Here is a 72089-nt window from a genome sequence, read left to right as displayed (position 1 = left end):
TACTTTATTACTGGAGGCCAATTTAATGCCATCCAGATTAAGTGGCAGACTAAGCAGTTTCTCTTTGTAATACTCTGGTCCAAAGACAACAACTTCTGTCTTGTCTGACTGTAAAAGTGGAACATTTAACATCCAGATTTTTCTGTCTTCAAGACATGCCTGTAGTCTATATAACTACTAGAATCATCCGGATTTATGGATAAATAAAGCTGAGTATCATCAGCATAACAGTGGAAATGTATCCCATGTTGTCTGATAGTCAATACTCTGAAGTGTGGACCGTCAGTAGTGATAACTCTGTAATGAATTTGATCTGATATTTAAATAGTTGCAACACAATCACATGACCTTTTAACACATGCATTTCATTTTTAAAATTTGAACAGTAGAAGGGATGTTTTTTCTTGTTTTAAAATTGCTTGAAATATGTTTTTTTTTAAATAAGCAAATTGTATCCATTTTGATGGATATAAATTAATTCCTAAAAATTTAAACTGCTGCTGTGTCAAACAGCAAAACATCAAGGGTTAGATGTGAAATGGTAAAAAAGGTACCCTAATAAAGCCAAAATGTGTTTAGGTAAGCTGTTTATATATTAACCTAATGTAGTCATGATTTATTAACCAGGAAGCTTATTATTTTTGAAGTGTTGTTTAAAAGTTGTTAAGGTTTTAGAAATTAAACACCTCCCAGTTTAACATTTTGAACCAAGGCATTATATAGTACAGTGTCCTGTTTAATTATTTCTGTAGGAAAAATTCTGTCAAGTTAAAAACTGTTTACCTCTTCTGATCAGTTTATGATAGAGTCATTATCAGTTTACGGATATCTCCAGTCAGTTCTAGAAATTTATAATAGCCCTACAATTTATCTGCTATATAATTTAATTTAACTTGGAGTCTGGTATTTCCCTGTATCTAATTATTATGCTTAGTCCAAGATCCACAAAAGTTATTCAACTCAGCTGAGCTAAGATGGTCTCATTATTCTTAAGATACAGGCAGAAATGAACCGAAAAAACATTTTCAGTAAAATAACACCTAATCCAGATGCTTTGGCTGATTCTTGTCTTATGAGGGTAAAAAAAACACAGCACACCATTTGTGGACGATCACAGCTGTTTGTCAGCACCTTTTATTTTCATTCTCTTGACATTTTACAGCCAGACTGACCAAATTGGTCACAGGAAATCAACATCTAAAAAAAGCAGTCAGTCAAAAATAATTGAAGTAACTAATAATAGCTTTAAAGACGTGGGTGTGACTGATCAAGTAGCTCTTGCATTGTGCTGATCCTATTCACAATTTTAAGTCCAGACCATTAGGGTAAAAAGAGTCTGGTTTCTTTTTTTAGTTCACTGGTTCCAAGTTTAAAATAGAGGTCTCGGTGTAAATTGGCAAATGCTCTTTAGATGTTATGTATCCAAACTGTGACGCACTGTATATGAGAAGGAAAAGGTATTGCTCCGAGGGACCCCACTTTGGGTTTTAGGAGTGATTTGTGGCTTCTACAGGTCCTTCTCAAAATATTAGCATATTGTGATAAAGTTCATTATTTTCCATAATGTCATGATGAAAATTTAACATTCATATATTTTAGATTCATTGCACACTAACTGAAATATTTCAGGTCTTTTATTGTCTTAATATGGATGATTTTGGCATACAGCTCATGAAAACCCAAAATTCATATCTCACAAAATTAGCATATCATTAAAAGGGTCTCTAAACGAGCTATGAACCTAATCATCTGAATCAACGAGTTAACTCTAAACACCTGCAAAAGATTCCTGAGGCCTTTAAAACTCCCAGCCTGGTTCATCACTCAAAACCCCAATCATGGGTAAGACTGCCGACCTGACTGCTGTCCAGAAGGCCACTATTGACACCCTCAAGCAAGAGGGTAAGACACAGAAAGACATTTCTGAATGAATAGGCTGTTCCCAGAGTGCTGTATCAAGGCACCTCAGTGGGAAGTCTGTGGGAAGGAAAAAGTGTGGCAGAAAACGCTGCACAACGAGAAGAGGTGACCGGACCCTGAGGAAGATTGTGGAGAAGGGCCGATTCCAGACCTTGGGGGACCTGCGGAAGCAGTGGACTGAGTCTGGAGTAGAAACATCCAGAGCCACCGTGCACAGGCGTATGCAGGAAATGGGCTACAGGTGCCGCATTCCCCAGGTCAAACCACTTTTGAACCAGAAACAGCAGCAGAAGCGCCTGACCTGGGCTACAGAGAAGCAGCACTGGACTGTTGCTCAGTGGTCCAAAGTACTTTTTTCGGATGAAAGCAAATTCTGCATGTCATTCGGAAATCAAGGTGCCAGAGTCTGGAGGAAGACTGGGGAGAAGGAAATGCCAAAATGCCAGAAGTCCAGTGTCAAGTACCCACAGTCAGTGATGGTCTGGGGTGCCGTGTCAGCTGCTGGTGTTGGTCCACTGTGTTTTATCAAGGGGAGGGTCAATGCAGCTAGCTATCAGGAGATTTTGGAGCACTTCATGCTTCCATCTGCTGAAAAGCTTTATGGAGATGAAGATTTCATTTTTCAGCACAACCTGGCACCTGCTCACAGTGCCAAAACCACTGGTAAATGGTTTACTGACCATGGTATCACTGTGCTCAATTGGCCTGCCAACTCTCCTGACCTGAACCCCATAGAGAATCTGTGGGATATTGTGAAGAGAACGTTGAGAGACTCAAGACCCAACACTCTGGATGAGCTAAAGGCCGCTATCGAAGCATCCTGGGCCTCCATAAGACCTCAGCAGTGCCACAGGCTGATTGCCTCCATGCCACGCCGCATTGAAGCAGTCATTTCTGCAAAAGGATTCCCGACCAAGTATTGAGTGCATAACTGTACATGATTATTTGAAGGTTGACGTTTTTTGTATTAAAAACACTTTTCTTTTATTGGTCGGATGAAATATGCTAATTTTGTGAGATATGAATTTTGGGTTTTCATGAGCTGTATGCCAAAATCATCCGTATTAAGACAATAAAAGACCTGAAATATTTCAGTTAGTGTGCAATGAATCTAAAATATATGAATGTTCAATTTTCATCATGACATTATGGAAAATAATTAACTTTATCATAATATGCTAATATTTTGAGAAGGACCTGAATGTGGAATGACGAGCTCTTTCCCAAATCTCATTGGAGCAGACATAGATTACACCACTTTTCTAGTGTAAAATTCTGTTTGATTCACTGATAAGGAGATCTTGGGTGTTTAACCTTATGAATGTCATATTTTTTCATTGAATAATCAGCAAACTCAGTGCCATGAAATATGCTATAATCGGCACAGGTGAAGTTAGCTAAACTCACGCTATTGATCTTATCAGCAGGCTGATTGTATAAGAAAGGAGCAGATGTTCTTGTCATTATTGTCTTCTTCTAGCAATAGTTACCTTTAGCAGAAAACATAGAGCCATCATTGATTAGCATCAAAATGTTGCACATGGAAGAAAACTGCTGCTGAGAATACAGCAGCTGAAAAAATATTTTTTTCATTATCAACAACTTAAATGTAAGGTTTATTTATGGCAAAGGTCGTCAGGACACCCAAGAGTGTCAAACAAAAAACAAGATTGTCTTACACTAAGAAGGGTTTGATGTTGTGTATCATGTGTAGCATTCAGTCCAAGGGACTAGGTGTCCTCACAGCTGTTCCAAGGAGCAGTGCCATTAATAAAAGGAGGGATAAAACCAGCCTCAAGAAAGAACCTTCCACAATGTAGGTACAATTGGGTGATGATGTTTAATATCAGCCATGTGACCAACTCCAATCACTATTAGGAGAAGAAAGGTATTGTACTCTACCTTCTGGACCAACTTCTGACTCATGGGGACACAAGCCATTTAGAAAGAATGCTTTGAATAAAGGTTAACATTACAATAAACATTTGCTATTTACATAATATTGGATTATATACAAATAAATGTCTTTAAAACATATGAAGTTTAATTGATATTTAGTATACCATTAAAATATTAAACCAGGGTTGTGGTGGGGACTTGTGCTTACCTTAAGTCGTCAAGAGGCGAGTAGTAGGGTACATACTGGACAGGCTGCCAGTCTATCACATCGCAACACAGAGACATGCAAGACAGACAGCCATGCGCACACACTCACACCAAATGACAATTTAGAGTGGCCAGTTAACCCTTACATGGTTTCTGTCAAGGGTTGGATGAATCATAGAAACACGCAAAACTGAGTCAGCACATCAAACCCCAAAAAATACATTTGTGTGACTGTCAAAAACAGGCAATGATACCTCAGTAATTTAGTGATATAAATGGACTGAACTTATATAGCGCTTTTCCAGTCATACAGACTGCTCAAAGTGCTTTACACTAGAGCCACATTCACCCAATTGCACTCACCGATACACAGATCAGTAGGCAACTTGAGGTTAAGTGCCTTGCCCAGGGGCACATTGACCTATGGCAGGGGGAAGCTGGAATTGAACCCACAACCTTCTGATTGCAAGACAACTAATCTTCCTACTGAGCCCCAGTCGCCTTTAAAAGGCTGCTGGAATTACGGTGGCAGCTGATTCTATAAAGTTCAACTTTGACTGTATAGACCAGGGGTGTCAAACTCCTATCCTCAAGGACTGGTGTCCTGCAACTTTTTGATGTGTCCCAAGTCCAACCTGCCTGAATCAAAGGACTGAATTACCTTCTCATGCAGTCAAGTTCTACAGGGTCCTGCTAATGACCTAATTGTGTGAATCAGGGGTGTTGACAGAGAGACATATCTAAAGGTTGCAGGACACTGGCCCTCGAGGACTGGAGTTTAAGATCATGTAAGATCTGTGAGCCAAATCGATGGATATGTCACTATGCTAATTTTTCTTATGTGGCTTTTTGAGATATTCTGTCCAGGGTGAGAGGTCAAAGCAAATTAGGTCTCGGTGTGAATAGTGGCTTATCTAATTGAGATAATAAATACTCTTGTCTATGATGATTTCCACCTATAGCCCAATGTCATTTATGGCCAGCTCAATGCAGTAGACACAATTGAAAAAATCGATTTCTTTACCACATAATTTTAATATTTTAATAAAGTCTTTGGTATAGACTGGGCCACTGATTTAAAAAAAAATGTAACTGACTCTTGACCGGATTGAACAATGTAGCTATAAAAACTCTCCCCTTTTCCTTGAATCATAATGTCTCTGCGTTTTAACAATAAAACTTATTTCCACACTCATATTGTTTTTTGTTTTGTTTTTTTGTTGTTGCTGCTGCTAAAACCAGTAAGGTTGGCTCAAAAAAGACATACTATAATTAACTCCAGTAACAGGGTGGGAAACACTGTCTGGGCATCTGAAATGTCTGCGTCTGTGTAAAGGTCACAGGCAGGCACACTTTGTTTTAACTTCTCCTTCACAAGCAGCAGTTCCTCCCACAGTTCTTCAAAAGAGTCTACAGAACAAAAACAAAGCAGCTGCAGACTGGGAATAATTGTGGTTGCATTTCTCACAGAAAATAGCAGTAGCACTGTGTGTTTATATATTTATACACAGAAAACAAAGGATACATTATTTTTTATCAGTTCTGGCCTTAATACCTTGTTCTTGGGTTACTGAAGGGGAATAGGGGAAAGAAAATAATCTGTCTAGATCACATTTTATTCCATGTTGTTTGAATCCAAAGAGAGGGGAAGAAAGTTAAAAAGCTGATCTTGTTTTAGATTACAATATGATCATGTCAGGGCCAAACATTTTTTTGGATGGTGAATCCTGGATTTTGCACAATGACGCCTACACTCAGTGCTGTAAATCACTAGCATAACCTTCATATAGCCGGTAGGTGGCAGACCTTAAGACTGATGTTAGGTGTGAGGTCTACATAGGGATGCACCACGCTCGTGTTACAGCGTTGTAGTTTGAAGAATGGCCAGATGAGGTCAGAGTTGTTCAACTTTTGTGTTTGCACTATATCTGTCTGAAACCAAATAAGGTTTGTTAAAGGTTTCACATAGAGGAAGCTCAAACTGAACTGGGTAGTGAATTTTAGGAAAATTTTACTCCAGTCCAAAATATTTAACTGCTGTGGTTAATTTTGTGAAGATTGTGAGTAATAGTAGTTCCTTTCTACCGCACAAAGATTCTAATTAGACGCTTAGTTATGATCTTAAAATCAGAATATTCAGTCACATTTTTCATTTGACACTTTGCAGTGGTGCATTCTGTCAAAAAATATTTGCACTTTAAACTTTTCAATTACAATAATGTTTAATTTCTGCAACCTCAAGGAACACTGCGACATATTGATCTCCTGTTAGCTTCTCTGATGTTGGCTTCATGTAGATAGTGAGACAAAAAAAGTGGTGATATTTATATGTATGTTTAAATATATATACATACACATACATACAGCTAAAAGATCCCAAAAGCAACACATCATGCCATGACTGAAGGATATTTAACAAGACAAGGAAGTCTTTGCCATCTGTCAGTCTCTAAACGGTTACAAAGCTATTTATAAGGTTTTGGGACTACAGCAAACGATTACCCACAAATGGAGAAAACATGGAACAGTGGTGAACTTTCTTGAGGATTGGGCGACCTTTCAAAAGTACCCCAACTGCATCGATGACTCATCCAAGAGACCACAAAAGAACCCAGATTCACATCTAAAGCACTGCAGGCCTTACTTGCCTCGGTTGAGGTCAGTGTTCATGATCCAACAATAAGAAAGAAACAGGGAAAAATGGCATTCATGCAACAGTTTCAAAGCCAGAACCATCACTGACCAAAAAGAACACTTATGCCCAACTAATATTTGCCAGAAAACTATTGTAGATCCTTAAAAAATGAAACCTGAGCCTGACGCTCCCATTGCTTCCGGCATAATGCTATCCAAAAAATATATATATATATTTATATATATATAATTCTCAGAGATTGCTTGCCTTTTAACTATTTACATAATGAATAAAACATGTACAATAAAAAAGAAGAAAAACAACTTATCCACAAGTTAGGAAAACACAAAGAGAGAGGGAGGTCAAAAGAGTGTTAGGCTTCACTCACCATCTTGTCTGTGTGGAACCTTGACCCTTTTGTTATAGGCCCCACCCACAATGTCTGACAAAAAAAAACAACAATCTCAAACCAACAAAGACCCTGCATAACATATAGTTTAGGTTCATACAACCATCTTAAAGATCCCAAAGACTTTTGGAAAAAAAAAAAATCTAGCGACTGATGAGACAAAATTAGAGATTTTAAGAGGATAAGAGTCATGTTACACCAGGTGTAAAACTAAAAGCAGCATTTTAGAAAAACTAAATCAAAGTAAATATCAATATTCCTCCACAGTGATTTAAAAGTCTCACTGTCAGTTACTGCAAACTGCCAGTAACTTGGTGGCAGTTGTTACCAGCAAGAATGGTACAACCAGTAACATGGGAGAAGGTTGGTTAAGATAGGTTTTTTTCTCCTATTACAGGAATCATAATTTTAAAACTGCATTTTGTACTTAGTCTATCTTTGACTGAGAATCAAATTTGTATAGACTAAAAAAGTCAGTCGAACAGAACAAATAGAAGAAATCTATAACAGGGCAAATACTTTTTCACAGCACTGGAAATTTGAGTCTACAGATAATGGCAAACCTTTGAAATAGAAATGTACTATTAGAAGCTGAAGGGAACCAGTCACAACGACTCATTCAGAATATTCCTACTGGCTTACTTTTGGGATTATGCAGCCATGGCAAATATGGCACAGATCTCAAATTCAAAACTGCTGAGATGAAAAAGCATTTGCATCAGAGAAGTCATCAAACATATTTTATCCCCTCTGTCTATTTAATCATTGCATGCATATTGTCTTTTTTAATACTTTATAGAACCAGCTTTCACTGCAGTCTGAAGGTCTTTTAATGTTATGTCTCTGTAAGCTTCGCTTATCCATGGACTAATTTTTTTGCCCCTTTTTTGTAGAATTGGTTAAGCTATTAACTGACCATCGGTAAGGCCTAGGCTGAGTTATTATGTTTGTTATCAGCTAACAGTTTGAGTGTGTCTAGCTAAGTTGGCAAAACAGCAAACCCACGAACAAATGAGCAATTAAAGATTAGCTATTCAAGTCAGTTATATTTATATAGCACAAATTAACAACATGTCATCTTAAGGCAATTTACAAGGTCAATTCAATAGAATCATACAGATTTCAAGTCAGGTACAGACATTCCAAATAATCCAAACTATCAAAGAGTGCAGTCGAATTCTGTTTATTATTCAAATTGATTAAAAAGCTTTTCTATCTAAGCAAACCCAGCAGAGTGCATCGAGTCAGTAACTTGCAGCATTCACTTCTCCCAGATGAGCATGTAGAGACAGTGGACAGTCGCGTGCATTGACTTTGCAGCAATCCCTCATACTGAGCATGCATGTAGCGACAGTGGAGAGGAAAAACTCCCTTTTAACAGGAAGAAACCTCCAGCAGAACCAGAACCAGGCTCAGTGTGAGCGGCCATCTGCCACGACCGACTGGGGGTTTGAGAGAACAGCAGAGACACAAAGAGAACAAAGATGCACTGATCCAGGAGTACTTTCTATGGGAAAGAAAAGTAAATGTTAATGGTTGTAGCTCCTTCAGAGGCTTCATCTAGAAGAGAAAGACAGCTAAGCAGATGAACTCTGAGACAGTTTTCAGGTCTAGAGTATGAAAGTGTTGGGAGTATGATTATTGATTGAATAATCTTGATCAATAATTATAATTACAAATCATAATCTGACAAAATCAATTTCTTAACCATAAATCCTCATTAATGAATCGAGACCAAAGATGTTTCTGGTGTTGTAATTGTGGCTCAACGCCTCTGACAATTACAACCGTTGAATACTCCGTAATAATTAATAACTATTGCCGGAGATGTCACTGTTTAATCGACCATTTCTGCCGAAACGTGTGGAACTTGAACCTTATTTTGACTGACACATCACTTTTTGCACACAATGAAACACCAAACGCTCTCTCTTTATCTATGTGGATATTTATTAATTTTCACCTACTCAACATGCAAAATTCTACACACACAGGGGTAACACATCTAAATAAGCAAAATCAACAAAAGGTAGTGGGTATGTATTGAGTCAACCAGCAGTTTATGGCAAAACAGATGAAGGGAGAGGATATGAAAGGGGGGTGTGGTGATGACTGGTGGGGGGTTGGAGTGCAGCTTAGAGTGTCTTTTATGATCTTCTGATCATAAAACTTCCCCCCTTTACTCCTGAACACAAAGGATTGATAACTTTTGGCGGCAAGCTAGCACAGTGAGATTGAAAACAAAGGTAAAATGGAGAATTTTACCATGAGGTCGTTTTAACAGTCCAGTCTTGCAACGCACCCGCGTTCAGATAGTAAACACAGACAGCTCTGGGGAACACGGCGGATCCCGATATTACATAACACATCAAAGTTTCAACAAGCAAGGTTACATGCACATATTATTCAGAACACATGAGATCCTAATCAGCGATTCTGATCGCTTCTACAACCTCTGACCCTGCCCAGGCCTTCTAATAAAGAAATTTAAAAAAAGAAATGGGTTTTACTTGTGTCGTCTTCTTCCTGAGCGAGGGAATTCGAGCGAGGAAACGTGGGGTTGAGTTTATTGTGCGTCCACAATTAACTTCAGGGGAACGGTCAGTCTTTGTCCTTCGGTCTTCTTAACAAAAAGGAAAAATATGATCTGACCATCAAAGTCGACTTGAAAATGAAACACGGTAGCGGTTCGTCTCTCCGAAACTCCGTGTCTCCAGTTACGTGTTAACTCACGTCTTCGATCGGCAAAAGTGAAACCTCTGGCCTTCTTAGTCCACAGACTTCAGTTATGAATAGTTCGTTGTCCAACGAGAGAGAATGAATGAAACTCTTCACAGAGTTCTTCTCTTAAAGTGACGCGCTTCGATTACCAGATCTGGTTTCCAGCAGAAGGCGAGTTTTCAAACATGAGCGCCTCCTATATAGCATCCTGTGACGTCAGACTGGGGACGCCCAGTCATATCAGTCGCAATGCTCGATGGGATATGTAGGAGCAGGCTGTCCTGGGTACAAAATGGCCGATGCCATTGGAGGGGCACAGTGACGTCCAACAACGTGCAGATAATCCAATGCTCAGCAAACAAGTGGTCCAACAAAAGAGAGCACATACCATTAGTCACAGTAGAAGCTCAAGCAGTAGCTATGTCTAGGAGAGAAAGGGATAAACATTGAAAGACAGGACTAAGTTTATAATCTGTATAAGGTGTATAAGATGCCCCCCCTCCGGAAAGGTGTCACAAGAGCCGGCTAGGTAGGAAGAGAAAAAAAAAAAACAGAGAGAACATAAACTTCAAAGTTAAAACAGCAAATAATGCAAAATTGTAGAGTAGTATGAGAATGTAGCAGAGAGAATGAAATTGGTCATTATGTCCTCCAGCAGTCTAAGCCTATAGCAGCATAACTACAGAGATACCTCAGGATAACCTAAGCCACTCTAACTATAAGCTTTATTAAAAAGGAAAGTTTTAAGCCTAGCCTTAAAAGTAGACAGGGTGTCTGCCTCACGGACTAAAACTGGGAGCTGGTTCCACAGGAGAGGAGCTCGATAACTAAAGGATCTGCCTCCCATTCTACTTCTAGAGACTCTAGGAACCACCAGTAAACCTGCAGTCTGAGAACGAAGTGTTCTGTTAGGAACATATGGACCAATCAGATCTCTGATGTATGATGGAGCTAGATCATTAAGGGCTTTATATGTGAGGAGGAGAATTTTAAATTGTATTCTGGATTTAACAGGGAGCCAATGAAGGGAAGCTAAAATAGGAGAAATATGATCTCTCTTTTTAACTTTCATCAGAACTCTTGCTGCAGCATTTTTTATCAGCTGAGGTCTTTTGACAGCATTTTATGGGCATCCTGATAGTAAAGAATTACAGTATTCCAGCCTTGAAGTAACAAATACATGGACTCGTTTTTCAATGTCACTCCTGGACAGGATATTTATAATTTTGGCAATGTTCCGGAGATGAAAGAAGGAAATCCTAGAAACCTGTTTAATATGGGATTTAAATTACATGTCCTGGTCACCAAAGCTTTACTAATTATTGGTTCGGAAAAAGAAAAAAAACTATGAAACAGGGAAATAGCCTGTTTAGATTATTGTAATGAAACAGACACTCAGGCGATAGGACGTTTGTAGATAATTTTCTACCAAATCATGTTTTGGAAAGGTAGACAGACTGCTCAAAAAAATAAATGGAGCACTTTGGAAACACATCAGATCTCATTTGGAGCAAAAATCAAGCTACACATCCATACTGATATGGAATGGGTAATATGTCAGGAACAAATGGATGCCACATAATTTGATGAGAATGAAAATGTTTATCCACAGAGGGCTTAATCCCTCACCGAGGAATATAAACTGATAAACACATGCTGACAATTCCAATTTGCTGAAATGTAATTGCAGCAACTCTAAATGGTAGCTTTTCTGCCCCCCACATGCTTGTATGCATGCCTGTAAACATTGGGGCATGCTCCTTATGAGATGACAGATGGTATCCTTGGGTATCTCCTCCCAGATCCTGACCAGGGCTTCACTGAGCTTCTGCACAGTCTGAGGTGCAACTTGATGTTGTCGGATGAACCTAAACATGATGTCCCATAGATTTTCTGATTTAGATTTAAGGAAGTGGAGCATGGAGGCCAGTAAATGGTATCAATTCCTTCATCATCCAGGAACTGCCTTTTTACTCCTGCCACATGAAACCGGGCACCATCATGCACCAGGAGAAATCCAGGACTACATCAGAGAAGGGTCTAACAATGGGTCTAAGGATTTTTTTCCGATACCTAATGGCAGTCAGGATGCCATCGTTTATCCTGGGCAGGTCTCTGCGTCCCTCCATGGACATGCTTCCCAGACCAACACTGACCCACCACCAAACTGAACAATGTTACAGTCAGCATAATGCTCACCACAGCTTCTTCAGACCCTTTTCTGAGCTCAGAGTGAACCTGCTCTCATCTGTGAAAAGAACAAGGCGCCAGTGCAGAACCGGCCAATTTTGGTTTTCTTTGGCAAATGCCAGTTGAGATCCATGGTGCTGGGCAGTGAGTACTGGGCCTACTAGAGGACGTTGGACCCTCAGGGTACCCTCATGAAGTCTGTTTCTAATGGTTCGGTCAGAGACATTTACACCATTGGCAGATGAACGTCACTTTGTAGGGCTCTGGCAGTACTCATGCTGTTCCTCCTTGCACAAAGGAGAGAGTAATGGTCCAGCTGGTGAGTTAAGGACCTCTGATGACCATGTCCAGCTCTCCTTGAATAACCGCCTGTCTCCTGGAATCTCCTCTGTGCTCTTGAGACTGTGCTGAGAGACACAGCAAACCTGGCAATGGCATGTAATGATTTGCCATCCTGGTGGAGTTGGACTGTCTGTGCAGCCTCTGTAGGGTCCAGGCATCGCCTCATGGTACCAGCGGTGACACTGATCCTGGTTAAATGCAAAACTACTGAAAAGCAGTCACAAAATCATGAGGAGGAAAAGAACTATGTGGTCTTCACCAGCAAAACCATTCCTGTTTTTGGGGTTGTCTCCCTGTTTCCCCTTCAGTGCACCTGTTGTTAATTTCATTAACACCTAAACAGCTGACACTGATTAACAACCCCTGTACTACTTAACTGACCAGATCAATATTCCAGAGGTTTAACTGATTTGATATTATTCTCTGATTAAACAGTGTTCCTTAATTTTTTATTTTTTTTTGAGCAGTGGATATAATACAATTTTAGTGGCTGCAAAAGACCGGAGACTGGGGGAGAGATTCACCTTCCAGGAGGACAGCTACAGGGGTTGGACAATGAAACTGAAACACCTGTCATTTTAGTGTGGGAGGTTTCATGGCTAAATTGGACCAGCCTGGTAGCCAGGGTAAGAGCACAGTTTTGCTCAAAATATTGAAATGCACACAACATTATGGGTGACATACCAGAGTTCAAAAGAGGACAAATTGTTGGTGCACGTCTTGCTGGCGCATCTGTGACCAAGACAGCAAGTCTTTGTGATGCATCAAGAGCCACGGTATCCAGGGTAATGTCAGCATACCACCAAGAAGGACGAACCACATCCAACAGGATTAACTGTGTACGCAAGAGGAAGTTGTCTGAAAGGGATGTTCGGGTGCTAACCCGGATTGTATCCAAAAAACATAAAACCACGGCTGCCCAAATCACGGCAGAATTAAATGTGCACCTCAGCTCTCCTGTTTCCACCAGAACTGTCCGTCGGGAGCTCCACAGGGTCAATATAATCGGCCGGACTGCTATAGTCAAACCTTTGGTCAGTTACGTGTGGAGAAGCCCCAAAGAAGCGTACCACCCAGACTGTTGCATGCCCAGAGTGAAGCATGGGGGTGGATCAGTGATGGTTTGGGCTGCCATATCATGGCATTCCCTTGGCTCAATACTTGTGCTAGATGGGTGCGTCACTGCCAAGGACTACCGAACCATTCTTGAGGACCATGTGCATCCAATGGTTCAAACATTGTATCCTGAAGGCAGTGCCGTGTATCAGGATGACAATGCACCAATACACACAGCAAGACTGATGAAAGATTGGTTTGATGAACATGAAAGTGAAGTTGAACATCTCCCATGGCCTGCACAGTCACCAGATCTAAATATTATTGAGCCACTTTGGGGTGTTTTGGAGGAGCGAGTCAGGAAACGTTTTCCTCCACCAGTATCACGTAGTGACCTGGCCACTATCCTGCAAGAAGAATGGCTTAAAATCCCTCTGACCACTGTGCAGGACTTGTATATGTCATTCCCAAGACGAATTGACGCTGTATTGGCCGCAAAAGGAGGCCCTACACCATACTAATAAATGATTGTGGTCTAAAACCAGGTGTTTCAGTTTCATTGTCCAACCCCTGTACATTACACATGTAGCCAGAGCTAAAATCAGAATCAGAATCAGAAAAGCTTTATTGCCAAGTACGTTTTTGGACATACAATGAATTTGTTTTGGTGTAGTCGGTGCAATACAATACAAATTAAACAGTATAAACATATCTACAATATAATATAAATATATGTGCACAGTTTTAAGTGAGTGAGAGTAAATGTAGAGCAGTATTGGGTGCGAGAGCAGTACAACAGTGCAGATGATCAGTGTGCAAGTAAAGCAGGAGTCCAAGCTGAACGTTAATGTAACGCATAGAGTTACAGGTTACAGGTGTCCTGTCAGCAAAAAAGGGGGGGTGTGGGGGAAAGGGAGAGTGTCAGGGTGGTTTCTGGGCTTTGTTAACAAGGCTGGTGGCAGATGGGAAAAAACTGTTCTTGTGGCGTGAGGTTTTGATCCGGATGGACGGCAGCCTCCTGCCAGAGGGGAGAGTCTCAAAGAGTCTGTGACCGGGGTGGGAGGGATCAGCCAGAATCTTCCCTGCCCGCTTCAGGGTCCTGGAGGTGTACAGTTCCTGGAGCGACAGTAGACTGCAGCCAATCACCTTCTCAGCAGACCGAATGACACGCTGCAGCCTGCCCTTATCCTTGGCTGTAGCAGCGGCGTACCAGATGGTGATGGAGGAGGTGAGGATGGACTCAATGATGGCTGTGTAGAAGTGCACCATCATAGTCTTTGGCAGGTTGAATTTCTTCAGCTGCCGCAGGAAGAACATCCTCTGCTGGGCTTTCTTGATGAGGGAGCTGATGTTTGGCTCCCGCTTGATGTCCCGGGAGATGATGGTTCCCAGGAAGCGGAAAGATTCCACAGTGTCAATTGTGGAGTCACAGAGGGTGATGGGGGCAGATGGGGCTGGGTTCTGCCCGAAGTCCACAACCATCTCTACTGTCTTTAGAGCGTTGAGCTCAAGGTTGTTCTGGCTGCACCAGTCCAACAGATGGTCCACCTCCCATCTGTACGCGGACTCGTCACCATCGGAGAGGAGTCCGATCAGGGTGGTGTCGTCCGCAAACTTCAGAAGCTTGACAGACTGGTGACTGGAGGTGCAGCTGTTGGTGTACAGGGAGAAGAGCAGAGGAGAGAGAACACAGCCTTGGGGGGAACCGGTGCTGATGGTCAGGGAATCAGAGACGTGCTTCCCCAGCCTCACGCGCTGCTTCCTGTCAGACAGGAAGTCAGTGATCCACCTGCAGGCGGAGTCGGGCACACTCAGCTGGGAGAGCTACTTCTGGAGCAGAGCTGGGACGATGGTGTTGAAGGCAGAGCTGAAATCCACAAACAGGTTCCTGGCGTAGGTTCCTGTGGAGTCCAGGTGCCGGAGGTTGAAGTGAAGGGCTAAGTTGACTGCATCATCTACAGACCTGTTGGCTCTGTAGGCAAATTGCAGGGGGTCCAGGAAGAGGTCGGTGATGTCTTTTAGGTGTGAGAGCACAAGGCGCTCAAAGGACTTCATCACCACAGGGGTCAGGGCGACGGGTCTGAACTCATTAAGCCCTGTGGTCCTTGGCTTCTTGGGAACAGGGACGATGGTGGAGGACTTGAAGCAGGCTGGCACATGACATGTCTCCAGTGAGGTATTAAAAATGTCTGTGAAGACTGGAGACAGCTGATCAGCGCAGTGCTTCAGGCTGGCTGGTGAGACAGAATCCGGACCAGCAGCTTTCCGGGGGTTCTGTCTCCTGAAGAGTTTGTTGACGTCCCTCTCCTGGATGGAAAGTGCCGTCCCCGGCGTGGGTAGGGGGCTGGTGGGGGGGAACTTCAGGGTGGGTGTTGGAGGTGCCAAGGCCCCACTTGAGGTTGGGGAGGTGGGGGTGGTGGATTGTGGCTGCAGGTGTTGGGGGGTGTCGTGGGGAATAGTTGCAGGACTGTCCCTTTGTCTTTCAAAGCTGCAGTAGAACTCGTTCAGGTCGTTGGCGAGGCGTCGGTCGTTGATGGAGTGGGGGGCTTTCGGCTTGTTGTTGGTGATCTGCCTGAGCCCTTTCCAGACAGATGCAGAGTCGTTGGCTGAAAACTGGTTTTGGAGCTTCTCAGCGTACAGTCGTTTGGCATCTTTCACTGCCTTGCCAAACTTATACTTTGCCTCTCTGTATATGTCTTTGTCCCCACTCCTGAAGGCCTCTTCCTTATCCAGTCTTAACCTTCTGAGTTTGGCTGTGAACCAGGGTTTGTCGTTGTTGTAACTCACCCTGGTGCATGATGGTACACAGCTGTCCTCACAGAAGCTGATGTAGGAAGTCACAGCCTTTGTGTACTCGTCCAGACTGTTGGTAGTAGTCCTGAACACATCCCAGTCTGTACAGCCTAAACATGCCTGGAGATTCTCCACAGCCTCACTGCTCCACTTCCTTGTCGTCCTCACAACAGGTTTGCAGAGCTTTAGTTTCTGCCTGTATGCAGGAATCAGGTGGACCATGATGTGGTCGGATTGGCCCAGTGCAGCACGTGGGATGGCGTGATAAGCGTCTCTGATGGTGGTGTAACAGTGATCCAGAATGTTGTCCTCTCTGGTCGGACATTTTATAAACTGTCTATATTTGGGGAGTTCGTGGGTGAGATTACCTTTGTTAAAGTCGCCAACGACGATAACTAAGGAGTCCGGGTTGGTCCGCTCCACACTCAGTATCTGGTCGGCGAGCATGCGCTGTGCGACCTGCACGTTAGCTTGCGGCGGGATGTAAACACCGACCAGGATGAACGAAGTGAACTCACGGGGGAATAGAAAGGCTTGCAGCTTATGATGAAGGATTCCAGTTCTGGAGAACAGTGCTGCTGAATCACTGTCACGTCGTTGCACCAACCACTGTTGAGGTAAAAACAGATTCCTCCACCTTTCGCTTTGCTGGAGAGTTCCGTGTCTCTGTCCGCTCTGTAGAGCTGGAATCTTGCCAGCTGCAGCGCAGAGTCCGGTATTAAATGGTTATTAAATCGAATGGTTTAGATCAAAGCATGAAAATCGATTTACAGATTAGTCACCGTGAGCTATTATGCAAAAAAGAATGGGTAAACATTTCAGTCTCTAGGTTCGCAAAGCTGTTAGAAACATACCCCGAAAGACTTGCAGCTGAAATTGGAGTGAACGGTTCTACAAAATATTGACTTAGCTGAGTCAATTGGACATTCCACATTGTTCATTTTTAGTTGTTGAATATTTCAAGAACTTATGTGTCCTCAGTGTGTTCCACTTCACAATAAAACACAACTTTGTGCTGTTCTAGCATATAAAACCCAAATAAAAGACAATGAAGTTTGTGGCTGTAGGTTGATATTGTATGTAAAAAAGTAAGAGGGCTATCAATACTTCTTCAGTGTACTCCAGTTTTTCACCCACAGCTTTTCTATTTTGTTTTTGTATTGCAAGAATTGCAGTATGTTTTCTTTTGTGTGTGTATTTTTTTTATGCTTAAGATTAATTTTAAACGGTATTAGATCCTACTAAAGACCAGATCAAGTGTATTATGCTGTGCTGGACTATTAAAAATATGTTTACTTTTTTATAACATGGATGTGTAGGCTCTGAAAACAAAACACAAAACGTTTCAGTGGTTAAACCCTAACCACCCTTTAACCATTTTTAACCACTTTCTGCGTAATTTACACCGAAAAAGGTCATTTCCTTTAGTGGTCTGGTCACGTGGTTTTTGAGGTTTACCCTCGTGCCCGCGGCGCGTACTCGGGGGTCAGGTGCAGCTACCCCGCATTAAGTACGCATGCGCTTCAGTCCGTACTCTTTCCTCCTGTACTTTTTGACAGCACATTGTCGACAGAAAATTTTAAATACTTTATTTTAATGTACTTGGACAAAGTTTGCGGGAAATTCAGGAAATGTGTTTACGCTGAACTATTTTTCTCTTTTTCGTCTCAAAGTTAGTTTGGTGACTTATTTTGCCTCAAAGATAATTCTTGGAGCTAGTTCCTTCTTCCGCTCCCTGCATGCAATGGACAGTAGCGACAAGTAGTAACCAGGACACCGGTGGGAAACGCATCTCCGGTCCGTAGGGTCCATTTCAACGCAGTTGAAGTACGTACTAGAGACGGTGAGTAGCTGCTGTACGCCACACTGTTTAGTGAACAGGAGTGAGAAGTGGGAGCTATTTCCGTTAGCTTACAAGGCAGCAGTATGTAGCCACCTGTTGCTGGTTTACTCAGCTTTAGCTGGCAGCGGTCAGGGATTATCAATATACATTTGTTTTTGTAATAAGTCTCACTCACACGATTTAACACGTTTTGTTAAGTCGACACAGTATTCGCAGTCTAATACTGTATTCCAATTTCTTTCTCGTTTTTTTCCACACGTCCGTATTTGTGTGGCTTTTGTTAGGACGCAGCTAAATGAGTCAGAGCAGGTTATCTAACCTGATACTTAGCTGACTGATGGTCTCAGTGTACAACTGAGCTGAAGTACATTTCTGATACGAAGTTGGGTAAAGGGTTATTCCACCGCTTTTATCAGATCTGAACTACCTGGGATCAGATTTAGTTACAATTTGAAACACCTAGGCTGGTCAAACCGAGACTAAAATATTCTACACTGTTTATAGTTTCTTTAATACGCTGTGTGTGATTTAGGAGCCATTTAATTATTTGGAAATGTATTACATGTGGAGATGAAATGTAGTTCAGATTCCTTATAATCAGTGTTTAGTTTAGCTCCATATTGGATGCTAAACTCAGCATCGTGTTTGTTAGGACTATGTTAAATGAACCTAAGTAGGTATTAAAACTATGGTTTAGCTGAATGATGCTCTCAGTGTACACCACTGTATGCCTAAAACTTTGACATCTTTAATGCCTTTTATTCATAGTTTTAGATTCCAACCATGTATTTTGAGGATTCCCTGAGATGTTTGGATGGCAGCTGATGATTGAGGTGTAGATTAGAAGGAAAAAGTCTGCTCTTTTGCCAAGCATTCCAGCACATTCCTTTGACAACCCTGTGTTCTTGTTCTGACAAGCATTCTGTGCTTTTATTTGTTGCCTGAAAACAGCAACACACCCGGCAGGACTGTACAGCGCAAGTTGGGAGGACAAAAGGAGCTGCTTGTTATTGTGCTCGTTTTAAATACAGTGCAGTATTCAGGTCAGTCATGTTTGTGGTACTTTTTATGTTTACAGTTTTTACATTTGACAGAGAGAGATTGCGCCTCGTTGCCCAGGCTGGCTGGGTCAGTTCTGAAGAAAGTAATATAAAAATATAACAAAATGCTCTCTACAAGGTCTTGCTTAGCTAAAGAAGCTATGTTTATGTGAAGCAGATTTCTATTGTTTAATTTAAAATATATTTTAGTTTTCCTTCAAAAGTACAGTTAAAGATATTTTCATTAAAAACTACATTATTAGTTTTCTTTCGCTTGCTTGTAGATTTTGTTACCCATCAACATGTAAATGGTCCTAGATTTCCTAAAACTAGCACTTGTAGTCGGCCAAAAACAACGATTGAATTGAATGGGTGTTTCTGGGGATGACAGATTAAATTAGTTGTGCTTTATTGAAGTACTTTAGTGTCATGGAACTGTGGGAGTTATATAATCAGATCTGTGTGCCATCATCAGCAATTTATTGACAGCGGCTTGCTGAAATCCACGCAGCACTCTCATGCAAATTGTTGCTCAGCACCTCATTTAGTGATGCCAGGGTGCAGAATGAACTCAGCACAATGAATGACTGTGTCTTTCAACTGGGAAATGCATGATGGGGGGGGGAGAGAGAGGAAGAAGTGGTATTCTAATGATCTAACTAAGAACTCATGAGATTGTGTCAAACTCCTGAACCACCGGTGCTGGATAAACGAAAGGCAGTTAATCCACACATTTCTGCCCCCAAAAATGAGAGAAATCACAGCTTTCAAGAATTGTAATGAGTCTGACCCTCAAGGGAAGTGGATAGTGTCCTAGTTGGGATCAAATGAGAGGCTACTTGTCCTCTGAGATAACCTTAACAGGATAGTTCTACAGGAAATTTGTCAAAATAGAGATTCACTTTTGTGTTTTTTGCAATGGCCACTTTTGTAAAATTTTGACCTACTACTACGACCTTTAGCAAATTCCTATTTCTCTTTGGGAACCCTTAATATAAGAAGATATAAGAAGAACCACATTCAGAATACATGTTCTAGCCTTCCTTTTGGTCAGGATCTATCTACAGTAGGAGCAGACATGATGTGAGAGCGAAGTCTCTGTAAAACGATAAAGATCTATAGAAATCTAAAGAATCAGCTTTATTGCCAAGTTTGTAAAAACAAAGAATTTGACTCTGGTACACTTTGCTCTCAGGGAAGAGTTTTTTTTTTTGTTATGTTTTGTATATATAATGGTGAAAATGGAGCATCTTCTGTTATTAACTTTCCTACAGCAGGTGTGTCCATGTGTGTTTCCTAGATAGTCTAGGATCTTACAATACACTGAGCTTTCCAAACAGCTGCTAACACTTCCAGATCCCACGTTTCATACTGGAGATTGAAAGCGCTAAAGCTTTCTGTAATACGGTTCTTTCTGTTATCTGCTTTAGAACGTGGACTGTGTAAGGGTAAAGCAAGGAGTCAAGATAAGGTGGGTTAATCAGTATCGCCATCTCAGTTTTCAGTTACAGTACCTCACTTATATATTATTAGCTTTTATTAGCTTTTGCTTCAAATGTTTGTACATGGAATAAAATATTTCATGGGATGAGTCTAATTTTTTTTAAAGTTAAGAGGTTACGAGCAGTTTTTATCTTACCTGCACTAGGTACATCTCCCAGCACATTCACTTTGATGAAATGGAGATTAGAATAGATGGTCTCTCCATTGTTGACAAAGGTAATGTGGTATGCAAAGCAAAACTATATCAGCAGTTTGAGTCAACGCTGTTATTAGTCTTTAAACTGCCTTATCTTCTGTCAAGCAGGTACTCTGCCAAACAGGAGCATCGTGCGATTAATTGAATACAAAGTTCTCTGTAAATAATCTCTTAATGTGCTGGTTTTCAAACTGTGGTACATGTGTCACTGGTGGTACTTCAGCCAACTTTAGTGGTACTCAAGTTATTCATTTGCCTTAAACTGTGATGTAAAACTGGAAGGCAGGATTATTGTGAAAAAGATGAGTGGTGGATGAACCCTTTCAAAAGAGAGTGAAGAGAACAATATTTAGAAACCTCCTGTCCTTCAAAAACATTTAAACTTTCATTCTGAGTTGCCAAACAAGAGTTTAGAATTTCTGTTTTCAGTAGAAGACCTGGCAGGTTATGTAAAAAGACCCTAATAGGCGAGTTAAAAAGGTTGACAAGAGCGTTATCTAATGCATGTAAACTACTAACCCCCTTAACTTCCTAACAGGATTCCACATCACAACATCTGGACTACAGCAGTCATGATATAAAAAGGGATGGGTACCAAATTCAGTATTGTTAGCGGTACCGACCGAATTCTGTACTACTGAGTACCAATTCATGTAAAATCAAACGGTACCATGTTTTGGTACCTAAACTCATCAATGTGATGCTGAGGGAGTGGAAGAGTGGGCAGTTTTCTATGCCAGACATGAACATAGCATTGCAAGATCAAGAGCGTAAGTCAGTATCCACTGGTACCGTCAACAAAGCATGTCTGATAGAAAGCGCTTGAAAGTCTGGCTCCACTCTGCGATGCAGATTACGCTCACTGCAATATTTGTGACGCGATGTTCAAGACCAGCAGCAGGAATACTTCTAATTTGAGGAAGCACCTGGTTAAGCACCAGATTTTTCTCGAGGCTGAAGAGACACAATTTTCGTCGGCCTCAGATCTACGGCTACAACTCCTGGCTTCGGCTCTGTTAGCAGCTCGTCTTCTGCAGCCAGAAACATGGGAGAAGAAATGTTGCAACTGTAACAAATGCACTGTTACAATACAAACAGCTAGATGTTATTTTGATATATTCTTTAAAGTTTATATATTGAGAATTAAATATGTTAAATTGAAAATTTGGGACATTTTATTATTAAGAGAATGAACATTTATTACCACATAAACACACAACAAAAGTACCGATGCCAATTCCCAGGTACCGGGCATCAGTACTGTATCGGTTCAAATGTGAAAGGTACCCATTCCTAGAAATAAGATATGTGAAAGATGGCAGGAAACATGCCTAAAACCTAAGACTGAGGTACAGAACTTGTACTTATTGTTGTTTTGGTTACAGTCCACTGTAATTGTGCTTAGCTTTCATGCTGTTCTGTTTGTTCTCGGCATCACTGACAAATGTAAAGAAGTTGGTCCTTTCTCATGTGAAAGTCTAGGAATACTGCTGATGGATCCTATTACCAAACCTGAAAATCTGGCTGCCATTTGAGCTTTGTATTCAGCTCTTTTTCTTTTCTGCTGAGGCAAACATTTTTTACTTGGTTTTTCTCTGACGGCATAGAGACAACTGTTTGAAGCTAGAGCAAATCAGAGTTTAGCTTATCTCCTCAGCCCTTGAATTCTATTTAAATGTGTGGCTGCCTGGATGGGAACCTGCGTGTTTGTCTTCTTTCACATGGTGTGGACCAGCTCAGCTGCTCTAGTCTTCCTGTTTGTGCTGTATGTACGCAAACACGCTGCTGCACATTAACTCACCTCAGTGTCTGCTGTGCTGTGAGCTGACAACATCCCAGGGAAGACATTTGAGAAGCGAACTGGGCTGCAGACGGGCGGAACTTTATCTGGTGAATTATTTGTGAGTTTAACTGCGTATCAACTTCTGTTTTCTTGAGAGCCGATTGAAACAAACGAATAATACATAAGCACTTTATGGTTGATTTACAAAAAACAATCAGTGGTGTAACAGGGTCAGATTTTTGGTTTAAAGTAGAGTATACGTTTTTATTGGACAAAGTTGGGCTGTTTACAAATGATAATTGTATTATTTAGTTGTGTCCCTAGTAGTTCGGAATCACTACAGTGGAGGAGTGAGGAACAGGTTCATGGTGTTGAATGTGATTGTGACTTGTCAAACCAGCTTGACTAAACCAAAGCGGTCCAGGCAGAGGCGTAGGCGGGCTTCAACAGAACGCTGACTAAAGCACAACAAAACGGTTTGCATTTGATGATGTTTCTCTTTCAGCATTGCTGACAATTTCCTGACAAAACTCTTCTCTTCCCATTCTGAGAAAACAGCGGAATGAAATCCTACACCTTACAAACTGCCTAGTCTGTAGATTTCTTTAATGAAACTCGAAGTGTATTTACATACTTACAGAAATACAGTGATCCCTTGCTGCCAATACATGCCACTGGAACCATAAGCCTGATAATGATCCTCAGTCAGTCTAGGTTGACACCATGACTGCATTATAAATTTAGATCTCTATAACTAAGGCTGGTTTCCCAGGAAGAGGTTCATGCTATGTGTGAGTCACCTTGGCTCTGTTTTAAGGGTTGGTGCTCTGCCAAAGGGCAGGTCGATACTGCTGCAAAGAACAACCTTGGATGTCATCATATTGTTGTCACACCTACTGACTTTGACCAATTAGAAATAGGAGCAACCTTTGAACTATTATGCAGCCTTCGCCGGGACAAAATAAAATATAATTTTGTTGTTTTCAGCTGCTTGTTTTGTCCTTGTCACTGTGATAGTTTGTGCCCCCCAAACACCTCCAAGCTGACGCTGGTTCTTAAAGCGGCAGGACACACAATTTAACAGCTTTCACATGTGAAATCAGCAGCTGGTTGATAAAATATGTATTTTTTTTAATACAACATTTTAGTCCCTATTTCCCTGTCTTTGCACTGTCTGATATATTATAACATAATAAAACTAGAAACAGGAACAACTTGTTGGGGTGGAGCATAATGCCAGGCCCGCCGACAGGGGGACAAACGGATCTGTTGTCCCTGCCACAAGTTAGGGGACGGGGCTCAGTCTGCAAATTGGAATCCAGAGCGGAGCAGATGAAAGTGATGCCGGATCGACTGCCCACCTTGGAGGGGAGAGACACAGTTAGGCTTACAGCTTAATTTAACAGCGTCGCTAACCCCCTCCACCACCCTACGTCACTACAACGTAAGAAGTCTTAACGCGTCCATCGTGAGAGTGTGACAGACCCTAGCAAACCTACCCATTGCGCAGTGGTACAGTTAGTGCCCCATATTCATAGACTATTCAATTACCAACCTTGAGACCCTTCTCTCGCCCCTCATTTGTTGTCTGATTAATATGAATAAAGGCCAACAGCATGATTTAAAAAACAAAAAAAACATAACATCTTACTAAGGAGGTAACTACCAACGGCTGGTAGTTCGTTGAATGCCCATTTGATACATGATTTTATTTCTCCACTTTATAATCTGTAAATATTGTTAGATTACGGTGAAATAAGTTAAACACATACAGATGTATGTTTTTATAGATGTGCTATACCACATTTGTGTTAGGCCAGTTGTGTGTAATATAATCACTGTATAGATACAGCTGCTCTGTGAAGTCTCAGAATTTCCCAAGTCCTGACCATCCACTTAAACTAACAAGGTAAGGAAAGTATTAATCAGAGAAACGGCAAAGGTGACCCAGGGTAACTCTAGAGGAGCTGCAGAAATCCGCAGCTCAGCTGGGAGAATCTGTTGACAGGACAACTATTAGTAATCCACTCTACAAATCTGGCCTTTATGGGAGAGATGCACTAAGGGACCCATTGTTGAAAGATAAAGGGCTGTATGCAGCCAGCCATGTAGGGCAGGTTGGGTGCACGTAGGAGAACAAGGTGTTCTGGTCAGATGAGACCATAATTGAACTTTTTGAACAACATCCAGAATGCTGTGTGTAGCAGAAAATGAACTGTGCACATCATTATTCCTACTGGGGTATCCTTGTACCTTGTATCCTTCTTCATAGTGACACTGACTTATCCTCATCAAAATATGCACAATATTAGCATGATACATGACTTTCTAGGGTGCAATATTTATTGGGTGTTCTATGTCAGATGTCATAATTTTCTGCTTTGCCTATCAATATATGCCAATAATATATTCATCCTGTTGGATGCAGGTACCCAAACAACACGCTTGTGCCCAAGATGCTAAAACTCACAGGGAGTGTTGGAAGCATCTTAATCACAGATGAGAAAAAACAAGTGAGGAAAACTTGAATATATATCTGTGTAGGCCACTGATGGATAAAAGCAACACAATTGAAATGAAAACAATTTAGTTGTTTCTTTCAGGGCCTGGAATTCACTTCTTAAAATGGGGGGGAATTCCCCCCTTACATGCTTAACATTGGGGGGATTTATTCACTTTATGAAGGGGCTAATACTTATGAGCTTCCCTGTCAGTCTTACATGGTCCTACTCAGAATAATACGTAGCTTTAATTTGGTGTTTCTTCTGCGGTCCTAGTAGTCATCTTAGGTGGCTCTCTCTTGCTTCTTCTCTTTTCACTTAACACAGAAATATTTATAAGCATGGAAAACTATCCAGAAAATAATTGGATTACTTGTGAGATCAGCTATAGATCTTGTTGTATTCTTACCTCTGATTGATACATCCATTACTGTCCTTAATATTCTCAGTTTTTTTTCTGAGGTGCATCCATAACTGCCTCTTCTCTTTTTATTTTAATGCCCTTCTCCTTTCCTGTTCTCAGTCTCTTCTGCTGCATCTCTCTTCATTAGGGTTGGGCATCGTTTGAATTTGAATGATTCTGATTCCTAGCGATTCTCGTTTCCGATTCTTTTAAAAGGCAGGGTCACAAAGCTTTACATGGTTGAAATTAGCTAAATAACCAGAGTTTGTTCTTGATGAAATAGAGTGCCACAGAAAGGTTGCAGCATATATTGTAAAACGTTTTCCCAATATATGTTGTAGCCTTTCTGGGGCACTTGTTGCTCCGACATCTTGGACACTGGTGAATGAAGTAGCACACTGCAGAGTCTGGTCAACCGGCTGGGTAATGTTTGAAATTTCATGTCGTCCATGAAAAAATACATGGGCTAACGGTCGAGTAGATCTTGTTAGCTGCTTAAATGTTGGTATAAGACACATTTTATAGTTTTACTGACATGATTCTGACTGCAGTGCAGTGCTAGAGTGTAGTAGCCGGAAGAAGAGTCAGTGGAGGAAGGCCAGTGCAGCATGTCAAAGACGGTACACCTCTACACCATGAGTCCGGAGGTGTTTAATCAGGTTGGTCGTGCACCCTCCTTACTACAAGTGCTGTACTGAGCCGACTGGTGATCTTTTATTAAAGTTAAGCCATGTGTTCCGTCGGCACTACATACTGGTCATGGTTGTGCACACACTTCGAGTGATTTTTCTTTCTTGTTGTTCGGTGGTTTCTTCTTCTAGTCGGCGGACTAGGTATCGGAACTAGGAATTGAAATAAAAAAATTTGAATGATTCCGGGAGAATCAAAATGTTTGCCCCAGTTCCAATCATTTTTCAATACTCGATGCCCAACACTACCTGTTGTGAGTCAGGCGCTACCTGTTTGAGGATCTGGAGGATTTGGGTCATTACCGACATCACTGGTATAGGTGCTGCCACCAGCGCTGATTCTTTCTTTGCGTTTTTGGGAGCTGGCTCCTCTTCAGCTGATGTAGAGTAAGATATTTGTTTCAACCAGTGATTCATGTTTAGATTACCTTATAGTTTAAAGTTGTGAATCTGGTTTGCTTGCAAAAGAGACACTGGGACAGCAGAGGGGGCTCATACTTTGGAGAAGGCGAGAGGGCGCCAAATGTGTAGCAGTAGTGTTCTTCAATTTAGTTTATGGCTCTGATGCAAATATCCACGTTATGACATATCGCTCTTTTTGTATGCAGGAATTTGCTGCATTATTAGAACTATATTTGCAGGAATCAACTATATAATGCGCAATACCCACAATCCTGAAATGAATTTAATGCCCCATGTATTTTATTTAGGATGATAATCCAATACAAAATATTTTTGATTAGTGTTGATCTGAAGCATTAATGTCACTGTCTGGTTTGTTTTGCTTTCTGTTCTTTACTAAATTCTGTGTGGTTAAAGTATGAACTTCAAACTATTTACTCCCTTAATTGCACTTTTACTGTTGTAAGTCAAAATGTATTATTGAATCATTAAATGCGTCCTAAACAAGATCAGATGCAGGAAAATGGCCCCAACTATGATATGACCTCCGCCAGGGAGTAAACGTTCCTATCTTGCAATAAAGTATTAAGTTTTTTAATATGATGCCTTGAATTCTGCAGTCATCTAGTATGAATCCTATTTGTGAATGTGTCATTGAATATTATTTTGTGTGAATATGATCTAAAAGACATTACATGATATGTACAATATAATAATCTACACTGACACAGATCATAGCAGGGGTTGAAAACTATCATGTTTTCCTGCAAACAGGTGTATTAGGTGTGCAACTGATCCTGTTCTTCTGTTTCAGGTACAGCCTGTTGAGTTTTAGACCTTGTGATGGAAAATCCTGGTAAGAAAACCTCTAAAATATTACTGCACTGAAAATGTTTAGGTGTTCTGTGTTTTAAAATTTGCTCTGACATACAGATGTGTTCTGGTTGTAGATGAGAAACTTTAGAAAAGCATGTGAAAGATTGAGCTGAATTACATTAGCTGTTTATCTCTCTGTTGGGACACTATTGCTTTGAGGAATATGTGGACTTCAGACATACACATTTGAAAGCTACAAATGTTTGGTATGTTTTAGATTCTAACAACAAATTCTAAACAACATTCTGTTAGTTGCATTTGGACTATCCAGCTAGGAAAGTCTTCAGAAAGTAAATTAGTAGCAAAAGGTCAGTTGGTCTTTATGACATACTGCTTAATGTCTGGGTGCCTCAAAAAGACAGAAGTCTTTTATTTAAACCCAATTATTTCACACAATTTTCAAGAGTGAAAGATCTATATAGAGCAATGGAGAAATGTGCTGGCACCAATGTTCAGGACTAGGTATGGACAATTGGGATTTCATGCCAAGAAATAGCCCTAGAGATCCAATGTTTGATGGTTAAACTGCAGGAAGTAGAGCTATTCAGGCTGGATTTGTTCAAGTACATAAGGGTCAAACATCTAAAGCAATGACCGTTGCACAATAGAGGTGAAGAAAACAGTGAAGGTAGGTCCAGTGAAAGGAGATGAGGGGAGGGGGGTGATTTGTTAGCTTCTAGGGTGAAAGGAAAGATTTAAGGTTTTGACATGCTGGTAGTGACAGAAAGACGAGAGGGAGTATTGGGAGTAATGAAAACAGATATGTTTAAGATATTAGAGTGCATCAAGAGGAACATCACAGGTTGAGTTGTTTGGATATGAAATGACAGTTAAGGCTGTAGGAGGGTTTGGACATGTGCAGAGGACTGATTGTATATATATTGGACAAAAAATGTTGTCTATGGATCTGCCAAAGAGGAGGAGAAGTAAAAGACCATAGAGGGGCCTTTTCCACCAAACCAGTTCCAGTGCTTAACTGGTGCTAGAGCTTACTAAGAACAAATTCTTTGTGTTTCCACCGAAATAAACTATAGTCCGGGCCCCAAAAAACCAGTGCTAACCCGTCACCAGTGTGCTGCTGGACTAGAGGAAAGAACCTCTTTAATTAGGAGCTAGAGGCCGTGTCTGCAGCCAAACAAAACGTTGTGAGAGGCATGTTTAAAACTCTGGAGTTTAGTTTAGATTTTGGAAAGCTCTGCTTCTTGAAGCTTGCAAATTCTTTGAAAAAAGTTGGAGTTAGCTCTGCTTCTACTGCAGTGGCTTGTAAACGTATTCATACCCATTGAACCTTTCCACATATTGTCACGTTACAACCACAAACATAAATATATTTTATTGAAATTTTATGTGAAAGACCAACACAAAGTGCTATACAATTGTGAAGTGAAAAGACAATTATACATGATTTAAAACATTTTTTACAAAAAAAAACTGAAAAGTGCAGTGTCCAAAAGTATTCAACCTCCATTACTCTGAGTGCAACCAATTGCATTCAGAAGTTCCCTGATGATTGCTAATGACTAAATGGAGTCCACTTGTGCGTAATCTAATCTCAGTACAAATACAGCTGCTCTGTGACGGCCTCAGAGGTTGGTTAAGAGAATATTGTGGAGCAAACAGCATCTTAAATTCCAAGAAACACACCAGATAGGTCAGGGATAAAGTTGTAGAGAAATTTAAGCAGGGTTAGGTTCTAAAGCAATGCTCCAAAAAGCAGGCTTAGGCTATAAAAATATTTCCCAAGCTTTGAACATCTCATGGAGCACTGATTAATCCATCAGTCAGAAATGGAAAGAGTATGGCACAACTGTAAACCTACAGAGACAAGGCCGTCCACCTAAACTTACTGGCCGAAAAAGGAGGCCCATGGTGACTCTGGATGAACTGCAGAGATCCATAGCTCAGGTGGGGGAATCTGTCTACAGGACAGCTATTAGTCGTCCACTGCACAAATGTGGTGTTTATGGAAGATTGGCAAGAAGAAAGCCATTGTTAAAAGAAAACCATAAGAGGTCCCATTAGCAGTTTGCCAGAAGCCATGTTGGGGACACAGCAAACATGTGGAAGAAGGTGCTTTGGTCAGACGAGACCGAAATTGAACGTTTTGGTCAAAATGCAAAACGTTACGTGTGGCAGAGAACTAACACTGCACATCACTCTGAACACACCATACCCAATGTCAAATATAGTGGTGGCAGCATCATGCTCTAGGGGGTGATTCTCTTCAGCAGGGACAGGGAAGGTGGTCAGAGTTGATGGGAAGATGGATGGAGCCAAATACAGGTCTTAGAAGAAAACCTGTTGGAGTCTGCAAAAGACTTGGAACTGGGGCGGAGGTTCACCTTCCAGCAGGACAATGACCCTAAACATAAAGCCAGGGCTTACAATGATGAATGGCTTAAAACAAAATATATTCATGTGTTAGAATGGCCCAGTCAAAGTCCAGACCTAAACCCAATTGAAAATCGGTTGCAAGACTTACTGCTGTTCACAAACACTCTCCATCTGATCTGACTGAGCTGGAGCTGTTTTGCAAAGAAGAACGGTGCAAAAATTTCAGTCACCAGATGTACAAAGCCGGTAGAGAGACATACCCTAAGAATTGTAGCTGTAATTGCAGCAAAAGGTGGTTCCACAAAGTATTGACTCACAGGGGCTGAATACTTTTGCACAATGCTCTTTTCTGTTTTTTATTAGTAAAAAACAAAAAGAAATCATGTATAATTTTTTTCCACTTCACAATTGTATACCACTTTTGTGTTTGGGGCAGGTTTGACATTCTGGTTGAACAGTCTTCTGCCTGATGGTAGCAGGGTACGATCAGCTGTTTTACTTCCCCCTCTGGGTGAAAACGGAGTAGTCTGGCTCCTCACGTTTATTGAGTTTCAAAATATTTCATTATGGTTTTACACAGCCTGCATGAGTTGACAGTGTGCCTGTTGTCCCTGTCATTTTCCCTTTAGTACAGGTATAATGGAATTTTGATGTTTCAGTCGATTCACAAAAGGCTATATCTGCATCTCGATGCATTGAAAAATAAATGTTATCCCCCACCTCTAAAAATTATGCCAAAGATTGTTGATTATGGAGCTAAATTGGGGCCATAAAGTTTGTTCAAATGAAAAAGATATAAACCTGAAAAATACGTTTGTTCAAACAAAAAAATTTGAACCTGAAAAATGAAGTTTGTTCAAAAGAAAAAAATTTGAACCTAAACAATTATTTTGAACCTCCCCCCAAAAAATGTGAAAACTGGAAAAAAGGTTTTGCAACTGAAAAAAAAAACAGATGTGAAACTAGAAAAGAAACGTTCAAAACTACTTTTCAGATTCAAGTTTGTTTTTTTTCAAACTTGCAGATTTGTTTTTCGGCTTCAAACTTTTGGCCCTGTTTTGGCGTGGGGAGCGGGGCCTCCCATCACAGGGGTGCGGAATCATGAATGACAGCTCAACACAGTGGCTGAACAATATATTCCCAGCTGTTGCATTCAGGGACCGTGGGAACTGGAATTATCTGTAATACATCATTGATATTCTATATATATGTGATTGCTTTTGAAAGATAAGCTGCTTCACCGATAGAACATGAATACATGACGCGCATCTCGGTGGAGAAAATATGATCTTGACAGATTTGCACAGCATTTTAAATCCGTGTTGGAGATATCCCATGCTCTCAACATAAAGCAAAAGAACCACCAGACTAAGCGTCAGGAATGTAACCAGATGCAAAACGAGCTGGTATTTTCTGAATATCCTTCCATAATTAAGCCGTGACTTGTTTTCACATGGACTGGACCCGGGTTTGGGTTTCTGGTGCATTTTGATTAAAACGTATTTGGTCTTCATTCAGTGAAGTGACTCACAGCCAGTGTCAAACTGGCATACGGGGCAACTGGGGAAACCCCGAGGGACCACTGGCTTAGTGGGACGGTGGTTCACATTAGCCCATGAAGTGAATCACCGTTTTTATATATATATATATTTATATTCCTATATATACACACCTTCTCATTCAAAGAGTTTTCTTTATTTTCATGACTGAATATTGTAGCTTCACACTGAAGGCATCAAAACTATAAATGAACACATGTGGAATTATATACTGAACAAAAAAGTGTGAAACAACTGAAAATATGTCTTATATTCTAGGTTCTTCAAAGTAGCCACCTTTTGCTTTGATTACTGCTCCACACACTCTTGGTATTCTGTTGATGAGCTTCAAGAGGTAGTCACCTGAAATAGTTTTCCAACAGTCTTGAAGGAGTTCCCAGAGATGCTTAGCACTTGTTGGCCTTTTTGCCTTCACTCTGCGGTCCAGCTCACCCCAAACCATCTCGATTGGGTTCTGGTCCGGTGACTGTGGAGGCCGGGTCATCTGGCGCAGCACCCCATCACTCTCCTTCTTGGTCAAATAGCCCTTACACAGCCTGGAGGTGTGTTTGGGGTCATTGTCCTGTTGAAAAATAAATGATGGTCCAACTAAACGCAAACCGGATGGAATAGCATGCCGCTGCAAGATGCTGTGGTAGCCATGCTGGTTCAGTATGCCTTCAATTTTGAATAAATCCCCAACAGTGTCACCAGCAAAGCACCCCCACACCATCACACCTCCTCCTCCATGCTTCACGATGGGACCCAGGCATGTAGAGTCCATCCGTTCACCTCTTCTGCGTCGCACAAAGACACGGTGGTTGGAAACAAAGATCTCAAACTTGGACTCATCAGACCAAAGCACAGATTTCCACTGGTCTAATGTTCATTCCTTGTGTTCTTTAGCCCAAACAAGTCTCTTCTGCTTGTTGCCTGTCCTCAGCAGTGGTTTCCTAGCAGCTATTTTACCATGAAGGCCTGATTCACACAGTCTCCTCTTAACAGTTGTCCTAGAGATGTGTCTGCTGCTAGAACTCTGTGTGGCATTGACCTGTTCTCTAATCTGAGCTGCTGTTAACCTGCGATTTCTGAGGCTGGTGACTCGGATGAACTTATCGTCTGCAGCAGAGGTGACTCTTGGTCTTCCTTTCCTGGGGCGGTCCTCATGTGAGCCAGTTTCTTTGTAGCGCTTGATGGTTTTTGCGACAGCACTCGGGGACACTTTCAAAGTTTTCCCAATTGTTCGGACTGTGACCTTCATTTCTTAAAGTAATGATGGCCACTCGTTTTTCTTTACTTAGCTGCTTTTTTCTTGCCATAATACAAATTTTAACAGTCTATTCAGTAGGACTATCAGCTGTGTACTGTATCCACCTCCTACACAACACAACTGATGGTCCCAACCCCATTTATAAGGCTTGAAATCCCACTTCTTAAACCTGACAGGGCACACCTGTGAAGTGAAAACCATTTCAGGTGACTACCTCTTGAAGCTCATCAACAGAATGCCAAGAATGTGCGGAGCAGTAATTAAAGCAAAATATATATGACATATTTTCAGTTGTTTCACACTTTTTTGTTCAGTATATAATTCCACATGTGTTAATTCATAGTTTTGATGCCTTCAGTGTGAAGCTACAATATTCAGTCATGAAAATAAAGACAACTCTTTGAATGAGAAGGTGTGTCCAAACATTTGGTCTGTACTGTATATATATATATATATATATATATATATATATAAAAACGGTGATTCACTTCATGGGCTAATGTGAACCACCGTCCCACTAAGCCAGTGGTCCCTCGGGGTTTCCCCAGTTGCCCCGTATGCCAGTTTGACACTGGCTGTGAGTCACTTCACTGAATGAAGACCAAATACGTTTTAATCAAAAATGCACCAGAAACCGAAACCCGGGTCCAGTCCATGTGAAAACAAGTCCAGGCTTAATTATGCAAGGATATTTGGAAAATACCAGCTCGTTTTGCATCTGGTTTCATTCACGCCACTTAGTCTGGCGGTTCTTTTGCTTTATGTCGAGAGCATGGGAAATCTCCAACACGGACTTAAAATGCTATGCAAATCTGTCAAGATCCTATTTTCTCCAGATGCGCGTCGTGTATTCAAGTAAGCTGCTTCTATCGGTGAAGCATGTTATCTTTCAAAACCAATCACATATATATATATAGAATATCGACGATGTATTACAGATAATTCCAGTTCCCACGGTCCCTGAATGCAACAGATGGGAATATATTGTTCAGCCGCTGTCATGAGCTGTCAGTCATAATTCTGCACCCTGTGATCTGAGGCCCCGCCCCCCACACCAAAACAGGGCCAGATGTTTGAAGCCGAAAAAAAAATCTGCAAGTTCGAAAAACAAAACTTGAATCTGAAAAGTAGTTTTGAACGTTTTTTTTTTTTTCCCAGTTTCCCTAACCCTAACCCCGTTTTTTGGGGAGGTTGAAAATAATTTTTCAGGTTTAAATTTTTTTCTTTTGAACAAACCAATTTAGCTCCATAGTTGATGACTACAGAAAGCATGAGTTTAAGGTCAGCCCGTCATGGAATATTATACTATATATTCAGTATATATTTGAGCCTGTTGTATGTACAGTTTTGACCCTGTATGCCTTAGACAAAAAGCACCTGGAGATACCTTCAGTAAAACACTGTTGGAAGGATTGTTTTTTTCTGTGGAAAATGTAGACAAGATAATGCATGCTAGTCATACTTCCCAAAAAGCTCTTAATTGACTTTTCGTGTGTGATTGCTCGGCACTTTCAGGTTGTCGCAGCAGAATGCATTTGGGGTTAAGGGTTTGGCAATGTGACGCAGTGCACGTTTTATCACTGAAACCTCCTGATGGGTCCTCACCCTGAGCACACACACGTGCTTGTAGCAACACTGCTGGTTTCTGTTACAGCCACACATAGCCTTGAATCATTTGACCTCAATCATTTAACAAGCTCAATGTATCACTCCACACTCACATTGCAACCAAGCTCTTCTTCTAGCTCAGTCATTGCAGTGTAGTTGAAGCAGTTGTGGTGAAACGTTTGGGATGTCTGTGCAGTCTCAATATATTTGTAAGTAAACCCATTTTTTGAATATATGATGACGAATATTCTTGACTTTTCTTGTGCCTGTTGTATTTAAATAGACCATCTGAGTCAGTACTGATAGTTAGCTCTTCCTCTGTTTTCTTGACACACAATGATGAAGCAGGGCAGGGTGCCATGAACGCTTTAGTAATACGAGGGCCATGGTGAGGACAGCTTAAGGAAGCTTGATGAACTCATCTCTGTCTGGACATTTGGCCAAGCAGTAAAAATAAACTGGACTTCCTTTTCAGCTCTGTGTGAAACTGGACCTTTCTGATCTAAACACACAGTTGTTGATCAGCAACAATTACTGACAAATCCAGGTCCACGGAGATCATGGGTTTTGTTGGGAGGAGCCGTAGGTTTCCATATCATGGAAACATGAATAGCACAACAAATCCCGTCATACCTCTTTATTTACCCTGGTTTTCCTGAACTGTTGTCTTAATTGCTACCTTGTAATCTTGCATTCCACACATTCTTGAGTCATGGATATATCGCTGTGTTGCACCACTTTATGTGAACTGTAGAGGGAACAAGAGTAATGCAGTATAACTTGATATCAGATGAGAAACATAAGCATGATGATAAGGGAACCTACTGGATTATTTTCACTGTCGGGCTTACTTCCATCAAATTCTGTAAAATAAATTCAGGTTATTTAACGACCTAACACCCGCCTTTCTTCGCTTTTATTTACAAATCCTGCATTTCACAAAGTGATTAATTTACTGTTGCAATCTGTTTTATATAATCCAGTCTCCTCGATAGATGAACCCTGTCTGTCTCTGATTGTGTAATTGAGGCAGTTAGACAGTTTAGTGGTGTAATTTGCTTTGCATTTGAGGAAGACTTAAAGCATTGATGTCCAACTCCAGTCCTCAAAGACAACTGTCCTGCATGCTTTAGTTTTGGCCCTGATTCAACACAGCTGATTCAAATGTTTACGTTACCTAATCAGCCTTTCAGCAACCCTGCAGTGGCCTGGTAGTAAAGCATTCATTTGATTCAGAACAGATGCTGTATTGTCCCAACAGAGAAATTTTGCTCAGTGAGTAACAAACAAAGTAAAAACTAAATAAGTAAAGCACACAATTTCTATCAAAACACATCTAACAACAGACAATGTAAAGACAGAATCAACAACAGCAACATTCTCTGCTGCTCGTGGTTTCTGTGCATACTACCCAACTATGCGCCAGGGTTATCCAATCAAGTGGGTTAAACCAGGGAAATCTCTAAGACATACAGGACACTGAGCCTTGAGGACCGAACAACACTGATTTAAAGGGATACAGTATGAAGAGCTGCAAAACATTTGGCTCTATGCATGAAAAAGAAAACCTTGAGTCTTTATCACCCACTGAAAGCCTGAGGTTTTTCCTTTACAACAAAGACAAATTTGGCAATTTAGAAATAGTTTTGGTTGTGGAAAAATACAGTGAGTCAAAACTGAGTTGGTGATTAAAGAGTGACATGCCTGTTAACTGGCTACTGTAGCAGAAAACCTGACCTGGTATCAGAATGTTACAATCTGCTCAAATGGCCCTTGAAAACTACAACTAAAGATGGCGGGTGTTCATTCTTTATTTTTGGTTACGTCAATGTATTAAATTGCAAATAATAAATAAATGTTATAGATAACATTATTCTAACTGAAATTATGTTCTATTGTTTTTGCAGCAGTAGGATTATTTGTTTCTTTGTTTTAATTAAAAATGATTACATCATACTATCAATTTTTGTGTTAACGTTTTGTGTAAATATCATAGAACAGTGGTGTCATCATACTTTGAGAGTCTCCTACCAGCCCATGCTTAGTTGTCTAATTTCCACCTCTGGTTGTTAAATTTCAATAAGAGAAAGGGAACTGTACCAAGAAAAATCAAGTTGCTAATCTGCAACATAGTCATCATTTTACACATTGTTTCAGGTTTAAAAGGACAATCTTCAGAGGACAGTACACCTACATTGTATCATTTCCTCTTCTGTCACTGGGCTCCTGCTTGGTCTTGCTCACCTTGTGCTTCTCAGGTTACCTCAGCCTGCAGAGTCCGCCCATATCCCCTTAGGGAGTAGTTTTTTTTTTTCTCTGAGTAATGGGGCTAACAACAGAGGATGTGCAGGGTGGTGATGGGGGGCAATGCATTGCAAATCCCTCAAGGCCCAGTGGCTAGACCAGTCAAACCTCAAAGCCTGCCTGCTTTGAACTTTGCCCCTGAAAAATCCACTTCTGGAAATGAATGGCATCTCTGCCGGACTACCTTTCCTGCATACCTTATTTACAAAGTCAGAGCTACAAAAAGGGAGGGACCTAAGTGCTGAGTGAGGCAGCATGTTTGTGTTTTAAAGCGAGAAGACGAAGGAAGGAAGGAGGGAGGACGAGAGGGAGAGAGAAACCAAATAATACAAGCTGAAGGAAGGGGGAGGGCATGACTCTACAACCAAGAGACACTGAACACCTCAAGTGAGCAGTCAAGACAGTAGTTACAGTAGTTTGGTCTGTTTGGAGAGGAGTGTGTTGGAGTACGATTTTCCTGTCCTTCGGCGTGCCTCAAGTAAGGCAGCGCCTGGCAGACCAGGCGGGGACGGGAGCCATAGCATGGGACAAAATGCTAGCAGCGAGACTGTGGCCCAGCAACCAGCCAGACACAAACCCGGTAAGCCATGGAGCCTGTCAGAACATAAATGTGACAGAATCTAGACAAGGAAACAACCTGTCAGGTGTTCTTTCACTTTACAGAGCTAAGAGCCATCAAGAGCTTAAAGACGAGCAGGTGTTTCTAAAGCAGGGGCAAACTGGAGGGTGGCAGGTACAGACAGGTGGAGAAGAATGCATGCAGATGGAATGTGGTGATTGTGAAACGCACAAACCACACAAACCTCTCTCTGTTTGCACACAACTCACTCTGTCCTTGTAAAAGCAGATATTAGAACACTATTGAAGGGACCAACAGCAGTCAAGTGTCCTCATATTTTCTTTCAGTTATTTGTATACGGTTCTTATTAGTCTACTTTGTACAGGCTATCTGTGTCTATTTTAATATTCCACTTGGGTATTTACTGACTCTGTGTAAGTTAAGGAGGATTATTAAACTGAACTGCTACTCAACAATACTATCCTGGTTACATATTTGCTCACCAGCCCTGGTGTTTTTTTGACTTTGGTTTGCTATTCTGCATATTTGGTTTCAACATGTCATGTGATTGGCATGAGTCAGGTGGAGCTTGACCATAGGACAGCAGGGAGTTAGATAAGTGCCAGCTGGCCGGTGCAGTGCCCATGCTTTTATCAGCATGCTGTGTTTAAATGGCTGAGTGTTGACAGATGAATGTGTTTTTACTGAAGGCTCAGGTTCTAATGAGCATTTCTGCTTGAGGATGGTTTATACAAGCAAATTACTTAAAATAACTCATCTGTCAGTTCTTGGTTTCTGGGGGAAAAACATGTCTGTAGCCAAAGAAGACTCTAAACCAAGGTTTTATGAATGAACAGAACAACAAATAGGAAGACAAGAGCACAGAGAGTACCTGCAGCTGAGATATGATAACAGAATTATTAAAACAACTTCATGATTTGGGAAAGTTGAGCTACAGTGTCAACAAGGATGTGTCCAAAGTAGGATGTAATATAATTGATTGGTGACCTTTTAGTTTATATTTTCTGAGTTATCAATTGTTTGGCAAATTTATTATAGTGGTTTGTGAACTCAGGCTAAGGGGTGATTCCACTCAGTTTGGACATATGAAAGCTACTGAAAGGAGTCTGTAACAGGGAAAGTGAAGGAAAGAGGCATGAACTGAGAATGATGAGGAGGGAGAGAATCACCTGTTTAAATGTGTATTTCTTCTGTTGTATGAGCCTGCAGCTCAAAGTTAAATGTTTTTGCTAAATATGGCAGTTTTGGTATTTCATCAACTGAGAAAAATAGTTAAATAATAAAGAAAAGTTAATGTGTATAGGATTATATTAGGATTATCCTAGTTTCCTAGTATCTTAAAATAACCAACTTCTAAAGGGTATCTAAACCAAAAATCTTATATTAATATTTAAATAGTAATTTTGCCTCGGTTTTAGAATAGTGAACATCTCAGAGAAGAGAAGAGAGGAGGAAAATAGAAAGACTGAAAAAGAGTGAAAGACCAGAGAAAAATTGGAAAAGTTAGAGAGAAGATAGAAAAGTAAAGCTAAGAGCAAGGAAAGAACAGAAATGTTAGAAAAAGGAGGAAAGGAAAGAAGACAGACATTACTACTGCTATTTATTTGTTTTAAAATTCTTAGGAAATGCTAACAACAGTGTGGATAGACATTCCTGCTATTACACTTGATTATTATAGGTTAATTATGAATGTATATTTTAAAATAAATGAAACTGTAACTGTGCCAATGCTTCCATTATATCTTGATAACATTTAATTATTTTATTTTATTTCTCTGAGCTGGAAAATGTCCCTGGGTTTGATTTCAGAAGAAAAGACAAAAACTTTAACTGAAACTAATAAAAATTTAACTGAAACTAAGTATTTTCAAAAAATAAAAACTAAACTAGCAAAATAATGCTAAAAACTAATTAAAACTAAAATAGAGATGAAAATGTGAAGTCAAAACTAAATAAAAACTAATGAAAGCTGCAAAACTATTAAAACCTTGGTTCTTATGCTCCACTAATCTGTACCAAATTTCCAGAACTTTTTTCCTATGTGTTTTCTTTTCTCATGTTTTCATTATATAAAACACTTTGAATTGTCCTGTTGCTGAAATGTGCTTAGTGACCAAACACCCAGTGTCACTGGTATGTCTCTTGATCTGCTTATTAGGCATATTTCTGTATTCCTCTAGTTAAGGTTTAGGGCCAAATATTGACACAATTCTCAGTCTTTCCAGTAAAGGCCAAGAATAGCCACAGCTGCCATAGCAGGGTGCAGCAAGTTAACTCGAACGTTAACTCAAATGTTTTAGTTATCAAAGATCTGCAGTCCTCCACGGAACTCCACAGCATTTAAAAAAGTTACAATAAAGTTAGAAATGATTAGTGTATTCATTTTTGTCGGGGCAGTAACGTCGAGCTCCATCCCAGCCTTTTCTTAATCCACCTGCTTCTCTGCTGCAGGAGCTCAGCCTTTAAAACTGACCAACTATTTAAGCAACGTATTGAACAGAACCAAAGCGATGATGAATTTTCTGAAAACCAGTTGAAGTATTTACATGCTGAAGATATTTATTGCCAAGTTCCACAGTGCTTCTATAGTTTCAACATCTGTCATTCTCTTGACGATGATTTGGAAAACCTTTATTGAACTCGTAAACAGTGACAAATTATAACTTTGTTTTCTGCACAGTTTGTTGCATTACTTGCTGCACACACTGTGCTCAAAGGGTCTCTGAGGCTAGGAGCATAGTTGTGCATATAGAAATATATTTATATTTAGTCATTAAATGTTTGTTCTGTATTCTAATGAAGAAAAGTTTATATATTTTCCGTTAATATTTTGACAAAACATTTAAAGAAAATCACCTGCCTTTAATTTTTTTTAAACACTGTTGATTAGGTTTTTTTATGCCAACTGAAGAGCAATGTACAGCAACAGGTGGGGGGTGGGGAACACTGGCAAACTGACTCTGTGGTTTAAAGTACTTTTAAAGAAATGGAGACGATATAAGAGCAAATGTTTGTGGTTTAAAACCTCAACCAGCCAGGGCCTATGTGTGGGCATTTGTACAATATTCAAAAAGGGAATGTGGTTTTTGTTATTTTTAGTTGGCTTGTTGCAATACATTTAGAATAATTTGGATTGGGGTGTGTTGTTTTGTGTTTCATCCTTTTTGTACAAGAATATAGGAATTCATAAATACATTTGTGTTACTTTAAAATGAACATGGTTTTCACTTCTATTTCTTAGATCAGATTCAGTTTAAGGTCAGTTTGCTCAACCTTGCAGCAACAAGCCTGTTTAGGAATTTCCACTCTGGAGTTGTGACTCAGTACTTACCGTCTAGCTGTGTTGTACACTAAAGAATTAAAGCAGTTGTTTCACACCCACATGCTCGCCTAGGCTTTTGATTAAGCAGAAGACTGTCTTTAGATTTTTTTGTCACACCTAACTTAACATTCATGTACTTGCTTGTTTTGACCTGCCTTTTAATCTATATTTGAGTTTTTCTTGAAGCACTGTTAAAGGCCCATTTTAAAGAAAGAATATTTAAAGTTGTCCTCTTGAAAGTCAGAGTAGTATGCTAAAAGCAATCACTGGCAATTAGAAAAGTACTAATAAGTGTCAGCAGCTTAGGCCTGGCCTAAATGTGAAATGTTTTCTTTTTTACTATACAAACTATGCTGCATTGTTTTGTTTTAAAGCCCTTAGAGATATTTTTTTTCCCTGCATGTTGACCAAGTTTTATTAAAGCCTTGTCTCTAACCATGGACTCTTGATCTATAATGGTAGCTGTACTCATTTGTGCCTAAGGCTACATTCACACTGTAGGTCTTGATGCTCAATTCAGATTTTTTTTCTAAAATCAGATTTTTTGGCATCGTCGTTCACATTACTTTTAAAATGTTGCCTATATCTGACTTGAATGTTAACTGTTTGTGGTTCCAAACTGAACCACATGCGCAAATGATGTCAAACACAGCACACTTTGGTCCACCAAACAAGTGTTATTGCCTTTGTGAAGTGCCTGTCTGACGGAAGCCGTTTAATGTATCAGCAGGTGCTGAGTAGGAAACGCACAAATAAAACATACTGATTGTGAAACATTGGTATTTTGTGGAGCTTTTGCTACCAAATTATCAGAGAGGCCAGTTTGGATGCGGGGACGATGATCCAAATCCTAATTTGGCTTGAAAAAAGGTGTCAGTTGATTTAATAATGAGGTCTAATATCTTGCTGTCCCTCTACTGTCCAGCATTATTGCAACTCTCATCCATCTTGCTAACTGCTATCACTTCCCGTCGGTGTAAAGTTAATTATCAATGGAAAGTGAGGTCAAAATCACATCAAATCCGCCTTGGTTGTTCCCACTGGAGTCACATTAAAAAATATTAGATATTAGTCAGATTCAGGACCACATATGGAAGTGGCTCAAATCTGACTTGAAAAAAAATCATATAGGTGCCAGATCTGAATGTTCACACTTAAGACTGACGTGGTCACTAAAATTTGGGCCACATTTGCCTGCAGTGTGAAAGAGTCCTAAGTGTTATACAAATGTGATCACAGATTGAAGTCATCTCAGATTTTAGTTTGTGTCATAATCACAAAGAATACGAAGGTTTGTCAGACGTGGTACTTTGCACTTGTTCCACATAATTTCTCTGTCACTACAATTGAAATGAATAGTTTTAAATAAATGTTTTACATGCTTTGGCCAACTCAATCATTGTTGTTTTTGTCATGCTCATACAGATGATGAGGTTGACTTGCAGCAGAGCACACCAGGAGCTGAAGAAGGAAATTCTGGAGGTGGAGCACCCACAGCAAAGCGGAAAGGCAAATTTGCAAAAATGGGGAAGTTCTTCAAGCCTTTTAAATTTAAGAAGAAGAAGCCAAGTGAGAAGTTCACTGAAACATCTAAAGGTATGCTGGCTGCAGTATTGCGCTACAATAGTTACTTGTATTGTGTTTGATAGACTACTTACTCCATTTATATGTGCGGTATTCCTCCTTCAGAATTGGAAAGAAAGATTTCTGTGAGAAAATCCCGCCAAGAGTTGATTGCTAGAGGAGTTTTAAAGGAGATCCCAGAAAATGGTAGGTCTGCTTGAAAGTGTTTTAGTTAATTAGAAAAAAGGTTAATTGCTCATATGCTATTTCTTTTCTTTACATATGGTTAGGGAGTAATAATGAAATCAACTCCAAAGATCCACCAGTGAAAAATGGGCACCCCATACCAATAGATGCAGACTGGGTGTCAGAAGGAGGAAGTAGAGTGTCTAGAGACTCTGACATCAAGGCGAATCCCATTAGGCATCCTCAAGGAGAAGAACGTCGAAGCAGAGTGTCATCGGATGCTTCTAGAAGTAACAGGGCGCCTCTGGATGTGGACAGTTATGCAAAGTTGCCTTTGGATGTAGACAGACGAATCCGCATTCCCTCAGATAATGATAAGAGAGGATATTTCCCTCCACAAGATGATAAATACCGTAGAGACAAGAAGAGGGATGGCCAAGATAACAGAGAGGACAGAGGAAGGATGGACAGGGAAGGAATGGAAAGAAGGGACTGGCGAGACGAAAAAGAAAGGGAAGGGGGAGTTGACCGTAGAGAGGAGAAAAGAGAAAGAAAAGATGAAAAAACAGACAGACAAATTCGAGATCAGAGAGATCGGGATGAGAGGGAGAGGAGAGATCGGGACCGGGACGAGAAGAGAGATCGGGACGAAAAGAGAGATCGGGACGAGAAGAGAGATCGGGACCGGGACGAAAAGAGAGATCGGGACCGGGACGAAAAGAGAGATCGGAACCGGGACGAGAAGAGAGATCGGGATCGGGAAGAGAGGAGGGATCGGGACGAGAGGGAGAGGAAGGATCGGAATAAGAATGAGAAGGAAAAGAGAGATCATGAAGAGAGAGAACGGAGGGACAGAGAAGAGAGGGAACGAAAGGATAGGGAACGGAATGAAAGGGAAAGGAGAGAGATTGATGACAAGGAGAGAAAAGATGACAAAGAGCAATGGCTTGAGCGTGAAAGAAAAGAGAATAGAGATGATAGAAAAGAGGACAGAGTAAGAGAAGAAAGGGAGAGGAGATATGCTCAACTGGAGAGAGATGATGGCCGTAACAAACGGGACGACCGGACAAAGAAACATGAAGATGAACGTGAGAGAATGCCAAGAATCTTGCCTGATGTCTCACGTTCAGTCTCTGACATGGACTTGCGTCCTCTGCAGAGGAGCTCCTCAGATGAAGACAAGAGTGCTTCCTCACCAGTAGACGCTGACCGAAGAACTACACTACCCAGATACAAACCACACGTAGAATTCCGAGATCGCTCAGGTAAGGAAATTGTCCTATTTGTCCGAATTATCATGGGACTTTTGGAAGATCTTACAAATTTGGTCTAGGAGTATGGCTAGCACTTCACTAACATTTCGTCTATTTTTCAATCTAGCCATCTCCTAAAGGAATTCTTGTTTATTTTAACCCAAACTATAAATTCTTCAAGCAATAAAAGCTAAACTGTTTCAAATAAAAAACATTTGTTCTGAAGATCCTAAGTGATGGCGTCAGAAAACACATTCTGAGTTGTTTTGATTGTTTTCCTCATTTGTGTTCCAACATAATAAAAGTAAATGTTGCCATAACTACAGTTAGAACTTTATATAAACCTTTTTAACTCTGCTTTTGAGTTTAATTACGTTAAAGTTAAGTCTGTATTCCAAGGGTGTAACTAGCGAGAGCTGTTTTAGCTGTGCCTCTATAAAACGTAATTTAGCATCTGCACTTAGACGAGTTTTATTCAAATTGTTCACACAGTTCTGAGAAAAGATTAGAACATTGAACTTATTTACCAAAAGTGTGAGCAAGGCACTTTTTCCTACTTCAGTACAGCCTATTTTCTGTTACTGTAAGGAGAGTGTGTGCTCATGCATGCAATTGTTCAAAGATAAAGGTGGTTCCTCCTGTTCCATAAAATTCAGCCTTTTCTACCTTTTCACTCCAAGCATAAAACACTAAGAAGGTACAGGCTCTTGGCTGAAGTTTTTTTTTACTCAACTGTTAAACATTGCCAGCAAATGTAACTTTTGCTGTTGTCAAACCTGCAGTTTCTGTACTGCACACTAATGCATGATGACACTGCTCAGAAAACTTAAGGGACCACTTTGGAAACACATCAGATCTCATTTGGAAAAAATCAAGCTGTATAATCATGCTGATTGGTAAACAGCAATTATTAAGTCTTGCCAGAAATTCTCAGTTGGAAAATCTGGGCTTTGACTGGGCCATTCTAACACATGTATATGTTTTGAGATAAACCAGGGGTGTCAAACTCCAGTCCTTGAAGGCTGCTGTTCAGATGTGTCTATAGTCCAAGACACCCGAATCAAACGGTTAAATTGCCTCCTTAGCATGTAATCAAGTTCCACAGAGCTCCGCTGATTATCTCATTATTTGATTCAGGTGCACATTTTAACATCGCATGATGCTGGCCCTGGAGGACTGGAGTTAAACTATTGTACTGTAGCTCTTGTTGTACATTTAGGTTGCCCCTCCAGTTGTGTTTTGTAGTCTTTAACAGGTTTTATCTTGGGATTGCTCTGTATTTAGATTTAGTTTTATCTGGTTTTTAAGTAACACCAGATTCTCAATCTCTGCTAAAGAAAAGCATCTCCACAGCATGTTACTGCTACCAGCATGTTTTACTGCAGTAAAACTATCTGTTCAGGTGGATGGCCTTGTCTTGCTAGGTTTGCAGTTGTGCCATACTCTTTCAATTTTTGTATAAAAATAAATACGTGGCTTAAATATTGTAAAGCAGGGGATTACCCTTCCTTAAACCTCTCACAGGTTTATCATTGGGCTATCAGCTGTTTGTTTCAGTATAAATTCAGGTGTTCAGGTGCTGAACTACTGAATTTATACTGAGATTAAACTACACAAAGGTGGATTGTTTAGTACTTGGGTGACTTGTGAAGGCAGCTGGTTGGCCGGACATAGACGCATCAGAGTTAAGCGAGTAGATATAAATGACATGGTACACATCCCAGATTTTGAAATCCATGTCTAGATCCATGTCTTCTACTTAACAATTATGCACTACTTTATATTATTTCACATAAAATCCCCCCAAAATACCTTGAAGTTTGTGGTTGTAATGTGACAGTGTACAAAGGTTAGTTCAAAGGGTCTAAATACTTTTAGAAGGCACTTTCAAATAAAAACAAGAAGATTCTGCTTTGATCTCTCTTCATGTCTGAGTGCACCTTGGATTACCTCTCCTCCTCTAATGACCAAAGGGCTAGAAGCTTTGAATATCTTACAAGCCAGCCTCTTTGTTTCAGCTTTTGCCTCAGTGTTGATTTGTGTACCGACCCTTTTTGTGCTTCCTGTTTACATAATTTCTCAAAGCTCAGTGTTTAATGCCTTGTCAACCTCTCCTTTAATGACTGTGTGTCTTTGTGTGTGTCCACGCCTCTGCAGAGTCTGTCGGTGTCCGATTTACCCCTGACCACTATCCGGAGCAAGATTCCCAACAGCCAAAACCCATACCCAGGCGAGCTTTGGTTCCCCCTAAATTCCTCATTGGTCTTTCTGAGTCCAACAGTCCGACACTTTCCTTCTCCTCTTCTTCCTCGTCTTCTTCCTCCTCCGGTTCCACTGTTGAAGCCGTTATTGCCAAGCCGCCAAGAACAGTGTCCCTCGTAGCAGACGCCGCACCTCAACTGCCTCTTGCTGGTGCTGCCTCAGCTGACTCTGACACGCCTCCCACTGTCCCTCCCCATGCCCAGCAGCCTCCCGTCCCTCCCCATTCACAGAGGCCTCCCGTCCCTCCCCACGCCCAACAGCCCCCCGTCCCTCCCCATACGCAGCAGCCTCCTGCCGTTTCCCACGCCAAGCAGCCTCCTGTACCTCCACCTAAACCCACCAACCGCAACAGCAATCCTGCAGCCCTTGGTGAGTTTCTTTCCTGTTCTTGCCATAATGGGTTGCTTTGGTCTGTCTGTATTTGTTTGTTCTTTTGAAGTTTGTCAGACAGTCCAAATGGTATCTAACCTTCACCATAAGCCATGGACTGCCTGACCGCACTCCCTAACCCAACTGCTGCTGTTTGTGCAAATGTGAGACATTATGACTTTGTAGGTGAGGGGAAAATATTTCTAAATGATCAGAGAATGTTTTCTGATTTTACAGTACTATAACATTTACCACAAAGAAAGGCTTGTTGAAAGGGAATGTCTAATTGAATATTAAACAAAATATCTCAGTTTCTTGATTTATTTTCTTAATTACCGTTACATGATCCCAGTAATGTCTTAACCACTTAAGGTTAACAGAGAACCCAGTGCTGTCCACTGTGTCTGCTGCCTGGTTGCTGGTTCTTAGGGTGTTGGCTCAGCTAAAATATAAAAACTGAAAAGCCTATAGTGATGCCATGCTCAGTAAAGCAAATCCTCATCATGCTTGTTTAGCTTCCCAGCATTCACAGAGAGTTGTCGATAATTATTTAAAGACTGCTTATGCCCAGTGAGTCTTCATCTATTTACCATTGTTAAAATAGATGTAACAAAATGCACTGGGATGGAAGAAGCTAGACGTCTCAGCCACATATTAATTAATTTACAAAGTTTGCATGGGTTGATTTCAAACAGTGAAGAAAGTGTATGTAAGCTATCAGTTCCTCAGGATTTCTAATGTGTGTTTGTGGGAAAAGCGATATAACCGTGTTATTGATTATTCAGCCCTCCTGTGGTTGCAATCAGCATAAGTTAAGGTTTCTGTAGACTGACAGATATACTGAGGAGGAACTTTGGAGTGTTCTTCCTCATGGTGCTGTGTTAGCTCAACCAAATTCTTTGGATGTTTTCTATTTATTGCTTGTGTATGGTGGCGCTGTAGGTAGGACTGTTGCCTTGCAGCAAGAAGGTCCTGGGTTCAACTCCTGGCCCAGGGGTCTTTTTGCATGGAGTTTGCATGTTCTCCCCGAACATGCGTGGGTTCTCTCCAGGTACCCTGGCTTCCTCCCACAGTTCAAAGACATGACTGTTAGGTTAATTGGTCCCTAATTAACTAGAAATGACAGTTGTTCTCCACAAAACTCTGTTGTTCTCAGTATCCCCTGAATGCAGTTGTCTTAATATATCCTGCTGAACCTTTAAAAACTGTTTTGCTTCTGAATGCCATTTGCAATGCTGACTTTTTCTAATCTGCATTCAGTTTTTAGAAACTCCCTTAAAACTGATAGAGCTAATGAATAGGGTGATGGCAAGGAGGCCTTAGAATCTCAAAGACTTAGACTCATCACCAAAAATACCTGTGGAAGCATGCAGAAAACCAAGAGAACTGGTACTACAGTGAGGAAATAAGTATTTGATACACAGTTAATTTAGCAAGTTTTCTCACATACAGTCTCGGGAGCTCTGTAATTTTCATCGTAGGTACACTTTAACTGTGAGAAACAGAGTCTAATAAAAAATCCAGAAAATCACAGTTTATTATATTTAAACAATTAATTTGCATTTTAAAACATGAAATAAGCATTTGATCACCTACCAAGCAAGAATTCTGGCTCTCACAGTCCCATTTGTCCATCTTTAAGAGGCCCTCATGTCCTCTACTCACTTGTAGGAGTTGCACCTATTTCAACTTGCTACCTGTAGAAAACACACCTGTCCTTACTCACTCACTCAGACTCCAGCCTGTCCCTATATGGGCAAGAGCAAAGAGATGTCTAAGCACATCAGTGACAAAATTGAAACTTGCACAAAGCTGGGATGGGCTACAGGACAATAGGGAACCAGCTTGGTGAGAAGGCAACTGTTAGGGTAATTATTAGAAAATGGAAGAAACTCAGGATGACTGTCAATATCCCGCAGACTGGGGCTCCATGCAAGATCTCACCTCGTAGAGTGTCAGTGATCATGAGGAAGGTGAGGGATCATCCCAGAACTACACGGCAGGACCTAGTCAATGACCCGAAGAGAGCTGGGACCACAGTCTCAAAGGTCACCATTGGTAACACTATGTCGGAAGATTAAAAACCCGCAGCACACGCACGGTCCCCCTGCTCAAGCCACCGCATGTCCAGGCCTGTCTGAAGTTTGCCAATGACCATCTGGATGAGGAATGGGAGAAGGTCATGTGGTCTGATGAGACCAAAACAGAGCTTTTTAATGTAAAATTTACTCACCGTGTTTGGAGGAAGAAGGAAGGATGAGTACAACCCCAAGAACACCATCCCTACCTTGAAGCATGGAGGTGGAAACATCATTCTTTGGAGATGCTTCCTGCAAAGGGGACAGGACGACTGCACCGTATTGAAGGGAGGATGAATGGGGCCATGTATCAGGAGATCTCGGCCAACAACCGCATGACAACAACCCAAAGCACACAGCGAGGGCAACTAAGGAGTGGCTCCGTAAGAAGCATCTCAAGGTCCTGGAGTGGCCTAGCCAGTTTCCAAACTTGAACCCTATCAAAAATCTTTGGAGGGAGCTGAAAGTCTGTGTTGCCCAGCAACAGCCAGGAAACCTGAAGGATCTGGAGAAGATCTGTATGGAGGAGTGGTCCAAAATCTGGTCAGGAATTATACATAATGTCTGACACAGTGATATAGAAACAGCTAATGACATCACTGCAATTCGTGACGTTACAGATGTTTGGAGTGAACATTGATAATATGCTGCTGTTGGCTGTCAGTTTTCAAGTATTGCCCATTTTTTTATTACCAAACATGTAGTGCTTTGCAGTGTGAGCTGTTAACTGGAATTACACCTGGCTGTGAGCTGTTGTTGCTCTGTAGGACTTTTTCCAACTTGTCAGTTGTTGATCCAGCTGTCTGAGACATGCTCCAGCTTGCTTTTACTGTTTTTATGCAACACCACAAGGGTTTTTCTCTGGAGGGCAGATAGAAACTGACTGGCTTTTTATTTTTAATATTCTTTGCCCTAGCTTGCCATAGCTACACGTGTTTGCAGCCCATCCCAGTATTGCCAGTTGGGTAATACTCCATCGCAGTGACACATTCCTCTGCCGTTTGCTAGATGCAGATACAATTTCACAGAGTTTCAAATAGCCAGGTACCCTGTGCTGTCTGAGACTGCAGTTCTAAACCTTGTTACTGGAAAGGGTTTCATGTATGTGACACATTTTAGGCAGAGAATATCCATTTTAAAGTCTTCCTAAGTACTTAGTAAGTACTGCTGTTTTGTGAAGAGGTTTCCCCTCTCATCCAAGAGGTCTGTTCAGTTCTGAACCTGGGTTGAAATTATCAGGCTTCTAGGTTTGTGGTTTAGTCAGGCAAGTCTGTGAATAGTTAGTGAAAAGATGTTGTGATTGGCAGATAAATCTGTTTAAAACAAAAGTTCACCTAATGTGAGCTGTTACATCACCCTGTGGGAGGGTTGTTGTTAGAAAAGTCATCATAGATCCACAATGCGCTCCTGCCTCTGTTTCAAAGATAGTGTTGATCATCTTGTGGTGGATATATACTCTGCTTCTGGACGCTGTAAAAGACAATCATTATCTAACCAACCCCACCACCCCCACCCTTTCCCTTTTCATGTTTATCTCCCAGCATGGAATGTAAACCAAGCACCATCTCTGACATCTCCACTCATTTTTGCCAGCTTCCTCCCTGAACAGGGCCTCTCATGTCAGGCAGCCGTGTTACTGGAACGGCTTCAGACGGCAGAGCGAGCTTGGCCTCTACCTCTCTCTGCCTGTGTACCTGCGCCACAGGGCTTGCCAGACCTGCTCAGGTACCCGGCCAGAAGTCCAACCAGCTTATTGAAGCCTGCAGGCTGGTTGTGTTGATCATATCATGGCGTATGGCAGTACCTCATCTCAATTATAACTACATACATGCACTGCATAGGTTTTGCTGACGATTTCATTGTTTATATTGGTTTTTTTTTTAGTTCCACTAATGTTTTCTGAATGAACCCAAAATGCCTTGCATGGAAAAGCTGGAATGAACTGAATGTCATCTTTAATTGAGCTGTCGACATCCTAACCTCCTGCCTGTGAACAGTTTTGCTCTAAGAGACCATTTCCTACTGACTAAAACTGACTAATGTGTTGTTGCTTGTTTTTGTGAAACTAACCTTACTCCTGTGACGGTTGTTTCTAAATCTCCATATTGTGACTTGGTTTTCTTTTCTAGCATCAATCTTTAAGAGTCTAATTTCTTTTTTTCTCCTTTTATCCTACAGCTGAGCTTTCTCAGCCTGGCAGCAGCCCGATTATAGTCCCGGCTCCAGCTAAGCGCTCTCCTCCAACCCCACTGAAAAGGGTGACACCTGTCACCAAGCTCCATCCTGTAGATCCCTCAGAGCCATCTTCCATTAACTCTCCCGCACCTGCTCTGGTGCCCCCTGCTGCTCCTAAAGGAGGAAGCAATGAGGACAGGATGTATGCAGCAGCCCCGCAGACTTCCACGGAGCCTGTCCTCCCGCTTTCCCCCCACATACCTCCGTCTCCTCCCAGGGTTAGGTTGCACCCTCCACCCATTTTCTCCTCCGCTGGTGCTGTGCCAGCCATACAGACTGATCCCCCCAGCCCAACGACGGAGCCTCCCAGCCAGCTTCCCCCTGTACCACTACACATCCTTATTCAGAGGGCCCTGGCAAGCCCTGGTCCAGCTCAGCCCAACCCTAAGGGCTCCCAGAGGGCCCACTCGCTGCTCTTTGAACTACCACCAGAATTACCCGAAGAGCAGGAGGGCAACATACGTCACTCTCTTCCGGTCTTCATTGAACCTCTCAGGCTGTAAGTAAGCCTTAACCTAAGTGTTTAATAATTAGAGACCAACATTTATTGAAGGGTGCTGGTTTAGTTTGCAGCACTTTATTCTGGGTTAGGGTTTCTTTTTATTTTGATGGAGGGATTTTTAAATTGTAAAGCTGGTGTTTATTGGAGTCAAACTGTCATTTTTTAATTTGAATTAATCACAGCAGTCATTCTAAATATACAGTGCCATGAAAATGTATTTGTCCCCTTCTGATTTACCTACTTAATCTACCTATACCTACTTATCCTCGCAAGGTCGCAGGGAGCTGGTGCCCATCTCCACCGCTCATTGGGCGAGAACCGGGGTACACCCTGGACAGGTTAGCAGCCCATCACAGGGCAACCTGGAGACACAAGAGACAAGATCATGCACACACACTCATCTTAAGGCAGTCTAGAGAAACCAGTTACCCCAACAGTCATGTATTTCAGATTATGGGATGAAGCTGCAGACAACCCACGCATGCACTGGAAGAACATGCAAACTCCAGTATTTTCAAACTATATTTTCCTCGTGGCAGTGAGTCCTTTCATTGCTGTGAACACAATTTGGTGAATTGTTTTTAATTCAGCAGCATTGGAGGGTTTTTGTACATGAACAGCCTGTTTAAGGTCACACCACTGCAAATGTTGGCATTTTTCTGCTTATGCAAAGAGGGACAAAGAAATAAATTGCTATGAGTGCAAACATTAGAACTGATATAACTATTGTTCTACTTTTAGTCCTAATGTGTTTTAGTATGTGAATGCAACTTCTGGATTTATATATTTGTTGCCAGTTGTCCAGTGCTTTAAAGAAAATGTTTTATTTGTTTCTATGGTAGTTTTACACTTTGAGTTGCTACTCCTTTAGAGAGTATGCAGTTTAAGCAGTCAGATAGAATGGTCTTATTTACAGGTCCTTCTCAAAATATTAGCATATTGTGATAAAGTTCATTATTTTCCATAATGTCATGATGAAAATTTAACATTCATATATTTTAGATTCATTGCACACTAACTGAAATATTTCAGGTCTTTTATTGTCTTAATACGGATGATTGTGGCATACAGCTCATGAAAACCCAAAATTCCTATCTCACAAAATTAGCATATCATTAAAAGGGTCTCTAAACGAGCTATGAACCTAATCATCTGAATCAACGAGTTAACTCTAAACACCTGCAAAAGATTCCTGAGGCCTTTAAAACTCCCAGCCTGGTTCATCACTCAAAACCCCAATCATGGGTAAGACTGCCGACCTGACTGCTGTCCAGAAGGCCACTATTGACACCCTCAAGCAAGAGGGTAAGACACAGAAAGACATTTCTGAACAAATAGGCTGTTCCCAGAGTGCTGTATCAAGGCACCTCAGTGGGAAGTCTGTGGGAAGGAAAAAGTGTGGCAGAAAACGCTGCACAACGAGAAGAGGTGACCGGACCCTGAGGAAGATTGTGGAGAAGGGCCGATTCCAGACCTTGGGGGACCTGCGGAACCAGTGGACTGAGTCTGGAGTAGAAACATCCAGAGCCACCGTGCACAGGCGTGTGCAGGAAATGGGCTACAGATGCCGCATTCCCCAGGTCGAGCCACTTTTGAACCAGAAACAGCGGCAGAAGCGCCTGACCTGGGCTACAGAGAAGCAGCACTGGACTGTTGCTCAGTGGTCCAAAGTACTTTTTTCGGATGAAAGCAAATTCTGCATGTCATTCGGAAATCAAGGTGCCAGAGTCTGGAGGAAGACTGGGGAGAAGGAAATGCCAAAATGCCAGAAGTCCAGTGTCAAGTACCCACAGTCAGTGATGGTCTGGGGTGCCGTGTCAGCTGCTGGTGTTGGTCCACTGTGTTTTATCAAGGGCAGGGTCAATGCAGCTTGCTATCAGGAGATTTTGGAGCACTTCATGCTTCCATCTGCTGAAAAGCTTTATGGAGATGAAGATTTCATTTTTCAGCACGACCTGGCACCTGCTCACAGTGCCAAAACCACTGGTAAATGGTTTACTGACCATGGTATCACTGTGCTCAATTGGCCTGCCAACTCTCCTGACCTGAACCCCATAGAGAATCTGTGGGATATTGTGAAGAGAACGTTGAGAGACTCAAGACCCAACACTCTGGATGAGCTAAAGGCCGCTATCGAAGCATCCTGGGCCTCCATAAGACCTCAGCAGTGCCACAGACTGATTGCCTCCATGCCACGCCGCATTGAAGCAGTCATTTCTGCAAAAGGATTCCCGACCAAGTATTGAGTGCATAACTGTACATGATTATTTGAAGATTGACGTTTTTTGTGTTAAAAACACTTTTCTTTTATTGGTCGGATGAAATATGCTAATTTTGTGAGATAGGAATTTTGGGTTTTCATGAGCTGTATGCCAAAATCATCCGTATTAAGACAATAAAAGACCTGAAATATTTCAGTTAGTGTGCAATGAATCTAAAATATATGAATGTTAAATTTTCATCATGACATTATGGAAAATAATGAACTTTATCACAATATGCTAATATTTTGAGAAGGACCTGTAGTTGGTAAAGAACGGGTCGGTAGCATGTTCAGATGGTTGGAGCATCTGCTGGGTGAGACGAGGGACTGTAGGGGTCTGTATGATAGTTTTCCCATCCTAACCAACCTGTGGCTCCTAGAGAACACTGCTGATCCCAGCTGCCTGCAGCTGAACACAGATCCACTTCACAAGGCATGTAGATGGAAGCAGGCTTTGTTACTTTATTTTAACCAACCAGCTCTGTGGTACTGCCTGTTTTACCAGAAGTCATCCTTAAGGTTCTTCACTTTAAACTATTCAAGTTTCTTTTTAATCAACTCTGTAATCCGGTTGTGGCTAAATCACTTTGGATGTGGCAGTTATCCTCGGTGGCTAGAAACCCTTGAGCCCGAGTGAGAACCCTGGGCTAGTAATCAGTTAGTAGATAGTGAAATTAAACTCATCTTGACAAATAATGTGGTTAATCACTGTTTATTCATCATTTATAAAAAGCAAGGGATTTCTTTTTCCCACACAGCAAGGTTTTTTTCCCCTTTCTTGGTTTAACCCATGTTTTGAAAACTGCTTTTTTATGTTTATTATTAGTCTGATTTTAAAACATGCTTGATACTTTTTTCCCAGCATTGTTTGAACAGAAAACGAAAAATAAAAGAACTAATGGATCTGTATTTGTAATGTATATTTAGTTGTAGTTTAGTTGCTTAGGTCAGTTTCTAGATGAAAAATTTGATCTCTGGTTTTTCTAAAGCTTTGAACTGCTGATGCTAATTTTAGGTAATTGTCTTTTTAACAACTAAGAGGTTATAAGAACAAGCTTCAGAGTTACTGACTCGGAGTCGAAATGAACTTGGTATAGAAACCGAATAATAATTATCTTCCACACTTGACGTCTTTGTGTCTTCCCAGGCCGGAGGATGATGACTTCGACATGGAAGAAGAGCTGCAGAAGCTTAAGGCTCAGCGGAAGCCCCGGCAGCCGGAGATGGAGCCCCGCAGCAGGAGGGCCTTGATTGGAGAGCCCAGGGTGACCATCATACCCGAAAGAGGGGGCCACGGGGACAGCGAGGAGGATTCTGACTCTGATGGCCCCATCCAGTACAGAGATGACGAGGAGGAGGAGGATGAAGAGGAAGAGGAAGGCCCCCCAAGTATGCAGCACTCATGTTGCATTTAGTGTTATTTAACATCACTTTAAAGTTTCAGTTGAAGAAAAGCTTCCTAGAAAATCTTGAAACATCTACACCCAATTTTCTCAGACACACAAGAGCTAATAAATGTATGTTGTGACAGTGTAATGGATTCACATGCATCCGTGTAAATATGGGGTCTCATGTACAACAGGTGGGCTGGTGAGCCGTGTCAAGAGAAAGGACACAGTGGCTCTGAAGCTGGAGAAACAAGAGAAGCAGGATCGAGAACAAAGGGAAGCTCAGGGAAACCGCGAAGGGATGAGCTGGGGCAACAGAGACCAGTGGGAGGCTTTGAGGAACAAGATCGGTACCACGCTCACACGGTAAACCCCACACATCCCATTAGCCACAGGACAGGGAACTCTTTTTCCCAGTCACTGTGCAGAGCAGGGAAGAGAAAATGTTTTGCTGGTTCCTTGATTCCACCTGATTGTATACTGTAGTTCATCTACATCAGAGATGCAGCGAGGTTATGTTGCATCTCTCATTGAACTGATGACTTAAACGATAAACTAGCTTCCTTTTAGAAATGACAGGTAAACATGTTGCTTATTTTCAGGCGGCTGAGTCAGAGACCAACAGTGGAGGAGCTGGAGCAGAGAAACATTCTTCAAGGTGAGATTCGCTCTGGCTCTCTTTCACAGTGCATATAAATATGCCAGTCATCTGCCCAAAAAGGTCAAGGGGACACTTTCCATTTAATTGTTCCTCAGTGAATTCATTGAACAACATTGGTTAGAATTTCATTCCTCCTGATTTTTTTATTATTTGTCTTTAGGGCACTTAATAACAGTTCTTTTCATGAAGTTAAAAAAAATTAGATATTTTTCAATCACTTACTGTATAATACTAAGTGCCACCAACTTAAACTCATAACACTCTTCAATGTGGATGCTGTTACTAAGTGGAGAAGACTCAAAGTTAGTTATTTTCAGCATCTGTGAGTAGGGCTGTAATGGTAAAGTCATGTGTCGCTGTGTTTTCAGTATGTTTCAGTCAAGACAAAAGAAAATGTATATATATATTTTTTTACTTTATTCAACAGTCTAATGTTAAATTTTATTAATAATCTGATGGATTGAGTTTGTGAATAAAATCGTTAAAATGGTGACAGTTCTTTAGGAATTCTTGGAATTTGATACTAAAGGGATGTTTAAATCGGTTAGAGTTGTGATATATAGACAGTCCAGTGTACTAGTTGTATTTGAACACACCATAGAAGCGGACCTGGTTCGTAGTAGGATGGACTCCCATCGACACACCTATGTGTGGTTGCATGGCTGCTGCTATAAAAACAGGATTTGGGGCTGGTTGAATGCTAAAGGCCGCTACGTTTTCATGCTAGCATATTATTGTCTGTATCAGTGGTATTTACGTTTACCTTACACCACAGAGGAGTTGAGTGTATAGCGCTCAACATATCTTATTTCTGTTGAAAAATGCTGAAATAAAGCTTCCCTGGTGTCTGCAATGATGGGATGCTGGAGAAAAAGTTGGATGAAGATAGGCAGACAAATATTTGAGATTGGCCACAGTATTGGTCAACTGATAGATAAGGCTGATAACTGGCATCCTTAGAATATCAGCCTCACTTCAGCCTGCTTGGTTGATAGCCAAGAAGGTGCTTCTGTGTTGTTGCAGCTGTGTTCATGGTAGTAATGTGAAACTTGTGACACTACACCATCATGTCACTCAATCAACCACAGGCAGTGCAGTGAACAGTTCTGCAGTCTCTGTGGGCTGCTGGGTCAATGGCAAACAGTTTTAGGGTGTATTCACACTTGCCACTTTTGGTCCGCTTTAAACGGACCAGAGTTTGTTTCCCCCCTTGGTCCGGACCTTATGTCCCCCCCTGGTCCGGACCAAACAACCGGTACGAGACCCACTTTTTGAGGTGGTCTCGGTCCGCTTCCAAACGGACTTTGGTGCGGTTGCCTTATGGTCTGAATACGAACCGGCCCCTATCCGAACCGACTGCAGAAAACGTACGTCTCTTTGGACCTAACAAGCCACCGTATTCGATAGCAAAGGTGTACGTTATACACAAATCATACCTGGCCAGCTGATTGTCACAACACCGGGCATGTGGGACCGGGTACGCAGAGCACACCGTCTTCTTAGGCGTTCAGCACGCATTCTCTGACGGGGTTCCAACATTAGAAATGGAACGTCTCAAAGTCTGTGTTGAATGAGCTGCTCTTCAGTGGAGAAGCTGCAGGAGTGTGTGTTCTGAAGCTGTTCTATCACACACGCTCCTCCAGAGCCCTGGTACGTTCACTGATGCTGCTGATCAGCTTGATTCTTGTGCGTCTTATTTTGTCATCGACCCAAATACATACAAGGCAGAATTAGCAGGTTTGCAGTGGGCTTTAAAAAAAAAAACAGTAATTGGAGAATCCTTGCAGTGGAAATCCAGTCTTTATTACCCAGTTTTAATTATCATTGATCATCTGCTAGTGAAAACATTACGCTACTAGATAGTATCTTTTACATGTTACTGCACAGTTCAGATGTCTAAATCTTCTGGTGTGAAGCAGCATAAATGGTGTTTAGTGAGTGGTGTACCCACAGACTGGATTAATAAACCAAGAACTCAGAATTTCTCAGGAAGTTCTGATCCAGGTTTCAAACCTCGCTGCTGCATCTTGCTTGTCCACTTAGCTGAGATCAGAACAACATAGCACCTTGTGCCGAGCTTGGCAGTGCCTAAAGACTTTCATTATGGCAGCTCAGGTGAAATCCAGCTCACTGGCCGCTCCGTTTTCCCCGTTCTCATGAAATGTCTTCTCTTCCCACAGCCAAGAACGAAATGGATCGACGGCTGGAGCGATCCGAGATCAAGCGGAGGCTCACGAGAAAGGTCAGGATGTGGTGATGTAGCTGCATTGTTCATTCAACAGTTATTCTTCTGAAATGGACTGAAAACTCTCCTTCTCGTTCCACTCTCAGCTGTCTCAGAGACCCACAGTGGCTGAGCTGCAGGCCAGGAAGATCCTGCGCTTCCATGAGTATGTCGAGTCTACCCACGCTGAAGACTATGACCGGCGAGGAGACAAACCGTGGACCAAGCTCACTGCTGCTGACAAGGTGAGACCCAGCGTTCAGAGAGGCCCTGCTGGGTTTTAACAGCCGCCTCTTGGATTGGGCAAGTGTTCAGGAAGCATCTAAGAAACGCACCTGTTGTTTTGGGTCGAACTCAGTACAGTCACATGTGATGCTTCTGAAAACTAAGTATTTATTTGAAATTCTGGCTACAATGTTCTAAATCTGCTTTGATCATGCATCCCGTTTGATTTTGTTGGCCTGTTTCAGTGATTGCATGTTTCTTCCTGTTAGGCTGCCATCCGCAAAGAGCTCAACGAATTCAAGAGCACAGAGATGGAGGTTCACGAAGACAGCAGGATCTTCACCCGGTGAGGCTAGCTCACACCTTTCTTGTTTAATTCACCTCAGCTGTGCTTTGCTCCTGCAAAAGTATTTAGACCCTTTTGTCTCGATACAACAAACTGCAGTGTATTTTATTGCTACTTGAATGTGATAAATCAGCACAAAGGAGTGCATAATTGTGAATTGGAAGGAAAACAATGTGTAGTTTTCAGCATTTTCTACTACGAATAAAAGAAATCTGAAAAGTGTGGCATGCACATGTATTCAGCCATCCCGAGTGAATACTTTGTAGAAGCATCTTTTGCTGCAGCTACAGCTGCTACTGTTTTAGGGTATCTATGATCATTGTGTTTCAGTGTTTTGTGCAGCTCTGGTTTTCCAAAGAAAAATGGGGGACAAATCTAATCCCTGGTTGAGCTAAGCCAGACCTAATCTAAAAGAACATGCTTTTATGCGCTACTGTGTTGATCTGTCGCATGAAATCCAAACGAAATGCACTGGAGTTTGTGAAAGTAATGGGACAGAATGAGGAAAACAAACTACAGTGTGAATATTTTCATATCAGAGCTGTTTAAAATGAGGTCTTTATGTCTGTTCTCTCCTCCAGATACCACCGACCCTAGCTTCTTGAATCATCGGGCAAAGCACTTAAATAAACTGTGAAGCAGCAGGTACAGCTCCATCTGTGCCCTGTCTGTCCACTTTCCTCCTGTGACCTGCCTCAGCAGAAGATTGCGGTGGTGAGTGGGGCCAAGACGAGGGGCTCAGCCACGGCTCAGTCTCCGAATGGCAGTGACAGCAGGAGATAGTGGCTCCAGTCGGTGTTGGAACCACCTGATGCGTACATACAAATGTCCACAAATCACTCCCTCCTCCCTCGGGATTCTGACTGAACCAGAGACAAGGTTATTGCTCCTCTCATGCCTTCATGTGTATGCTGCTCTATCTTTCAAAAGCCAAAGATGGAGCACAGAAGCATAACTAGCTGGTGTTGAAACTGCTCATGGTACCATGAAACTGTTCTGCCTTACTCCTCTCAAACACACACTGATATCTGGCTCAGGTGACTTGTGAAAGACTTGTTAGAATCAGCCGCTGAGTTCTGATCCTAACAGCAAGCAGGTGCATTTTACTGTTTTTGTTAGCCGCACAGATTGTTCTCCTGAATCCCATATCACTAGATTATTTTTGATAAGGCACCTTATGTTTCCTAACTGGGTGTTTGGAAACTTAACAGCCTTTATTTCTGTGTTTATATTTGAGATTTTGAAAGCAGGAAAATGTACATATTTTTATTTTCCTGCCTGTTTTATGGTACTTTATATATTCTGCTCCATAGCTGGATGCAGTTGTATAAAACATTAATGTAGATTTGAAAGACTTTATATTGTAAACTACTGACCTGAAATGCTGACGTGTTTTAATTGTTTAGTATTTCTCTGATGTATTTTCTGAGCATTAATGGTACAGATCCTTTTTCTTTTTTTGATACAGAGCCTGTAAGCTGTGTCTTTTGAAAACACACTGAATAAGTGAATGATCCAATTAGGAAATAAAAATCAATGATCTCTGATAGCTTCCTGTTTGTCTTTTATTTCTTCAATGGATATTCGTTAGATTCTCTTGGGGATTTGTATTTTTTAGAAAATGCAGTGGCTTTAAACTAGCCAGATGAGGGCAGTGTTGGATAAATTAGCCATGAGTCAGTCATCGGGCAAACTGGACTAAAACTTCCTATCTAAACACCTTGGAGTTTAAAAAGGATTCAGCAGTCTGTTCCAGAATCAGCTTCCTCTCTGTGTGCTGGGAAGCTTCTACGTCCTGGGTTTGCTTCACTACTTTAAAAAAGCTAGAGAGGAAGAAGAGCATTTGTGATCCAAATGACAAATTATCAAAAGATCTTTGTTTTAGCCTGTGAAATAATGATGGTTTCTATGAAGATTGGAATTTGATTTCTGTATGTTCCAAGTCTGGGAAAAAAAAAAGACAATGGAAAGAAATTTGTATTTTCAGACTTTATTCCATGTACCATTGTCAAAATGCTGTTTCTTGTTATTGTCTTTAGTTCTTTTCTTGCTTGGATGGATGTCTCACAATCATTGTGAAGCTCAGAAACGGGAACATCATAACTGGATACCATTAAATATAGATGGGCTTTTATCACCAGTTCTGTGGAAAATCCATATTTTCTTGAGGCTTTTACTGTAATTCCACTGAAAGGAGTCGACAGCAAACCCAAAGCAATTATTATAAAGACATAATTCTATGGCTCTCTGAAGTGTACATTGAAATGCTACAGAAATCTACCCACTGAGGTAGAAATAAATTGCAAAATAGCGCCCTCTGGTGGTACAGGGTACAGCTCCATCCAGTACAGGATAGAGCTGTATACCGTCAGGGAATAGTTTTGGAAAAGACCTATTAGATATTTTTTTTTTGCTAACATATTAAACTTGATAGATTATTATTCAGAGTGAATAGATTAATTCACAGTACAATTATAACTACTTTCTGTTGATCATACCTCAAACGGAATAGTTTGTGGTGGTAAAATACAAAATGTTTATTTGTTTTGCAATTCCTTGTTGGGTCAAATCAAGATTGCTCTGTATGATTTAACAAGATCTTTTTTTTAATTCTGCAAAACAAGAATGATGAAAGTAAAACGTAATCTGGGAATCCTGAAAAATTGTATTTCCTGAAATCCACTTATGTAACTATTCTGTTGTCTGTTTTTAATTTATTTCCTGAACGTTTTACTGTTGGATTTGTTGAAATTTCATCCCTACCTTTCTACCATGTTAGAGCTAACATAAAGACAGATTCTGAATATTAAATCCTGTTTCAACGAAGCTTATCATGCCAGCTGCTTTAAAAAGATCAATCTGTTCACCAAAATACAGCGCCATCTATTGGAGAGAGCAGGAAAAGCAGCGATGTGTGGAAAAAGAGCTGAACTGGGTCTGAATATCAAGGAGGATTGACTGATATGTAAAATTAAACAGCAAAACAGGCAGAAGACTGTTAAATAATCTACCTTAAGTCTTTACCTGACACTATATTTGTCTTGTTTTGGATGACTGATTTTGAGAAAAAAACAGATAAGCCTGGATGTTGTATGAGACTTTGGAGGAAAGTAACTTTTGGGGAAAACCTTTTAAATGTCTTGTAAAAAGCTGCTGAGAAGGATTCTGCCTGTTCTTTCATTGACATAATTTTTCTTTCTCTTTGAATGTTTGAATGGTGTCTGTAATGTCTTTGGAGATGCGGTCGGTGCTGCTCTGAATCCTCTCTGTGTTCTCACAGAGAGGACTCTATCAGAGAACACAGAGACTCCTGCTCTACCTGTGCTGATGATAAGGCTTCAGACGGCCTTCCAAGATTGAAGTTTTTACATCTAGTGTTTACGTGCGGTCGCTCATTAACTGTACTCATCTGTACATTGACTGTTTGCTCTGCAGAACCTGTGTGGGAATAATTACATTTGGCCTAAAAACATCCAGAGAAGCAGATTTTATAAGTACTTCTGCTTAGCTTTCAGCCACAAAAGCCAAATAAAAAGTAACAGACTTTTAGTCAGTTCAACAGTTTGACTTTTGATTGGTCTGCAGTAAATTTGGACTAAACTGAACTGTATATAACTGCATATTAATTGGACCTGGTATGTGCATTGGGATGACATTTATTGGATTAGGGAGATTTGTGAATAAACTAATTTATGATAGGCTAGGTATTATATGACAATTTGTCAGAGTTTCTAAAAGCTCTTTAATCATTGGAATTTTAGACCTTAAACATAAATACACCCCTTTCATATTAGGTCTGTTATGTATTAGGTCCAAACATTTTTAGCTGTGTCTTAAATATTTAGTCATGCATGTTTTGTTTTTTTAAGTCGTTTTGAGTAATGCACATGAAGCCCTCATTTGTTCCATGATTTGTATGTCTGGCACTTCGGGAATGTCTTTGAGTGTTTTATGCTGTGAAAAAACTACAAAACCAACGATGCAGAGAAGCGATAAATCCTGTTCAAAACATTCATTCCCAAAATAATCCTGGTTCTGAAAATTTTAGGTACTTTCATGTTACATTATATAGTTCCTCCTCTTCTGTCATGGAAAAAGAGTATATTGAAAGAGATTTGGGTTTCAAATGGAGGATTCTAGTAATTAGCTAAACCTGTCATCAATTCAAACGGTTTAATTTTAATGGTCTTAAAAAAAGTCTTCAACTGATTTTACATTAACTAGCAGAAACCCTGTTTTCTGCACTCATAAACTACAGATATACAACATGTTGCTAAAAATATTGGGCCTTTTGCCTTTACACATATATAAACTCTTATTAATGTCCCATTAAACACCATCCAATTTGGTGTTGGCCCACCCTTTGCTGCTACAATGGCTTCAGTGCTTTTAGAAAGTTGGCCACAAGGTTCAGGAGTGTATTTAGGGAAATATCGGCACATTCTTTCCGGAGAGTACTTGTGAGGTCAGACACAAACGTTGGACAAGAAGACTCATCTCAAAGTCCCTCTCCTAATTTTTCCCAAATGTGTTATATCGAGTTGAGATCAGAACTCAGTTCAGATCAGTTAAGTCTCTTAACACGAAACTCACTCGTGCATGTCTTTATGGACATTACTTTGTGCAGTTCAGCAGACAGAAAAGCTCCCCTTTAAATGGAGGAAACTTCCAGCTAATTTCCAGCTTAGTATGAGCAGCCATCTTCCTTTGCCATGACTGACTGGGGATTTGAGAAGACATAGCATACACACACATAAAAAGAAATACATAGAAGCCCTGATCCAGGAATACTTTCAATTTTAAAGAAAAGATAATGAAAGTAGTAGCTCATTTAGTTACATCATCTAGGGGGGAAACACAGCTAAGCAGATAAACTCTTAAGCAGTTTTCAAGTCTATATGATGAAAGAGAGCACATACAGTTAGTCACAGTAGAAGCTCAGCCAGTAGCTATGTCTAGGAACCCAGCAATGCGTTACAAAATGAAAGGCCAGTAAGAACTTTTCTGGAACTTTCAAAATAAATTGCCTAACCTAATTCCAGCACAGCCAGAAATGGGGGTAACAGCTGTTATGAAATTTTCTTATCAAAGTGGGTAGAAGTTGACTCATAACAAGAGAAAATCCGGACTTTGTCTTTATAAGTTTTATTCAAAGGCATTCAGCGTTTGAATGACTCTGTCACCAAGCAAGTCAGTTGAAACAGAGCCCCGATCAACATTTACACACAGTATTTATACCAGAACATGACAGTGTTATCTCAACTGCAAAGAGTCTGTGTTCATGACCCCAACCCTTCGTCAGTTCAGCAGTGACAAGGTTATCTAGGAACAGACCTAACTGCCCTTCCTGACATTGTCCTAAAGATAGGTCTGAACCATTAAACTTCTGACAGCTTCTTCCTCTAACACAGATGTTCTGAGGAGTAAGATAAAAAAGGTCATACACTGTGAAATGCTTACTGCAAGAATTTCCATCACACTCCCTTCTTCTGATTACAAGATAATCACAACTAAAGGAAAATTCTTCAAAACCATCACCCCTCTCAGCTAACAGATAATCCAAAGCCATTCTAGTTTGCAAACTCATCGTTCTTATAGCTTGCTGCTCCTTAGTCAGAACAGTGAAACCTTACTCAGATAAAGCAGTAAGATTTTCTAACTCAACTGACAACTCATTAATCCTATGGGCGGCGTTAGCAGCACCATAACTAGGAAACATTGTACCCAAAATGCCTTTCCAATGTGGGATCCTAGCTCTCTTTTGTCGTTTGAGCATTGTCTTCCTCTCTAATAATGGGCTGATTGAATCATAAGTCGTGACTGTAGGTAGTAAATGAGCTAGATAACATACTCCAGACCAATTAGCAGGCAGATACAGATATGATCTGTTTCCACACATCCAAACCATGTTCTTAGGACACGAGAACCCATCTCTACTAGGAAAAGTAACAAGAACCCTGGTTAATTTAGCTGCCTGGCCATACAATTGACTTCCATTCGGTAAGGCTGTAAGATTAAGAGTTAACACAAAAGGATCTGGAGCCAAAGATTCTGAAATATTATAAGGATCAGTCCTGACAGGACAAGGTCTAGATGTATTCATGTGGGTCAAGGCACATGAAACTGGTATAATAGTTTTACAACCCACCGTCTTTCCAAGGAAATAAGGTGTGCTTTCCTCCTGTGTAATACAAATATCTGGATCTTTAATCGGATTTCTAATACCCCGAAATCTATAAAGAGTTCCTGTAGAAGCACACGTTAAATTAGTCTCACTAGAAAATCTACTAACATTTCTGCTTTGCCTTACAATATAATTCCTCACAGTTTTGATGCATCAGTTGCCACCAAACATTATCAGTATGATCATAGTAGTCAGAAAAGTGATGAATCTCTCTTCGAATCTGCTGATGAATATTATTAGTCAGATTTACCACACATTGTCTTTGCTGTACCTTTCCCAAAATGAACACAAGAGTTATAAAAAATACTTGCAATACCAATCATTAGCATCAGAACAGACCATCTTCCATATAGCTGCATCGTGACCTTGAAGTGGAATGTCCTTTCTTCTGGTAAAGAAAGCAAACAGTTTTTCCCAAAGAAAACAAATTATAAACAAACTTAAAAAACAAAAAATCCTGCTGTCTCTCCTGAGTGGCTTCAAGCTGCCCTGTCACCAGTCTGGTACAGGTGGGCGGTCGTAGGAAGCTCCTCTAGAAATATATTTAGAAACAGGAACTCTAACCTGCTAGAAGTTAGGCTTCCATAGTCCAACTAAACAACGGTGGAAATGAACACATTCAAACTTGTAATAATACCATAATGATAGATATCAAGCAATAAACATAAAAGTTAGATAAAAGCATCCGAGATTTCTTCCTCAGAGTCAGTTTCGCTGTCAAAGTGGGAGGAAAGAATCTCTCACTGTGGTGTGTGTGCAGTGAGGCAAATGACCTTATGATTTCTAACTTTCAGGCAATGCGATGGCCTTAAGTAGATTCTGAAATAACGTGGCACTGCCCAAGGGATTATTGTGCCCTTGTAAGAACAGTGTTTTTCAACCACCTCTTCAATCACTCGCCAGTGATCAGCTTACAGTTCTTTGTCTTGTGGTGGTCCGCTGTCCTCACACCTTTCAGGCCGTGGATGATCCAGTTGAAAGATGACTTGTGTCCTGGAAGCCAGATGAAGCTGGAGGAGCTGGAGCTTTCCTGCAGCTTTCCTGGGTGTCTAGTAGGATCTGATATGGGCCATTCCAGCGCCTGGACTTCCAGTGTTTTCTCCTAAATTCTCTGAGCAGAATCCAGTCGCCAGGAATAAAGGACTGGAGGGTGGAAGTGGCTGTTTCTGGTAATGCAGCCTTCACCATCTGTGAAACTTGAGAAAACACAGTGGACAGGTTTTGACAGTAAAACAACATCCTATCTTCACACAAAGATGTGGAAGAAAATTTTCTTGGCAATATCCCCATGTCCAAATTAGGAGACCTGCCACACAGCACTTCAAAAGGACTGAGATTAGCCTCTGTCCTTTGTCTCAATCTCATATAAGTGAGAACAATAGGTAGAACCTTCACAACACTTGGCTAATTTTCAATTCAAAGTCCCATTCTCAAACCTAAGTGCTTAACTACATGAACTTCATCAAAACATCCAACAAAATCAAAAGAATTGATCTTCTGACTTCACCTGATATACTAGCAATGACCATCAGCTAAATATTCTGAATATCAAAAATGTGACATGATGTTTGAGGAAGGTCTGATTACAGGTCAATATTTCATAGTTTCAGAATACCCACAAATAATTTCAAAAATGGTCTAATCTGTGGAGATGTAAAATTTCACAAAAGAATCAACACCATAATTTCAGAGAGGTTTTCATAATGTGGTCTTAGGGAGCTATGCACCATTTATAGAAACAAAGTACAACGTCTCTCTCGCATTGTCACTAAGTCCTCACTGGAGGTCTGAGCTACCCTTTTTTCCATGAGAGCTAAACTTTTGGAACCCCATGTTACTTTATTCTGACATTCCCCTCTTCTGGCGCAGGGTCCAACCCATGCGACAATTCAGCAAAAAGTCTGAACAAAAATTTTCTAGTAATCAAGATCACATTACATGGAACCAAAGAAATGAATTCTGACATAACCATGTGTCACTATGAATTTAATGAAAGCAACATAAAGAAAATCCAGATGTTTTTACCTGCAATTCAGTTCCATTAACAACTAAACACAAATTTCAGTTGTTGTACAGTTCATCAATATTTCACTTAGAAATTAGTCACATATCATCCTGATTTGTCTTGTATAAAGATGAGTATTAGATTAATGGACATCTAATGTAATTCTGATGCATAAACCCTACAAATTCGAATCTAATAAATAATTCCCACCAAGTATAAAGTCATGACTCAGATTCTGTATCAAAAATATATTCCTTACTCTTGCATATCTTGAATTGTCAGTTAGCTTAATGGTACCAGGGAAACTTTCAATCTAATAAATCACCAATGATTCTGCATGCAAAACTAATTCTTCAAACTAGTTTAAACTATTTCATTAACCTTTTAGTAATAAAACACATAAATCTAAAAGTCATGCTACATCCTTAATCATTATACAAAAAAAAACATGTTTTTAAGGCAACAATCACTACAAGCATTTTGATTCTATTGTCTCTTAAACAATGTTAAAACTCAGGAAGGGAGGTGCTGAGCGTTACCATGACAACAAAGGCGTGAACCAACCTGGTAGGTGGGCGGAGTCAGGCAGAACTAACCTTTGATTGACAGCCTATGGGCGGACCCACAGTTTCTTCATCCCATCCCACATTAGTGTAACTTAAACTACAAAACTGTTAACATGAACCTACCTCAGAAACAAGCTGCTTCTTAACTCTCCTGAAAACTCAAAGTTTTAATCAATCTGGGATTTAGAAACATTATTCTAAACATGGATTATTGTTTCATGCAACATATAAACAAACATTTATTCCAACAAAACAAAGACAAAATATCAAAGAAAAACAAATGACCAAATTTGAAGCTTCAAGAATTCAAATAAATTTTTAACAATCTCTTTTCAGAATATGTTTTCTCAACCATATCTTTTAATGCTGTAATTGATCAATCTTGTTATGATAATCTTCAGGATCCTTTTTTTAAAAATGAGTGCACATAGTCCAAAAAATCTCAAAGTATTTAGAAACACAGCAACAGTTTTCTCTTAAATGAATCCAAATTTACTGATGCTGAAACCTTTTGCTAATTCTTTGTACTGTAACTCTATAATAATAACTACAATCCTGAGAGTTATTGTTATAATTCTCTTTTTGTTTGACTCAATTTGATCGCAGCTGTATTGCAGAATTTCAAGTTAAATGCAAAGAAGTATTTTAATTCAATTCAATTCAAATTCAAAGATACTTTATTGATCCCCGAGGGGAAATTAGAAAAGTCAGCATTGACATTTTTATGGTATACCCAAACTAAACAAAACTGCAGTGTTTGACTTAATCAGAAATTAAGATAAGAAGCTTGTCTCCAAACTGGACTTTTTCCCACATAGTGTTTCAAAAAGAACAAACATCATTTTCTTTAATTTGGCTATTTAAATTTTGAGAGTTGGGGAAAACTTATTACTAGAACCCCTCTTTAATAATCCAAATGCTGATAAATGTTCCAATATTTTATCTCTTAGTAATCTGAAATCACCTTGTGTACCTTTGTACTCCTATGTATTCCTTTAATCTTTAAACCCTAAGAAATCAAACAAGGAGACTTGAGTTTGAGCCGACCATCTTCTTACTGTTAAGAGAGCCTTTATTTCTTTTCTTTTCCTAAAATAAAGGATTTTACTTGTCTTGATTCTGTTATAAAAATCCTAACCTTGGTTCCAAAAATAAACTCTTCAACCCCAATCTGTGTCCCCAGAGTAGAAATTTTGAGTATTATTGCATTTCAAAGCCACCAAATGACTGGAACCCATCATTGTCTTAGATCTGTTTTAATAAGTAATCGGTCTACCTTTAATTAAATATTATAATTTTATGGACCCAAAATCTATGGCTTACGGGCTTCAGGAGTCCAGGAACCACAAGTTGAGTACTACTGCATTGAACAATGGTGTTAACTTTCTGCAGAGATTGAAGGATTGGCTAAATATATTATTTCTGCTTGGACAATAATCAGATTTAAAATTATGAGTTCACAGCTTCTAATTTACCTCAGATCATATTTGCTTCTAACACAGTTCATAAGAAGCTTCAGACAAACATTTTGCTAAAAAAACAAGAACAAAACAAAACAAAAACCAGATCTGTTTTAAAATAAAGAAAAAGCATGCTTAAAAAAATTGTTACTGTGGTGGAAAATAACTCCACCGTTCTGAAGACCTTTTCATGCAGAGTCTTTTAGGAAACATGAGATTAGTTTAATTTTTGTGTGGTACCACTGTCCAATCAGATTCTTTCTAAATAACCCAATTTTTCATACTCATTTTAAAGGTTTGTTTTACCAAGGAAAATGTGTTTAACAAAACCAATTACTCTCAAAGTTTTAGAAGTTTTAGCTGGTGATATCTTAGAAAACAACTAGTGTTTTAATATTTCTATGCAACACAGAACTGATTAGGTTTCTCTTTCCTTCTCCAAAGGGAGAAAAAAGGAAACTGCAGAACCAAGCCTTTCATAGTTTTTGTCAGGACCTGATATAAGGTACAGTGTAAATCAACACGCTGCATGAATCAGAAGAGGGAAGAAAAACCTAATATAACCTCTTCCCAGCAGCTGCTGTGAAAAACAATGAATTTGTACTTTCCATAAGCGTCAGTTAACACTTGCGGACAAAAACTGCACCAAACTGTAAATACTGTGTCAGAGACTGTATGAAGACCATCTGCAGTAAAACTAAGCCTGTTTTAATGAGGTCTCTACCCATTAGATTTATGGGATACAAAATCTGACAACAGAAAATAATATCTGAAGGAGAAACCCATCAGGTTTTACGCATTTGCTGGGTTTTAAAAATGCTCCTTCATGAGATCTGTCCTGAGAATAACATAGAAACACTTGGTTACTGCTGAGTTTTGGAGATGTTGTAACTTCCTCTGCATTTTAATAACTTTTAATAACTAGAATAATTGACCCTGAATATTCCACGACTAAAGAGAACTTGTTTCTCTAAAAGAATTAACTGGAAAGTATGAAATGAGCTAAGTTATCACCCTTTTAAAGATACTTTTCTAACCCTAAAATAATATTTTAACCCGCTATATCTGTCAACGTCAAGCAAGCGTCACATGAGCAGCGGTTAATAAGCGTTCTTCGTTGCAGAAAATAGGAAAAGATTTATGCAAATGTGTGTGTGTTTGTACATTACCCCCATCAGTTTCTAAATCGCTCCAGAGTCAGACTGTCATGGCACACAGTTCTCTATCAGTCCAAAAAACAACCAGGCCCTTCCCCGGTCTGTTGGTGAGACATTCAATCATTCTTTGTCCACTTTAACTTCTCCAGGAGGGAGAAAGAAGAAACTTTGCTCCGGTTTCTCTTCTGCCCGCATAAGATGCTTTCAATATAAATCCAGTGTATCACTCTTCTGGCTCTTGCAAACAGCATGGATCGTTGTCCATCTCAGTGGGTCCAGACTTCTTCTGAGTTTGGTTTTTTTTCTTGTAGAAATTCACACTGCGATTTTCAACATGCAGGCAGACAGGAAGGCAGATCTCTCTCTTTCAGGCCGTGCTGGAGAAGCGTCTCTGGTGGAGTAGCCATGGAGAAGGGCAGGTTTCTAAAATCCAGACTCAAAAACACAGATGTTGAACTCAAATCCCATATATGTGTGTATTTGTGTGTGAGAGAGGCAGAAGAAAAGTTTAGTATAGGTTCAGATTTTGTACAAATAAATATTATCAGTCAGTCAGTCAGTTGTCCACCTGCCTGTCACTTCCTTCCACAACATGAACTATACTCCTTTCTAAATCAACTTTCTTTTCGCATCTCTAATGTCCCTTTTCACTTTTACCTTCTTTTCCGACTGATCGCAATATTTAAGACAAACGAAACTTCCTTCAGGAAAGTTTTAACTCTTTAACCCCTTAATTGATGCACTCTGTGCTTTTTAATCTTTTCTGTATGTTTTTATTTTTATTTTTCCATCAACTGTTTTACTTGAAACTATTTAAACTATTTAACTTATTTACACTTAAACTTCCACGCTGTGAAAAACCAAACTTATCTTCCAAATTAAAGCACATTTAACACAATCATCCCCACTTTTTTCTTTCATTATTTTATAAATCAGAGTATGAAGAAGGAGACACCCCTGATGCCTCAAGGTTCCAGAACCATATCTTTTTTTACCCGTTCAGCGGCAACAAACAGACCTCTTCCACGCAGGTCCCCAGAGGAACTGGACACAGGGACACAGCGCGCTAATGTCTCTTTGCAGGCAAACAGACGTAACTCTTCAAACTGGATCCAAGAGTGTCATACGATCCCGCGATCATATGCACTAAGTTAAGTAGGAATGAATTGCTGTTTGTGTATCCGGTATTAATTCATGAACAGGGGTAATTAAGGTGCAAGCGTGGCTTGAATTTTCTCTCTAAGGTCTACAGAAGCAAACTGTGTTCCAGAGAGTTCCCAGCAGAGGCCCTGTCTCTACGACGCCGAGTGGAGCAGTTTTCCCGGTCTGAAGGAAGGACAACGGGACCCCAGCACCGAGGTTACAGCTGTAACGTGCGGTTTGGCCGGCCGACAGAACGAGCCGCCCCCCCACAGCTATGGAGGTTAGCTGCAGCTAACCCTTTGTTCACTGTGGATGCTTTCTTCAACTTCGTCGCCAGGACAACTTTTCCTCAGCACGGTTCACGTAAGAGGTTGTGTTTTGGGCAGAGAGAAGTAGTTTAGAATGAAATAATCTAAACATTTTTTGTTTTATGAAGTTTGGTATTGTTTGTGTTGAAACCTGGCCATTTTAGTGCTAGCAGATCTGCTCAGCACATGTGCTCAGTTTATGTGTTCTGTGTGTTGTTTTTTTTAAGTTAAGACACATTTTACTTAAAGGGTGATTTTAAAGACCATAACCTGTCCGCACTTATGCATTTTAACCCTTTTATAATGGTATGTGTTTGATTCTGATGATAAGCTATAAGCTTCTCTTGTTAGCTTCAACCGCTAACAGCTAAGAACACATGTTTGCCTGCTAAAGATCATTTACCCAAAAAGGTTGCTAGTTTTCAGTCTAGGAAATAATATTTCCCTAAATATTATTTTACTAAACTTGATATCTAAGTAAACACCGTTAAGCCCAATTTCTCCAGAAAGATTTGGTTCTTATTCAAAATAATATCTCCTTAAATACTATTTTACTATTTCTTTATTAATATTTCTTTAAATATTATATTAATAAATAAAGGTTTTATCTGATCTTGCATTGTGAATGGTTGTTTGAAGGTATACCAATTATTGTCTAAGTTGGTTCCAAGACTAATTTATCTTCATTTCCAGATTCTTCAAGATAATCCTTGGTTCTCAAACATAAACATTGCATGGTAATGTTGCATCACTCTTTTGGTCATAATTTCAATCATCTTTAATCAACTTGTTTATATTGTACATAGCCCATTAGTCTTCCTTATTCTTTATTTCTGCTTGGTAGTTTAGTTGGATTGTTTTAGCATAGTAAAGAGTTTGTTGATTGAAATATGTTTGACTTTGAGTTGACTTATTTTTGTTGATAAATTCTTGTATTTTAAGAAATTGTATGAATTCATTCTGTGTGTGTGCAGAATTTTGCTGTTAAATAATGCCAGAGCTTGGCTCATCCCTTTCAATTTTGTCCTATTACCACCGCCTTATTGGGCTGGTATTCACAGAACAACCTTTAACAGACCGAAATATTATTTAATAAAATATTAAATAATGCTATAAAGTATTAATATTAAATAATATATCCATATAAAGAGTCACAAAAAGAGACAGGGTTAAACACTGAAAGACAGGGCCAAGTGTATCATCTGTAGAAAGAGAACATTAAGTTGCAGGCAGCAGTAGCACAACCGATGCCTCCCTCCAGAAAGGTGTCTAAACACAGAGCCAGGCAAGGTGTAGCTTCATATGAATAAAAAAAGAGAACACAAAGTTAAAAGCTGAAATAACAGC

The 72089-nt window shown here is 40.5% G+C and overlaps 1 protein-coding gene across 6 annotated transcripts; it reads left to right on the top strand.

Annotated features, from left to right (window-relative positions):
* Nucleotides 1–17687: 17687 nt before the first annotated feature.
* On the top strand, nt 17688–59468 carry phactr4a (phosphatase and actin regulator 4a). 6 transcript variants are annotated; one of them, XM_047383690.1, is made up of 17 exons: nt 17688–18015; nt 18967–19058; nt 20486–20526; nt 27347–27388; nt 41790–41960; nt 42054–42134; nt 42218–43378; nt 45524–45997; nt 49669–49800; nt 50254–50809; nt 54223–54464; nt 54658–54829; nt 55066–55121; nt 57305–57366; nt 57456–57593; nt 57843–57919; nt 58501–59468. In XM_047383690.1, exons 4-17 carry the CDS (start codon nt 27376–27378, stop codon nt 58514–58516), a joined length of 3351 nt encoding a protein of 1116 aa, XP_047239646.1. In that variant the 5' UTR covers nt 17688–18015; nt 18967–19058; nt 20486–20526; nt 27347–27375; the 3' UTR covers nt 58517–59468. The 6 variants fall into 6 exon arrangements, with proteins under 6 accessions (XP_047239646.1, XP_047239644.1, XP_047239645.1 ...); XM_047383688.1 differs by lacking the exon at nt 20486–20526; XM_047383689.1 differs by lacking the exons at nt 18967–19058; nt 20486–20526.
* The last annotated feature ends 12621 nt before the right edge of the window (nt 59469–72089 follow it).

Source organism: Girardinichthys multiradiatus, chromosome 13 (assembly GCF_021462225.1).
Source record: "Girardinichthys multiradiatus isolate DD_20200921_A chromosome 13, DD_fGirMul_XY1, whole genome shotgun sequence".
Taxonomy (NCBI): Eukaryota; Metazoa; Chordata; class Actinopteri; order Cyprinodontiformes; family Goodeidae; genus Girardinichthys; species Girardinichthys multiradiatus.
The sequence above is the reverse complement of the archived record's forward strand: the minus strand, read 5'-3'. Positions and strand labels throughout refer to the sequence as shown.

What these genes read in the sequence shown, in the direction of transcription:
- phactr4a (XM_047383686.1), top strand. Translation starts at nt 36,985, where the DNA reads ATGGGACAAAATGCTAGCAGCGAGACTGTGGCCCAGCAACCAGCCAGA. An exon ending in AGAATTCCGAGATCGCTCAG is followed by an intron (nt 43,379 to 45,523) that starts GTAAGGAAATTG and finishes ACGCCTCTGCAG; the next exon opens with AGTCTGTCGGTGTCCGATTT. An exon ending in GGCTTGCCAGACCTGCTCAG is followed by an intron (nt 49,801 to 50,253) that starts GTACCCGGCCAG and finishes TTTATCCTACAG; the next exon opens with CTGAGCTTTCTCAGCCTGGC.